The 71506-nt window shown below is 41.9% G+C and overlaps 1 protein-coding gene across 7 annotated transcripts; it reads right to left on the bottom strand.

Moving 5' to 3' along the window:
* Positions 1–11393: 11393 nt before the first annotated feature.
* LOC143171979 (vasculin-like) lies at positions 11394–54694 on the bottom strand. Of its 7 annotated transcripts, none has more exons than XM_076361163.1 (13): positions 54626–54694; positions 52721–53755; positions 51856–51923; positions 32551–32670; positions 27655–27778; positions 26947–27170; positions 26196–26262; positions 22322–22506; positions 21383–21523; positions 20727–20891; positions 16979–17163; positions 13479–13581; positions 11394–12342 (listed from the first exon to the last, which is right to left on the bottom strand). In XM_076361163.1, the coding sequence occupies exons 4-13, from the start codon at positions 32611–32613 to the stop codon at positions 12184–12186; spliced, it is 1416 nt and encodes a 471-aa protein (XP_076217278.1). In that variant the 5' UTR covers positions 32614–32670; positions 51856–51923; positions 52721–53755; positions 54626–54694; the 3' UTR covers positions 11394–12183. The 7 variants fall into 7 exon arrangements, with proteins under 7 accessions (XP_076217278.1, XP_076217280.1, XP_076217281.1 ...); XM_076361165.1 differs by having other exon boundaries at positions 54621–54694; XM_076361166.1 differs by having other exon boundaries at positions 54610–54694.
* Positions 54695–71506: the final 16812 nt, after the last annotated feature.

Below are 71506 nucleotides of genomic sequence, written 5' to 3' on the forward strand. Positions count from 1 at the left end.
TCAGAAACCCACTACACCCCGACTGAAAAAGAGATACTAGCAGCATATGAGGGGGTTCGAGCCGCTTCAAAAGTTGTTGGTACAGAAGCATATCTCCACTTCGCCCCGCAATTGCCCATGCTACACTGGATGTTCATAGGAAACATCCTCTCTACACATCACACAACGAGCGCTACATGGAGTAAGTGGGTAGCATTGATCACACAACGAGCTCGACTGGGGAAACCCAACAGCCCAGGAATCCTGGAAGAGATCATGGACTAGCCAGAAGGCAGAGATTTTGGAGCATCACCTGAGGAGATGGCTCCTGCCTTAGAGGCACCACCATATAATGAGTTATCAGAAGATGAGAGGCATTATGCTTTGTTTACTGATGGATCCTGTCGTGTTGTAGGAAACCATCGGAAGTGGAAAGCTGCTGTGTGGAGTCCTACACAACAAATCATTGAAGCCACTGAAGGTAAAGGTGAGTCAAGTCAGTTTGCAGAAGTAAAAGCCACCCAACTAGCCCTAAAGATTGCTGAACGAGAAAAGTGGCCAGTACTCTATCTCTGTACTGACTCCTGGATGGTGGCTAATGCCATATGGGGGTGGCTACAGCAGTGGAAGAAGACCAATTGGCAGCGCAGAGGTAAACCCATCTGGGCCGCTGCATTGTGGCAGGACATTGCTGCACGGGTAGAAAACATCGCTCTAGAGGTACGTCACGTAGATGCTCACATGCCCAAAAGCCGCGCCACTAAAGAACATCAAAACAATGAACAGGTAGACAAGGCTGTCAAAATTGAAGTAGCTCAGGTGGACCTGGACTGGGAGTGTAAGGGTGAGCTATTTGTAGCTCGATGGGCCCACGAAACATCGGGACATCTAAGGAGACATGCAACATACAGATGGACTCGTGATTGAGGGGTGGACTTGACCATGGAGGGCATCATACAGGTCACTCAAGAATGTGAAACATGTGCTGCAATCAAGTGAGCCACACGAGTAAAGTCTCCCTGGAACAGAGGGCGGTGGCTGGGTTTTCGATATGGCGAGGCCTGGCAAATTGACTATGTTGGACCACTGCCACGAACACACCAAGGCAAGCGCTACATACTCACCATGGTGGAAGCAACTATCGGTTGGCTAGAAACATACCCCGTAAACCATGCCACTGCCCAAAACACCATCTTAGGCCTTGAAAGGCAAATTTTGTGGCGACATGGTATCCCAGAAAGAATTGAATCAGACAATGGGACTCATTTCCGAAATAACCTCATAAATTCCTGGGCCAAGAGACATGGCACTGATTTCTTGTATCACATCCCCTACCACTAACAAGCCTCTGGAAAGATCGAGAGATATATAATGGACTGTTAAAGACTGTGTTGAGAGCTTTGGGCACTGGGGCATGGAAGCACTGGGATACAAATTTAGCAGCAGCCACTCGGCTGGTTAACACCAGAGGATCTGCTAACCATCCTGGTCCTGCCCAAACAAAACCCCTACATACTGTGGGAGGAGAGAAGGTCCCTGTAGTGCATATAGAGAAGTGGCTGGGGAAGGCGGTGTGGATTGCATCTCCCTTGGGAAAAGGCAAACCCATTCGCGGGATTGTCTTCGCTCAAGGACCTGGGTGTACTTGGTGGGTAATGCAGAAGGATGGGGAGACCCGGTGTGTGCCTCAAGGGGATTTAACGTTGGGAGAAAAATAATCTGTGATGTGATTTGTACGTTGTAGGAAGTAATGCAGCAGGAACGACCTGAACTGACGAAGAGTGAGTTTCACAAGGAACCAGACGAGTGCAACAATGACCCAAACCAAGGCGGTGCTGGTGCTCAACAATCAAACATACTGCTTCTGCTGTCCTGAGCACCCATCTTGACAGATGGGGCCCAAGTCATAGCCTGTTCTTATGAACATCTGGAGGAGTGGAGGAAGCCCATGGAATGGGAGAGTAATGTCTATCTGTTAAAGGACAGGGGATAGTAGTTAATGAGAATGTATAAATCTGTATGTTGGGTATAAAGATGGTTTAAGCATGTAGTTTAAGTTGTAAGTGTTGGTAAGAAGGGATTTCAGTAATGAGAATTAGATACAATGGGATGGTTAGAAGATATGTAAATGTATCAATACCTGGCTCCGTGACTGGTGTCACCGGCAGAATTTTGGGTTTTTTTGATCACGAACAGTTTACATGACACCAGACCTGCTAGCGACAGACGGGGTACACCTTTCTCAAAGGGGGAAAATGATCTTTGCACAAGAGTTAGCAGGGCTCATTGAAAGAGCTTTAAACTAGATTTGAAGGGGGAAAGGGATAAAACCAGGCTCACTAGTGATAAGCCGTGGGACAGCACGCCAATATTTGAGGGATGATGTGCTAGTGAGGTCCTTCAATCTGCTCCACGACGTGCTGAGTACACTGGAGCACATTTGAAATGTCCCTGTACTAATGCGCGCAGCATAAGGAATAAACAAGAGGAGCTAGAAGCTTTGGCCCAGTCCCAGAGCTACATCATTGGCATAAGCGAAACCTGGTGGGATGAGTCCTGTGACTGGTGTGCCATGATGGGCAGTTATAGGCTCTTCAGGAGGGATAGGCAGGGCAGGTGAGGTGGGGGGGTGGCGCTGTATGTAAGGGAGGAGTTGGATTGTATGGGACTTGCAGTTGGCGATGACACGGTTGAGAGCCTCTGGGTAAGGATGAAGGGGAAAGCAAATAAAGCAGATGTTGTTGTGGGAGTCTACTATTGACCACCCAGCCAGGACAACGACACCAATTAATTATTCTATAAGGAATTAAGGGATATCTCTAGATCAGCTGCCCTCGTCCTTATGGGTGATTTTAACTTCCCAGATGTCAACTGAAAATATCATACAGCAAACACAAACAGGTCCAGGAAATTCCTGAAGCACGTTGAAGATAACTTCTTGGTGCAGGTACTAAGGGAGCTGACTAGGAAAGGTGCCCTCCTAGATTTGCTGTTTGTAAACAGAGAGGGACTCACGGGCGAAGTGGTGATTGGTGGCTATCTTGGTCACAGTGACCACGAAGTAGTTGAGTTTCAAATCATTGGCGATAGGAGAAAAACTGCCAGCAAAACTTCAACCCTGGATATAGGGAGAGCAGACTTCGGGCTGCTGAAGGAACTAGTTAGTAAGGTCCCCTGGGAATCTGCTTTTGAAGGTATTGGGGTCCATGAATGCTGGTCACTTTTTAAGAGCCATCTCTTAAGAGCGCAGGAGCAAGCAATTCCAAAGTGTCGGAAGTCAAGCAAGCAGGGTAGAAGGCCGGCTTGGCTGAGCAGGGATCTCCTTCTAGAACTTAGGCAGAAAAGGAAAGCGTATGGACAGCAGAAGCAAGGACAGGCGACATGGGAGGACTACAGAGATGCTGTTCGCCACAGTAGGGAGAAAGTTTGTGCGGCCAAAGCTCAATTAGAGTTCAAGCTGGCCAGCGCTATGAAGGACAACAAAAAGGGCTTTTTTAAATATGTTAACAGCAAAAGGAGGATCAGAGATAACATCGGTCCGTTGCTTAATGAGGTCAGTCACCTCACAAATAGGGACACAGACAAAGCAGAGATGTTTAATACCTTCTTTGCCTCTGTCTTCAACACCGATGATGGGCCCTGGGACCCCCAGAGCCCTGTGTTGGAAGACCGTGACTGGGGGAATGATAAACTCCCAGCTGACTCTGAACTTGTTCGAGACTTGCTGCTCCAGCTGGATGCACATAAGTCTATGGGGCCCAATGGGATTCATCCCAGGGTACTGAAAGAGCTGGCCGATGTTATCACAAGACCTCTCTCCATTATTTTTCAACAGTCTTGGAATCTGGAGAGGTCCCAGTCGACTGGAAGCTGGCGAATGTTGTCCCAATTTTCAAGAAGGGTAAGAAGGAAGACCCTGGTAATTACAGGCCTGTCAGTCTCACTTCAGTGCCTGGTAAAATTATGGAGAAGGTTATTCTGGGAGTTATTGAAAAACACTTGAGAGACAACACAGTCATTGGTCATAGCCAGCACAAGTTCACGAGGGGAAAGTCCTGCTTAACTAACTAAATATCCTTTTATGACAAGGTCACCCATATAGTTGACCAAGGGAAGCCAGGAGATGTGGGGTTTTCTGATTTTAGCAAAGCTTTTGATACTCACACAATATCCTTCTGGACAAAATGTCCAGCACACAGCTGGATAAGTCCATAATACATTGGGTGAACACTTGGCTGACAGGTCGGGCTCAAAGGGTTATAGTAAATGGAGTTACATCAGGCTGGCAGCCAGTCACCAGTGGGGATCCCCAGGGCTCAGTTTTAGGGCCAGTGCTCTTTAATGTTTTTATAAGTGATCTGGATGCAGGAGTCGAATGTCCATTAAGTAAATTTGACGATGATACTAAATTAGGAGGAGCTGTGGACTCCCTCAAGGGTAGACAAGCCTTACAGAGAGATCTGGATAGACTAGAGAGCTGGGCAATCACCAACCGTATGAAATTTAACAAGAGCAAGTGCCAGATTCTCCACCTGGGATGGGGTAATCCTGGTTATACATACAAATTGGGGGACAAGAGGCTGGAGAGCAGGCCCCCAGAAAGAGATCTGGGGGTTTGGGTTGATGGCAAGTTGAATATGAGTCAACAGTGTGCCCTGGCAGCCAAAAGGGCCAACCGTGTCCTGGGGTGCATCAAGCACAGCATAGCTAGCCGGTCGAGGGAGGCGATTGTCCCACTCTACACTGCACTGGTGCAGCCCCACCTCGAGTACTGTGTGCAGTTTTGGGCGCCGCAATATAAGAAGGACATCAAACTCTTAGAGTGTGTCCAGAGGAGGGCGACCAAGATGGTGAAAGGTCTGGAGGGCAAGACTTATGAGGAGTGGCTGAGGTCGCTTGGTTTGTTCAGCTTGGAGAAGAGAAGGCTGAGGGGTGACTTCATCACAGTCTACAACTTCCTCAAGGAGGGCAGCGGAGGGGGAGGTGCTGATCTCTCTCTGGTGACCAGTGACAGGACACGAGGAAATGGAATGAAGCTGCGTCAGGGGAAGTTCAGACTGGACATTAGGAAAAGGTTCTTCACTGAGAGGGTGGTCAGTCACTGGAACAGGCTCCCCAGGGAAGTGGTCACGGCACCAAGCCTGTCAGAGTTCAAGGACCGTCTGGATGACGCTCTTAGTCATATGGTTTAGTTTTAGGTAGTCCTGCGAGGAGCAGGGAGTTGGACTCGATGATCCTTATGGGTCCCTTCCAACTTGAGATATCCTATGATTCTATGATCAAATTATGTGGGACCTGAGCATAACACAAATGGTATGGAAAAAGGGGTGTAGTGTAGTGGGTCTGGCTGGGATGGAGTTAACTTTCCCCATAGAAGCCTCATAGTGCTGTGCTTTCTATTTGTAGCTAGAAAGGTGTTGATAACACACCAGTGTTTTGGCTACTACTGAGCAGTGCTCCCACAGCATCAAGGCTGCCTCTCCAAACCCCTCCCTCCAAAGGCCAGTAGGCTGGGGGTGGGAAAGAGGTTGGGAGGGGACCTAGCCAGGACAGCTGACCCAGAACTGCCCAAAGGGATATTCCATACCATATGACGTGTGCTCAGCAATAAAAGCTAAGAAAAAGGAGGAGGAGGAGGGAGGAGCATTTGTTATTACGCCATTTGTCTTCTGGAGCAACCACTACACATACCGAGGCCCTTCTTCCCAGGAAACAGCTGGACATTGCCTGCTGATAGGAAGCCGAGAATAAATATTTTTGTTTTCCTTTGCTTCTGCACATGGCCTTTGCTTTTGCTTTATTAAACTGTCTTTATCTCGACCCACGAGTTTTTCATTTATTTTCTCCCTCCTGTCCTGCTGAGGAGGGGGAGTGGGCACCTGGAGGCCAGCCAAGGCAAATCCACCCCACTAATTCATTCACCTGAACTAAGAAAATGTTTTTATTCTGTACAAAAATTATTTGTGCACACACACTTTGGAGGGGGCAACAATAAAAAAAAATCGGAGCAGAGAAATGCTCATGTGAAGACTTAGTAAAATATCTGCATACGTTACATTCATACTCGAGCTTCTTTTTGAAATAACTTTCCAATGTAGACAAAGTATTTCCCAGCTCTTGGTAATGAAGTGTTTATAGCTTAGCATAAACAGCAGCTTAATTCACCAGGCTGCTTACAGTACATGTCAATTCCTTACAGACCAGCTCATTTCAAACATTATCCATTCAAACAGTATCTCTTGTTACCTAAAGCAATGTTACAGGAAAATAAGCAAACCTGGTAATTGATGAAGAGGCCCTTCAGCCTGGATATAATTTAAGTTCTGTATATCCTGGGTAGGAAAAAAAACACGATACTCATGACAAGAACCACCAAACACCAACAGGTACAAATAGCAAGCGTAGAAAATAAGTTATTGCTAACAATTCTACAATGTTCCCTTCTATTACATTCAAATTGTGTGTGCGCACGTGTTTGTGCACATGTATGCCAGATGACTCAGAGCTAGATAATTTTTCATCTGTACATAGGGCAAGACTACAACTTACACCTTTCCAATTGTTTCCCCAAATGCAGAATCCTAAATCAACAGCTAACTGCAGACACTGAAGAACAGAAGGAAGACAGAAGATGAACATGTATGTAGATAACACTTCTTAAAGAACCTGCTCATAAGAAACTCTTTTCTTTGAGTGATTTTATGTGTGTGTATTTTCTCTGGGTAACTTCAGGAAGAAATACCGTATAGCCACAGCTAGAGGAACAATGCAGAGTCCTTCACAGAAACAGCAATTGCAAGACTGCTCTATCATGTGAGAGTTTGGCTCTAAAGGCTACTCCAGTAGTGTAGCATTTGGTGAAGGTGTAAACAAAGCTGGAGATTGCAAGAATGCAGACACACAAGCTCAGATAGGATGCTCCATAACTTGCTAAAGATGGTTCCACTTCAGCAGTCTTGCAGCAGGAAGCAATGCGAGATGGAAGATGCAAAGATTAGGATAGCACAGAGCTCCCAGACACCAAGCTCTCACACAGAAGAAGGAATAAGAATCAAAAGGAAGCCACTGTATCAAAGCCACCATACTAGAATAAGCAGGATCAAAGCTGCACATCATTTCCTGCTATTTACTATACTGAGTAACAGATTGGAGGAAAAAGCTACATCACCTCCCTTGACCCAACTGTGAGCATACAGGTCAGGAGCTGTCTTTTGGTACCTGATGCAGAGAGGCCCGTTTCAGAATCTGTAGATTTAGAAGATGATAATTCAGGACAGCACACAGCCAGCCTGGTAGCCTACCAAAATGCAATAGCTCAGGCCACCAGGCTGCTCCAAGTTCATCTTTCAAGCATTTGGAATTTGTTGCATCAGTTCTCAAGTCTGACTGCTTCCTGGCAGAGTGGAAGGAGTTTGCACTCCTTTGCTTCCCAAGGTGAAACCTCTGTAGTGCCTTGCTTAGTACCACCTGAACCAGGTACCTCCCCACACCTCCTAAGGGGAACTCAAGTTCTCTCATATTGACCCAAGCCCCATCAGCCTGACGTGGAGATGCTTCTCTGGAAATCAGCAATCATACCAGTTGCTGAAAACATTCTCTTCCACTTCAAGGCTGTATCTTTGACCTGGATAGGATAGGAAAGTAAATGAGCATTTGCCCTGCAAGTATGGAACATCATTCCTCTATAGGAATCATGCTATTGCCAGGGGAATAAATAGCTACATACTAAGAGGATGTCCAAGGAAGATGTATACAGAATGAAGCCTAAATAGCAAGCATACTCTCAGGTATCTTTGTAGGGATTTAAGAAACGCATGCCACTATAGACCCTGTAAGATCTTGCATCTCCATCAGATGATCAGATTTGCACAAGAGAACGCAATGGAAGCAGGCTTTGGTAGGCACTGAATTTAGAAACAGAGCAGTACACTCTTATTGACCAACTGGTCAAAGGTATGAATTTTTCCTTAGTCTGTCTGAAGGTCTTTCCTAGATGGCGACACACAGATAGACCCTAGAAGTTGCTTTCAAATCTCTGAGGAAGCACAAACCTCCTGAGACAGAAGAAAGTTTTCAATACACACCTATGCTTCACACAGCCAGACTGCCTCGCAAATCACTGCCAGTGCCAGTCTAGCAAATGCATTGCCAGCTACCTCTAGGGAAGGCTGAAGAGCGAGATCCAGGGAATGAAACAAACCTCATTCAACTTGCAATAAAGCTCACTAATGACTATGAATAACAGCACAAGGAAAGCTGACCAGCTAAGTCAGCACATTTATCATTCTCATGAGCCAATAATTATTGGTGCACAACAGCAATAATCCTTAATAAGACCAAAAGTTCCATGCAGCAGAGTAAACTGTCTCAACCACTGTCTAGCAGCAAATAGAAAACAGAAAAACAAAGGCATCGTTGACTAAGCTCTCCTTCCGGTTTCTAGCAGCCAGCAGTTTAAATGTATTTATTGAAGAACAGGCATTCTTTAAAGAAGAAACACTAAAGTTGAGGTCCCCATCATAAATAAAACAGATTTTATTTTCCCCCCTCCAGAGGCAATTGCATAGGAGAACAAAAACCAATTTCCTTCATGCTTGATAACATTTCTCAAAGACTGGGATTACAAGCAGCAAAAATCGTCTTCAGAATCTTGATTGGGTCCAATATGCATCAATGGACAACTTTACTGTAATTAACACTCTTTTCAGGAAAGATATCTAGCTTCTCTTACCAGTTGAGAGAGAAAAAGGCCCTGTACAAGTCAGTGAGGAAGGCCTCTAGTCATTCTAGATGAGGCAAAGGAGCCCCAGATCCTTACCATAAATAAAGGTATCCTCCATACCATCAGCATACACAGAGGGCACATCCCTCATCACCAGTAGATCAGAAAAATCAGTGATTATTAATCAGTCATCTTCCCTTTTAAAAAAGGATGGGAAGGGGAACTAAGAAGATGTGGTTCTCTGCCAATAGAGACAGGATTAAGAGAAATGGCAGCGATTACTGCAAATCATACAGCAGTGCCATGTCTGCATGCAGCAATCAGTGACTACTGTCACTAAAGTCAAGCTCTCTGGGGCCCAGCACTGACAAACTATCTCCAGCAGACATTGTTTAATATCCAAAGCTTCCTAGAACCTACTAAAGGAACAGGCAAGCTTAGTCCAACTTCTTAAGCCTTTAAGATAGACTTCCTTGCTGGTATTTAATATGCTCAAGCAGAAAAACAAGAGAGAATATATCCTGGGAATGGATCATGGTTCAGGTACGACAGAAGAGGAAGGCTGATAAACCACTAAAATTGTCCTGGGAAAGGAACAAAGTCAAAGATGCAAAAAGTTGCAGTTACATACTAGAAAATGATTTCATTATGCTTTACATCCTCAAGCACTGAACAAAAGGGAGGGGGACAGCGCAAAAGAAAGTTTGTTTTTTCATATTTTACTTCTATAAAATGTATGAAAACATTGTTTCAAGTGACACTTCCCAGGAAAATAAAAAACTCAACCAAAAACAGAGTTCCTCAGTGAGTGACTAAAGAAAGTGCTTCTTATTAAGGTGGCAGAAAAGAGGACCAATGCATTACTCAGCTTTGCCATTAAGTAAACATAACATAAGGTAATCAATTCCTCAGTGAAAACACCACAGCTTCCCCACTTCTGTCTCTTACTGTGGTGAGGGGCAAACTGAAGTAACAGAGCAGGCAGATAACTAGGCAGCTAAGGGCTACACAGACCTTTGACACCAGTTTCTGAACTAGCATGAAGGGTCAGAATGGACCACTCTATAGGACTAGAACTGAATCCACAAGTATCAGTTGGTTAAGGTTATGCATCTGCACATCATCAAATCACCGTATCAAACACAACAGACTTCAGAAACGCAAACATGGTGTAGTATGAGTACAGAGTAATTATGCTGGGTGTATAGAACTAGAATGGACAACACAGCAGATACAAGGGAAGTAGCCACAAGTCACACTCGGGAAACAAGTTAAAGGCTGTGAAGGTGTTTCGTTCTACAAAGCAAAACCACTACTCAAGTCCTGTTACTTCCTTTGCTCACAACTCATTGTGACCTGTGCTTCTGTTACCAGTTTCAGGATGTAAACTAGAGAAACAGAAGTACCAAGTATAACTATTATTTCTACTTTCTCTAAAGAAAATTTTCTCAATTACAACTTGTAAATTTCCCAAGTCTATACACTTAGTATAACACAATTCTTCTATAATTATAGTCTTCCCAAAGGGTTAGTTACAGAGGTGACGCTTGTCACTAAACTGAAGACAGGAAAAAAACCCCACAACAAACCAATTGTCTATGTCCCGCTTTGAGAAATACCAAGGCAAAAAAAGTTTTCACTCAGTAAAAATAGTGTATTCACATACCACTAAGTAACTATGATAGGCAGAAGATTCTGTTGATAGGATATGACAACCAAAAAGAGAATAAACTACACCAAGGTGTCAAAGTTAGTTAAAAAAACTGCAGGAGAGGGGAAAGAGAAAAGTAAGGTATACAAGTAGGAAATACTTCATTACCAATACAGCAGCTTTCTCTTTAAAAAAAGAAACATTTTTATCCTCTTAAGTTTAGACAAGTGGTATATTTCAATACATTGTGCCAAAATTAACTACACCAACATTTGCATGCCTGTTCCAAGAAAAAAAACCTGACCTCTTGAATAGAAACCTGTTTAAACTAAAAAAAAAAAAACCACAAAAAACCCACAGAAAAAAAAACAAGACACAAACCCAAAAAACCCACCACACAACCCACACCACACACACCAAAAAGAAAAAACCCACAAAACAAAACACACAGACACCAACCCACCCACCCCCCACCCCCCAAAAAAAACACCCCAAAACACCCCACACACCACCTTTGGCCAAAAATTGTTAGATGCCACCTTATAAAAAATGTCTTTCCCTAAAGAAGTTAAACATGGACAAAATCTCAGCTTTATAAATATTTTTGCTTTAGAGTTTTAAATTGCAAATTACTTACTATAAGTAGTAGTGCAATTCAAAAATATTTTGAAGGAGGAATGTCTATATATAAGCTATGTTATAAATGTATGTGACATCACCAAGAGCAGTTGTGCTTATGAATTAATGCTACATAGTTTGTACAACCCTGTGGAAAATATTTAAAGAACTAAAATGAACCAAATAAAACTACAAATATTAGTTTTTAAATGTGTGATTATAAAGAAAAAAGTTTGACACAAAGTAAGCAAAACAGGTGCTTATTGAATATACTTCTACTGCTATAAAAGCAAGATCTGGTGATAAAAACATTTTTAACTAATTCTGAAATGCAGTCACTGCTGCCAGAGTACATTTAATATAAATGCAAACAAAACTTACTAGATTTTAAAACAATACCCTTGATGCTATGCACTGAGACAATACTCTGTAAATCAGTTTATTTTCCATGTAGCGGACAAATCCAGTCAGTGTAATTATTTTTCCTGCACATGAATAGTAAAAACAAAGTGCTTATTTTCCCCACAAGAAATGTGTTCACTGTGAGAATACTGGGTCTTGCAATACCCCACATAAAGCTTTCAATTTAGGTTAGTTCTAGAAATTTAGAACCAAAACATCAGGTTTTTTTGCCGTTAATAATGATGACTACACTACAAATAGCTAAAGAACAGTTATGTGTGGAAGAAGCAGAACAGTACAACAGATCAATTAAGGAAAAGAGTTTTAGTGCACTTTGCTCATTTTAGCCAACATGCTACATTGCCCTTTTTGCGTACAAAGTGGACTCAAGGATTTCCATTGTAAGAAAGAAATGACTTGGCAAGCAAAACACTGCGTCAAGCTGCCCTTTTTTCCTAATAGACTTGGACATATTAAGACAGAAGCTTTTCAAGACATTACACAATTCTTTTCGGTTTTATTATTAAATGAGGAAGTCTGATTTGTTACATTGTCACATTGCTAGTCAGAAATGCTGCAGTGATGAAGAAAGTCAATGCTTGGTCAACCCAAGTCCTCATTCTACAACATTTGTTTGCAAAGAAATTATAGTAATGTTCAACACAACATTCCTTGCTTTCTTCAGAGAGAAGTCCCATCATTCTTCCTCTAACGGGGTATGTTACTACATAAATTAGAAAATTTTTTTGCACAATACATCCCCAAACTTTCATGAGATCAAAACAAGCTTCTACAGATGTTACAGAAATCTTCACACATCATCATCATCTGATGTATCACTGCTGCTCGTCTCAGAATCCTCATTCTCCAGAGCAGGTTTGAAAGTGCTGTTTTTCCAGGGGCTAAATTTAAAATCATAGATGAGGCCATTTTTCAAAATGCCATTTTTCCGAAGGCCATTTTTTTGTAACTGAAATGAGAAAACAAGATGTATTCAGAGAAAGAAAAAGCTAAACACAACAATCTGTTGCATTTCAGCATTCTCTACATCATCTATGGGCTACATTAAAATAGGTCGTGCAGTGGATCTATATATACACACAAAGGAAAATTCACCTGGGCACCTTCACTTCTGGGCCAGCTACCTGCATCCAAGAGCCTCCAACTGTGCTAAACTAAGCTCCTGCAGTGAACAAGAGCTTACCCTCTTCTCACCCACTTCCTCAGACATCTTGCCCCAGTGATCCCTCCCACATGGTCTCTCCTGTGATGCAGTCCCTTTTTCCACAGTCTGCTGCAAACACCTGTGCTAAGAAGGGCAGGGTCTACAGTGAGGAAGGGACCCAGGAAGAGAAGCAGCAGGAAGGAATGGGTATCCCAGTCTGTCTACCTGATGCAGTTGGAAAGTCAAAGACAGTGGAGAGGAAGAAACAACTTATTCTATAAGAAAGGAATTACTGCATTTCCATACATAGTGCAGAAGCTGGGCAATAAGCCAAGCATTTAAGAGTTTAATATTCCAAATGCTCTAATTAGCACCTGTGTGACTAGACTTATGGAAATATCAAACGTTCAGATTTAACATTATGCAAGATTCTCCCTTCCAGCCCCTCTCTCACTGACCCCATCAGGTATATAAAAAACTAATAATAATAATAATAATAATAAAGTCTAGATTGCCTTTTCAGACTTTGTTACTAGTGAATTAAGCGTCCCTCAATTTCCAACAGAGAAAATTCAGATTTTGGAAAAGCCAAGGAAGCTGCATAAAAACCTTGAAAGAAAATTCCCTTTCTTCAGGCTAAGCTGAGGAGCTGGAAAGCCTGTGCAATTCTACTACCAGCAATGCTGAAACTACTCAGAACCACTCCCTTACCCTTCCCCTTGATATTTTGAGAATAGGCCTTACCTACGATAAGCACTGGTCCCCTATCTTTTTAAAGCAACTATTCTTCTGAAAGCACAAGGAGGCAAGAGAGGGGAAAGAAAAAGGGTGCTGAAATGGCAGCATCCCTAACCATCAAAATTACTGGAGATACCCTTCAAAAGGTAGGCATTTAGGGTAGCCACCTACAAGTTCATAATGGAACATTAACTTAGCATTACCTGTTCACTAATGACTTGGAATTCCCTCATCTCATCCTCTGTTAATGGAGCACATGTTTCATCATTTTCACTGTCTTCCTGCCAGCCCATCTCCTTTAACAACCTTTAAAATAAAAAGAACAACATTAAGGAATTTGCTACACACACTCAGACATTTCAAGCTCTGCCTACGTAGATGTGTAAGGGTCTGTAATAAAGGGATTAATCAGTCCATAATTTTTTTTAAACAAACTCTTACATAAAAGCAGGTTAAAAGCCTTACAAAAGATATATAAAGCACAGAAGTTGAGAAGTTCTCAGGTCCTTCACAGATGACCCTGTTTTATCACTACATGTTTAATTTCAAAGGTTGCAAAAATTAAACAGTAATACTTTATCTATAGAACACATTCTTAATTTCAAGCATATATCCACACCATCACTTGCACATACCAAGTATTACATTTCCTGCCATCAGGTTTCACATACAGAATAGACCCTGCTCTCTCTGCCAATCCAGTGAACATAAGGACACAAAAGCCAAATTTCTCATTATCTCACTTCAGGATCTTCATTACCAGCCTAAAAAAAGCTGACAGTTTTTCATATTCTGTTTCAATTGGATGGCTGCTCTCCAGGACTGCAGCAATAAAGAAAGCAAAAGAGAAAAGAATTTGGATCATATGCAAGTTCAGCTGTTGATGCACAGGATTTCTCTTAAAAGCATATCTGGTGTTGGGACTATAGACTTTACAGCCCATTAAGCTGCGACCTCCATCATCAATATATTTGTGTAAGAAGTTATCAAAGGCAAATGACTTTAGTACAATCAAGTAACCCTGGCTACACTATGATATTCATCATATTCCTAAAGTTCAAGCAGGAAGAAAGCAGAATCTAAGTAACTGTACCTTCATTTTAAGATAAGAAATCTCTGTCAGATGGAAAACAAAGAATGTATCTCCTTTGCATAACTGCTCTGGTGGAGCAGCAGTGTAGGAATGCTGGTGGTGTTCCTCCATGGGAACCAACATCAGAGATGGTTCCTCACCTCAGACCCACAGTATCTTCTGCATCAAGTTTGGAGATGGAGACAACACACATGGGAGAAGCTGCACTGATTGTCAGTGACAGAAGCACAATTCAGGATGCAATGGCCTCATACAGTTTCTTTTTTCTAGCACATGCTAATGTCAGAGCCAGGACAGGCTTCTTTGCAATTGAGTCTCACCTGATGGCAGATGCTGATATTCCAGCACAGACAGACTATACAACTAGGAGTGAGTTTTGGGATGAGAGGAGGAAAAGAAATGGAGACAGATTCCTCTCATGACTAAGTTTGAGATGTCCAAAGATGCAATAATAAAAGTGTTTTAGCTAGTGCCAAAAGTGGGACAGCAGTATCTGAGCAGGAAGAAAATGGTTTTAAGCGTGATGATGCTGTGAAAACACAGGTTATCTGAGGGTGAAGATACTGTGACATTTAACAATGAAGACAGTAAGTTCTCTAGCTACAAAGTTTTTGCAAAAGGATTAGCACCTTCTTCAGGCAAACCACACACCTGTTGACCTTAAATGTTAAAGGAGGTTAAAGCTATTTCACAAAAAATAAAGATGTTTCTAAAGTATATGCCAGAACTGACACAAGAAACTGACACTTATAGCTGAAGAACAGTGAATATACTAAAACGGGAAAGTTAGATGAACTCACAGTTGATGTCATGTGCCAGGTATTTAGCCAGATGTCAACAAGAAATGCCCTTCAACATGCACCAGATGTGTCACTGCAGGTGACCAATGACACCAATGACTGTTGTTAAAACCATAATAAAAGCCTAGAATTGGGGGGGGGGGGGGGCGGCAGGACACGAGAGCACTACTGAGATTGGTTCAAACACTACAGAGGATGTAATTTTCATTTCCATTATTGTTCTGTTAACTTTTTTAAACAAACTGGACAATGTGACAGCCAGGAACAGCAAAATCCTCAGGAAGCAGCAGAAATAATATGCAAGTCATCCAAAACTTCTCTCTTTTAAGAGAATATGTGCATTTGTGTACACATATAGAAAAAGACTTGCCATTATGCAATGCCAAAAGCAGTTCAATGATAGTTATATTTTTAGCAACAGTAATTGGAGTCAGAAAATTTTACTGCAAGCAAGCTGTTAACAGTATTATGTATGGTAAAGTGAATAGTTACATAGCTCCTGTTAACGTAAATAAAATTTAGGGCAATAACTAATTAATTTTTAAGCAATATCATCTAAAGTTAGCAGGACCACTGTCCCTTTAAAGCAACATTAGGCTTCTAGAATGGTTAAAAGTGTGAACTACGTAAAAAAGTTAAGCTTCAGATTAGCAAACTTGACACCAACAGGATGAGTACATAATCACTGCATGTTGGAAACTCCCCCAGCAGAAAGGAAGCCCAAGATATATTTTGTACAAGATATGCCTATTTAGTTATTAGGTATGCACAAGCATCCTGTGAGTTAAGCTGGTCACTTCAAGTCCAATTTACAACAAAAAGTCTTACCATAACATCTGTCTACACGCGTGCAGAGGTCTCAGCCAAAGGGCTGGTACAGTACAGAGACACAGCATCTCTGGGATACCACAAGGAAAGATGCTTGCCCAGAAACCCTATGAAGGCCAAAGTCATTTGAATTGACAAATGAGAGTTAGATTTGACTCCTATCTTCTAGTCAAAAATATTCATCAGCAGCCTCTAGCGGCCAAAGATTTCTGTCTCCATAGCCAATGGTGGAAAAAACAAAGGAACAGAGCAGGGTGCATTTCACTTTTCATACTCATGAGGGATAAGAGGTCATGAAAGTTTCCTCTGCAGGTACTACAAAAGGAAAAGTTCTCTAGTCCAATGTATACATAGAATCTATCACTAAAAAAATTATCTAATCTATCACTACATTTCTGTAGTTGCCAGAAACAGTAAGAATTTAACAGAGCTCATGACAAGCTCACCTCCAGACTGAGTTGTGATTTCCCAGCAGTATCATTCTCAATCTCTACCAGTTGCTACTGCAGTTACTATTATGAGACACTAGAATTGTTTCAATCCTTTTTTGAAGTTACTTTCTCCCTTTCCAGTGCACTGTCTTCTGATATCACTGACAGCGTCAACTAGTCAGCTACAGAAATAATTAATTTCTTTAACAACGAGGAAAAACTCACTGAAGTTTTACATAAGATGCAGCATTTAAAGTATTATTAATACAAATAGCAATTACATGCATTGTTTTTCCTAGACATACAGACCAAAATCAGAGGGGATGAAGTCACTGTAGTTTGCTTTATTTCTTTATAATGAAATACATCAAATTTTTCGTAAAGCAAGTTTAAGATGTCAGTACACAAGTCTAGTAGAAACAAAGTATATTCCATGTTAAATTAGTACATGTCTAAAAGTTAGTCAGATTCTGACTTCTGAACTAGTAAGAATTTAAGACATGCTCACTTACCATGAAGGAACACTCTTTCTATTATAATAAAGTACATACCTATGCTCTGCCTCAAGTGAGCTTGAAAGAACATCTGCCCGAGGGAAAGTTGAAGATCGAATGATCTGTTGAGATGTAACTGAAGCATTGCCATTCTCTTGCGGAATTTCATTTTCAAAGTTTCGGTTTATATCTCTCTCATGATGAGGACTGTTGCTGTTATGCAAGTTAAAGGACTCATCATCCTGTTAAAAATAATTATATATTACAAAGTTTAAAAGTAAATTCCATTCACAAGTAAATGTCCGCAAACGCTGCAATTCAGTGATTCTGTTTAATTTAAATTAAGTTTAAATGGAGATGCTCTATACTACTTCGGGGGTAATTCTGTTCGTACTTCTAGAGTTTGCAATACCTGGATACTACAGAAATCTTAAGTTATGCCACTGATCAAGTAATGTAGAAAGCAACTCCCATGCTCAGCCTCAAACTTTTTTCTACAAAGTTTCAAACATATAGAAATAAGGAGTTTGAATTTTAAGATAAGTATGAAAGGCAGCTTAAATAACTTCTCTGTTGAACTAACAAACAAGGTTCCTAATTAAATATCAGAGCCATGCGTGTCAGGAGAAGTTTGAAAGCAAAAGAGTTCTCAAGTTTGCTTAGTTTAAACTTACCTCAACCAGCAAATTCATCTGCCACAAGTTCAAAAGATTGGATACTGCTCTTTAAATTCAGACAACAGCTTCCCCTACACACATGCAGACATCACAAAGCTTCTCAGGCTGTTACAGCAACTGTAACTAACAAGCCATGAAATAAGAACTAGGAAGAAAGTTTATTTAGAAAGCAGACTGTTCAAGTTCACTATCCTGGTTTCAGCAGGGATAGAGTTAATTTCCTTCCTAGTAGCTGGTACAGTGCTGTGTTTTGTATTTTGGATTTAGGATGAGAACAATGTTGATAACACACCAATGTTTTAGTTGTTGCTAGGTAGTGCTTACACTAGTCAAGGACTTTTCAGCTTCCCATGCTCTACCGACTGAGAAGGCTGGAGGTGCACAAGAAGCTGGGAGGGGGGCACAGCCAAACTGGCCAAAGGGACATTCCATACCATGTGATGTCATGCTCAGTACATAAACTGGGGAAAGCTGGCGGGAGGGGGGCCGCTGCTCGGGGACTGGCTGGGCATCAGTCGGTGGGTGGTGACCAATTGCATTGTGCATCATTTGCTTTGTATATTATTATTATCATTATTACATTATTATTGTTTTCATTATTTTATTTCAATTATTAAACTGTTTTTATCTCAACCCACGAGTTTTTCTCACTTCTACTCTTCCAATTCTCTCCCCCATCCCACCAGAGGGCAGGGGGGAGCACGGAGTGAGCGAGCAGCTGTGTGGTGCTCAGTTGCTGACTGAGGTTAAACCACGACATTCACTCAAATATTAAAAGCTCTTTAATCCTATAAACCAGAGATGTTTCTTTTAATTCTACTCATTCAGCAACTTGTAATTCTTATTTAGCCATGAGCCAAATAGCCTCAGAAGTCTTACCAACTGCAAAACCAAAGAGGAGAGTATGAACATTATCTAGCTAACACCCTTTTGACAACAAAATCCCTAAACTTGGCATATAACAGCTTTATCCATAGCAGGAGGCAATCGCTTAATCAGCCAGTTCTGCACTTGTACAAAATCATACTTCAGAGTCCACGATCAAGACCATCATCATCATTCCCCTCCCACTCAGCGTTGTCTGCCTCCAGAAATTTTAGAATGCTCAGCAAGACTTTCTTAAGAACAAGTACCCCACTAAACATATATTCACCTGTTAAATCATACGCCTGACGAATGCATCTCATTATCAAAGAAAATACATAAAAAAGTTAAACAATTTTAATATATTAGGGCAAAATAGCTTCTTCCAAGCATGATTCAGCTGCTGATCACAATTTGCCTCATTATTTCAGAGGTGAAATCTGTTACTGCAGGCCTTAAAATTCCATCAACAGGATCATGTCATAGAAGTCTGTTGCGCGGTTATCTCCCTATCCACTCAGTTGCAAACCATGTTTCCTACTGATGATCATTAAAATGAATGCTGGAAGTAGGACAACTATTAGTTACATGATTTGTTTAACATCTTTTCACACCTGTTAGTGAAACAGCAAGGGCATGGAAGAGGACACATGCACTTACCAACAAATACTCCAGGCTGTGTTACATATACCTGTCCAAGGACATTACAATTTTCACTACTAAAAACCTCCCCTCCCCCCCTCAAATACACTGCTTCTGAAAATCAGCTGTGTACAATGGTGTGGGGATAGGCAGCCTGACGACAAGCATTGCGGAGTTTGACCTTGACGACCGAGCCTTGTGTCCGTGAGAAGAGAACAAGTAAGAAGAAACTGCTGTGTACCGAACCTTGTGTCCGTGAGAAGAGAACAAGAAGAAACTGCTGTGTACCGAGCCTTGTGTCCGTGAGAAGAGAACAACAAGTAAGAAGAAACTGCTGTGTTTATAGAAGACTAGCCTATGTGCTTGTGTCTAGATGCGCGTGATCAAAAGGCTGTACCCTATCAGTAAGCTGCTGATAGTGCACGAACACTTGAGTTTTGTATAAGAGGAGAGCTTAATGTATAATAAAGGTCTTTGGTTGCCTCCGGCCAGAGTCCGTGCCATTAATCCCCACACAATGGGACAACAAAGTGCATTTGACATAAGTATCATGAAGATATTAAGAACTCAAGACAATTTCAGGAACAGAAGTTCCCACCAAATTAATGTTCAGAATTCTGAAGCTCGAGACAGTGTTTCCCAAGATCTTTTTAATCTTAAATCAAAATTTCGTGTATTTCTTAAACACATGAACAGCATTACCCCCAACACCCATCTCAGGGTGCTCAACCATAAAATGCCTAATGGAAATATGCAGACCTTTCCCAACTGACACATACAGCTAAGTTGTACAGTCCCATTACAGCAAATTTTATTTTGCCTGAAATAGGAACAGGGTCAGAAAAGTCAATCTTTTATGAGAAATGCACACTGGCACTGTTTCTTTTTTCATGCCTCTGAATCTGAATAACCCTTCCTCAAAACCACTCATTTTATTTGTCTGGCTGATTCGTGATTTGTGCCTTTCTTTGTTTACACTTTAAACCACTCATTTACAGCAAACATCAGCTTTTAATCACCTCATCCTGAATAATACATTACTTATCTTCACTTGGACTACGTATGATAACTATGCTTATGGCTTGTTGGTGGCTGGTAGCACTGACACAAATATTCTCAGGTGCCAGCTAAGCACTGCATAAACTGATCCAGATTGAAAGAAAACTGACACATAATATTATACACAGTATAGGCCTCCAAGTTCTCAATTAGGAAGTAAAACCAGGGTTTTTATATATGCATAAATCAAACCACTGCCCTATGACTAGACCAAGAATAGAGAACTTCTGGCTATCTAAACACTCTAATTAGAAAGGAAATGGTTTGAGAAGCAGAACCAAGTTTTTCCATTAGCAACAATAAAAATAATAAATAACTCTGGCACATCTGTCTAACATGTATGAGCAGATACTGCAGAAAGAAAAAAAGAAACTACTAAGAAGTACTGGAGAAAGAGTAATACTTGGAGCAAATTTTTAAAATTCATCAAAAGGTAATTCCTTTCCTTCATTTAGAGACCAAGACCATGACTTAACAGCTGTTTACAGCCAAATAAAAAAGTAGTTTATGTTCAGTCTGAGAACTGTTACTGCTGGATCTACGATAGGTATGAACAAAACTACCTTCTCTTGCCCAGCATGATTCTCGTCTTCACGTTCCTCTTCCACTTTATCTTGTTTCAATGCTTTCAAAAATTCACTCTTCTTATCAGTCCGCATTCTTGTCAATTTTGTTAAACGAGGCTGACCAACTTTGTCAATAGGGGATGACGAATTCGACCGATTACACTAATGTAGGGGGGGTCAGAAAAAAGAAAGAATATTAGAAGTTTATTCATTTAGAAAGCTTTGAATGAAAGACAGACTCACAGGCACCTGTAGTTTCAGGTTTCATGTATATCCACAGTCAAAAGCAGAGGGAAGATATTTGTATTTCAGTATATATAGTTCTTACATGTAACCCCAGAGATGGAGGTTTATGAAGCCCTGCTAACAAACAGTGGACCTTCTGAAGTATATCACGCTATTAGCAGTTTTGAAGTTTAAACCTACCAGGTTATACTTCCTAATGCACCATTTTTACTCCAAATCAAACTTACAAAGCAAATATTGCAGTACTTAAAGGCCAGTGATGTACCTTCTGTATTTCTCTCCCACACTATCTTCCACAAAAATAAATTAAATTTTTAACTTTAATATAGTTCTGCATAAAACTTACTGATCCAGTTATCCAACCAAACAAATTTAAAATTTGATAAAAACTACAGACATTGCTTTACCTCTTTCACTGAATTCTGTGATACAGTAAATGCCTTGGCAGTTGATTTGAAAGGACTGAAATTGCCAATACCATATGCAGATTCATGAGAAAATGGATTCCCAAGTTTATTTTCTTTTGCTTGGCTTTTCCACTGTGTAGACTAAACAAAAATTTAAAGAGTCATTAACTACAATAGGATTATTTTCAGGAATATTTAGAAAAATGATTAAGCAAAAGCAAATCATAACTACAAACATAATTTAGAGCAAATACCTGTTTTATTGTGGAAAAGAGACTGTTTATGAGCAATTTATCTTCTCTCACAAATACTGTTTACCACTTTTTATAGAGAGTTAAATTTACAAACAATTGAGACCCTCATATTTGAGGTATTAAGAATCAAAATATGAGTCTTCAACAGCTGAAAGTAGTGTTTTTAATGTAGTATGTTAAGAGAGTTAAGAACAGCTCCATCAGAGATGCTCTCAGGAGCACAGAAAAATTCCTGAAACAAAATCAAAAGATGAACATGGAAAGTTGCATATGGAGAGGGACCAGAATGACACTAAACACATCTATATCAATAATTGGGATAAATTCTGGAGGTACTTTTATGCCAACTATAGCTCTCCACTAGGTATCTATTCTTCTGTTAAAAACCATATATACAAAAGGCATTGCTATTCTGTAAGTTAAAAACATCCTTTTCACTCTCCCTTGGACAACTCTTGCACTTCTCAGAAAAGGTAAATGAGAAAGAGAGATCCAATTACAGTATAGTTTAAAAAGAAAAATGAGAAAAAGTGTTTCCGTTCACTTTCGGGGTGTTCTGCACTTAGCAAGATTTGAAAGCATAATACTCTAGGAACAGTACTCTCAGGGGTGAAATAAGCACATTCAGAATTAGAGCATGATTTTTTTCAGCATGTTGTTCATGCCACCAGTATCCAAGACTCACCTTTGCGGGTGGAGTAGCAGGTTTAGGGACTAATCCTTTATAAACATTTGTGCCAGTTCCATTCTTTACTGGCTGTGAATGAAGACTTCCTACTACAGGGAATCCAGATATCTGCAGTTCTTTTGTACTGCCCTTTTTAATGACAAGCATTCTTGGAGATCTAGATTTAGGATTCAAAGGGTACTCTGGGGGGAAAAAAAAAGTGTGTGTGTATGTGTGTGTATATATATATATATGCATGTGTATACATTCTTAAGTTCCTAGTTCATAGGGTACTGGATAGCCATATGGTCCAGAGCACATAGGCATAAATCAGGAGCTTGGTCCAGTATTAGTTCCACAAATAACACACTGTACAAACCTGGATAAACACAAGTTCTGTTCCATTTTCCACAACCACCTTTTACAAAATATTTCACTTGGCAATGCAGGAATTTTACTTTCGGAAAATAAAGATATCCTTCAGTCAAAGAAGCTAGCTACACAGTTCTTGTTTGCAAATCTAAAATCCAAATACTATTAGTTGTTAATAGTTACCTAAACTTCAAAAGAGATTATGGTTTTCATATTTACCTTTAAGGTTACTAAAGAATAATTACTCATATTTATTAACAACTCATTTTAGAGCCAAATGTTCCACACCAAGGATCTATAAAGATGAGAGAAGAGACGCATACTACTGTAGACCATGGTAACGACCAGTTTCTCTATCACTATGCCTCAGATGGGCATAATAGAACATCTGAAGCTTACACCATTTCCAGGTTCAAGAGAGCACTTATTGAAGACATACAGTCAGCTGTCATACTCACTAAGTAACTGACATATCAGTTTGAAAGAACACCTATTAAAAACATTCTAAAGTTTTCAAAAAGTGAACACCACTAATTATTTTTTTTGCACATGCATTCCAATGCTGCATTAACAACCTTTTCCAAGATTATCTCCTCTCTCTGCAAGCATTTCTACTTCACAAGCAGAGTCACCATAACCTACATTTAAAAAAAACCTATCTTAAAAGCATAAGTGATTTTAGCTTTGTTAAGCAGGCAGATGTTACAAAGCATTTGCGATAACTGTATACTTAGCTCTCATTAAACTTTATGAAAAGACTTTTCATAATACTCGCATGCTCCCATCTCACATACACAAGGTAAAATGGAATCTAACAGAAGTATACGTTTTTAACAGTCATTAAAAGGGGATGGTAACATTCCTCTTGTCCTGAATATTAAGTTTCCTTTAATAGGGAATAAGAATAGCCTTAATTCCAGTTTTTCAATTACAAAACAAGGCTTGCAACAGCAGAGCTGTAATAAAGTAAGATACCAAGCTGTAAGCTGTAACAAGCCGCTGCACTGTAGCTTACAGATCTATGTAGCTAACAGACCTGTTCCTTCCTTTGCTTGTGAAGAGCGATACCTAGAAAGCCTGGAAAACTTGCCCTCCTTCAGATCAAATCGAGCCACATCATGCAGCAGCCATAGTGCTGCAAAGGTTGTAAAACACTCAAGTTGCTATATAGTTTTCCACAACTTGGTTAGTAAAATTTAGCTATTGTTACTCTTTTATTGAAAGATAACTATATTTCCTGACTTTCACGTGAAAGCTGCTGAATACACAAAAATGGAAAGCAGTCCAATTGTTTAGGCTCCTGCAAAAGTTCTTCGCAATTAGATATTTATGTTGAGGGGTTGGCCTACACCTAGTGTTACCTAAGAATGCAAAACATACTGGGGAAGTATGAAAAAAAGAATCAGCAAATTAAAGTACCTTTTTAAATGAGCAACAAGTTTCAGACCTCAGTATTAACAACAGTTTAAGTTATAGCTTTTATGTTTAATTAAACTTATTTCCTCAAAGAGAAAGGTTCTTATTTTGAACAAGTTGTTTACTTTAAAACCTCTGCAGTTGTACTGGTTTTGGCTGGGATAGAGTTAACTTTCTTCAGAGTAGCTAGTGTGGGGCTATGTTTTGGACTTGTGCTGAAAACAGTGTTGATAATACAGGGATGTTTTTGTTATTGCTGAGCAGTGCTTACACAGAGTCAAGGTCTTTTCTGCTCCTCACACTACCCCACCAGAATCATAGAATCATTAAGGTTGGAAAAGACCTCTAAGATCATCAAGTCCAACCGTCAACCCAACACCACCATGCCCACTAAACCATGTCCCTAAGCGCCGCATCTACACGTCTTTTAAATACCTCCAGGGATGGGGACTCCACCACTTCCCTGGGCAGCCTGTTCCAATGTTTAACCACTCTTTCAGTAAAGAAATTTTTCCTCACGTCCAATCTAAACCTCCCCTGGTGCAACTTGAGGCCATTTCCTCTCGTCCTATCGCTAGTTACTTGGGAGAAGAGACCGACACCCACCTCGCTACAACCTCCTTTCAGGTAGTTGTAGAGAGCGATGAGGTCTCCCCTCAGCCTCCTCTTCTCCAGGCTAAACAACCCCAGTTCCCTCAGCCGCTCCTCATAAGACTTGTTCTCCAGACCCCTCACCAGCCTCGTTGCCCTTCTCTGGACACACTCCAGCACCTCAACGTCTTTCTTGTAGTGAGGGGCCCAAAACTGAACACAGTATTCGAGGTGCGGCCTCACCAGGGCCGAGTAGAGGGGCACGATCACTTCCCTACTCCTGCTGGCCACACTATTTCTGATACAGGCCAGGATGCCATTGGCCTTCTTGGCCGCCCGGGCACACTGCCGGCTCATGTTCAGCCAGCTGTCAACCAGCACCCCCAGGTCCTTTTCTGACAGGCAGCTTTCCAGCCACTCTTCCCCAAGCCTGTAGCGTTGCACCTACCAGCGAGTAGGCTGGGGGTGCACAAGAAGTTGGGAGGGGACACAGCTGGGACAGCTGACCCCAACTGACCAAAGGGATATTCCATACCATATGACGTCATGCTCAGCAATAAAAAGCTGGGGGAAGAAGAAGGAAACGGGAGATGTTTGGAGTGATGGCGTTTGTCTTCCCAAGTAACCGTTACGCATGATGGAGCTCTGCTTTCCTGGAGATGGCTGAACACCTGCCTGCCCATGGGAAGTAGTGAATGAATTCCTTGTTTTGCTTTGCTTGCGTGTGCGGCTTTTGCTTTGCCTATTAAACTGTCTTTATCTCAACCCACGAGTTTTCTCACTTTTACCCTTCCGATTCTCTCCCCCATCCCACCGGGGGGGAATGAGCGAGCGGCTGTGTGGTGCTTAGTTGCCGGCTGGGGTTAAACCACAACAGCAGTCTAAAGTTGCCACCTTCTTAGAGTGAACAATTCATTACTTAAAGCCCACAGAACTGTAAAGCAGTAGCCAAATTTATCAGGTGGAGATGAGAAAACAAACCCAGACTACAGTTCAGTTAAAGGCCCACTCTCAGGATTGGCTTTCTTACAAGTAATTCATAAACACAACCAACAGCTTAAGACATTTGCTTCCAGGAAGAGACCTTAAATTTCTGCAAACTAACCTGCTCTTCCCAGCCCTCCTAGGTTTCTCTCCAAGATCTTCCAACAGCTCCAATCAGTCAGGAGCATTCTTTTACGAAGTCTTCAGCTAGCAATCACATCACTAGTTTAGGTGACCCACCTTCATCGCATTTCCTCTTGGGAGATAAATTCTTGACATCTTTTCAAAAAGACGTATACTTGTTCTTGGAAAGAATCCTAGTTGTGGCTGCATCTATAGACCAACAGATTGATATCCAAATAGAAGTGTCACCTCTCTAACAAAAAGATACTTACATTGTAATAATATTGAAGTTTCCTCAATTTCAATCTATATCTTTGTAATATTCTAAAAAAATTCCTATGTTTCAAATAAAACAACTTCAGATCTCTGCTACATTTTTATATTTAGAAACATCAGAAATACTCACCCCACACACCTGCAGCTAAAGACTTATTCTGGTTTGGTGTTCTCTCGTATTCAGGATTCAAAGATGGCTGAAAGGAAAATTTATCATTATTAAAAATAAAATGTAATAAGTAGTCTTGAATTGTGGGACCAATGAAATAAAGAATCACAATAATATCGGAAGTATGACCTCTGCTGTCAAAGATTTTTAAATGGAGACAGACTAGACACTTCCCCCTGCAACCCAAATAGATCAACGCTCACTTGTTTCTCTTCTCCAACAAAACATCTCAAGCAGCAGTCAATACCATTATATGAACTGTCCAGAGAAAGCAAAACACAGTGATGTATGGTTCTACAAAGAGGAAGCTCACCCTTGTCCTTATATCCTACAATTTTTGGTTGAAGCATGGGACCTCAAACGGCCAGTGGCAGAAAGATCATTTTGTCAGTACTTCGGATTTCCAGTAAGGTGTAGAATTTAATACATGCCACAGTAAACTGTGGTAAGATATTATGAAATAAACTTAGAACCCAATTATAGTTTCACTTAAACACTTAAGTGACAATAATAAAACCATAATGATAAAAACTGGATATAAAAAGAGAAACAAGTTAGTGGACAAATGACTAATACCCTCTTACCTATGGGAAGGGTGATCCCTTATATGATGATCTGTAACTGGTGAAATCTCATGAAGTATCTTGTAATGGACAAAATGGCACTTGCAGAAACAATGAAACCTTGTTTATTATAATTACAATTAACTTACAAAATCTTCAGCCTCAAACTGTTTGGGTACTTCCTTGTCTTCCTTTTTCCCAGTTTCATTATCAGATACATTGTTTTCATGCAGTCCTTGGCCTTTTCCACAGTGGAAAGTGCTGGTACGAGTGCGGGAACCTCCGCCATGGTATCCCCCACGATAGTTTGTATTTTCTGTACCATTTCTGCCTTGTGAACGCCAACCATTCTTCTCTTTTCTCCCAAAATGCCCTTCGATTTTTAAATTTTAAAGAAATGTAATTACTAACAGTTTTGAAAGAACATTCTACTTTTGCAAAATTGGTAGAGGAGTTAAGCAAGCAGCTCTATACTCTGGGATGTGATAGCATAGCAAAGTTTTCATTCACATAAGCCGCAGGGAAGAATCTCACAAAACAGTGCCAAAGAAAGAGGATAGTAGTCCAACATTAAGAAGTCAAACCCCTTTTCTGGCTGCTCATTTATATGTTGTTGGCTAGAGAATTAACTTGACCTTCTTCTTAAGAGAGAAATACACCTGGAATCACACTACTTTAACCAACCCTTAGTCATCACATCGTCTCCCAGAAGATCTGTCTTTTCATTACCTCTATTCTACTACAGAACACAGCATTTGGCATAGGACAGTATTATCATCAGACTTTTTTTCTAGCCAGAGTGCTACAAAGCAATGATGTAAATGTATTTAAAGTGTTCCATGAAAGCTAAATTATACCTCCATTAGGCCATCCAATGTTAGGATCAAACCCATCTGAAGAGTTGTGTCTTCTGCGATTTGCTTCATAATGATTCTCTGTCCACGAAAAATTTTCAGAATGTTTCTCAAAGTTCAGTGATGACTGTAAAGGAGCACAAGTGGTAGACCTGAGATATCTGATCAATAACAAAACTGAATTATCAGAACTGTAATACGTACATTACTCGTGGTATATACAATCCATTTTTAAAAGGACTATGAATGGCAGACAATACAGCAGTTCTCAAGTATGCATATGTTCAGAGTTATGTCATCATCTCCCATGCTAGCAGAAGCTATATCTTCTGCTCCAGGACACTGAAACAGTGCTGAGGACCATGCCTGTGACACAAAGTAAAAAACCCAAGGGTTTATTTTGGTTTGGCAGCAGAACAGAGCACAAGTGACGTGTGGAAGAGGAGGAAAAATAAAAAAGTTAACAAAGGATATGAGATCACAGTTTGGAAGGCAGGAAAGAAGTCTGGGATCTTAATTTGGGTGGTTAGAGACTACACGTGTATTGCATAGAAAGCAAGGAGTTGCTTCCACCAGAGGCAGCTGTACCCAAAAAAGGCCCAGTTTATTAGCCTTGTCATTATAACTTAATAAAGCAAATGCAACTAGTTATGAAATACAAGTAAAACCTAGAGTCAAAAGTGTACAGATTCACAAATATACTTCAAATTATCAGCTTATAAGTAGGCATTGTAGAAATTTTAAAGTAGTAAATCTTTAATATACCAGTAGGAAGTACTTTATAAACCAAAACCTTATGTTGAGAATAGCATTCAGAAATCAAAACATATCCTGACTAGAACTCATACCTAAGGGGATTAAACCAAAAAAAAATCATGTCTTACAGCAGCTGTCTTCCCTATTACTTCTATCTGGCTTTACTATTTTAACACTATAACATTTCTTTCACTGTTACACCTTAAAAATTCAAGAATAAATTTTCATTCTGCAAAAGCAGTGCTTCGCCTTACTGTTGTACATGCCACACATATCCCAGTGAGTGATAGCAGAGCTGTGTTGCCCAGCACCTCCCTGCCACACAGCTAACCTTTGATGCAGATGAAGCAAAGCCCCCTTCCCTCCAGCACATACCGTGCACATATATGTCCACTGTATTGCACATGTACAAGAGATCCAACACTTCCCAGGGCCATAATAGCTACAAATGCATAAATGCACAGCTATATGGAAATGTACTATGTGAGCAAAGTAAGCTTAGTGATTCCAGGGAGTATCAACTTTACTGCACCAAAAGTATCAACTTTGCTGCTTGAAGCTCACTCCCTCTCCAGATTGAGTAACATTCAGGAAAAAAAGAAGTATAGCAGTAACGGTGCATGTTTGAAAATGAAAGCCCCAAGTTTATTTCAACAGTTCACTATCCATTAATGTCTAAACAAGCCATATTAATATTTAAAGTACTCCACTGGTCAAAGTGAGTAGAAAGAAGAAAAAAAAAAAAAAAGGAAGTCACATTAATAGGTTTAACTACTTTGGAAAATATGTTGAAGAAAATTATTTCCTTCTCCCCACCACCACAAGACAATCACACAAAAAATGACACCTAAGTTCTACTGACAATGCCCCAGCAGAGCTCAAGGTGCTGTTCAAAATCCACTCCTTAAAATTCAAATTCAAGTAAGCAATAGATATGTATTTCCAAACTGTATAGAAGTCAAATGAAAAGGGATATCCCTCTCAATTTGAGACCTAGGAAGTGAATTATTTCCTTGACAGACTTGGAGAGAAAAAACAGAAAACCACAAGAAATTATCAAAAGATCTAAGTAGTTGACAAATTATCATAATGAATCTCAATATTTAAGCAAAAAATAATTCCTTATAAACAAACTTTGAATAAGCTGCCAAAAATTTCCAAAAGCTCCAGATCTGTTGATCATAAATGAAATTTTAGAAGATAGCTTCATGTGTTCATTTACATACAACAAATTTCTAATGTTGCCTTTGGAGTTTAACTTACCTTTTTTTTTTTGTATGAACTTTGAAGAACAATCACATTTTCACAAACTATAACTGGCAGCACTTTATATACAGTGTTTGAGTTGTAATTGATATAATGCATCTAAAGTCTCTAAATTGCGTGCAAAGATCATGCAGTTTGCATTTTCCCCACATGATGGAGGTATCGGTCTATCAAGCCTCTTGTGGCAAAGATGACAGTAAACTTTGTAATCAACAGGAATTCTACTGGCAATTTCTGGAAGTTGAGAAATTATCTGACTTGATTCAGACAGCCAAGAAAGCAAGCAACACAGATTTTTGTAGCGTAAGAAGTCTTATTGCTTAACATGAAGTAACAGTAAGCTTGCAAAAACTACTGAGTTTACCAGTCTATCTGCAATCTCCCCATACACATTTTACAGCGATCCTTTCTGAAAAGTTTCGTCCATATCCCAAGATGGCTTCACTATTCACAACACACTCCCATTTCCACCCACTCAACTGCAATACTGCACTGATGCAAATATATTAGTTCCAGACCTGAACTAAAGCTACTGAGCAATGGATACCCAGCTATCTAGGTAGACTTTGCTATATAAGTGACAGGGAGATTATATAAAAGCTTATCCCTAAGAGGAAATCATCAGCAATAGATGAGATGGATTTCGGTCAAGCTGTAATCTGTATCAGTCACATTAAAAACAAACAAACAAAAAAAAACCCCACCACACTCATTCACAATCCCAGCTTCCTGGCATCAGGTTTTTCTAATGCTAGCCTTTACCTATGTAAGGGAAAGCCTCAGCTACCCAGGATTGAGGGGGAAACCAAACTCATAAAGATGCAATTCTTAAAAGTGCCTCTTTCAGGGAAATAAAAACTGACCGAGCAGAGTTCAGTTTCTCCTTCTCAAGTCTAAATGTTGTTGATACCATAGCCTCATTCCAGCTCCATTCTGCATGAAACATGAGACACCTTGCCTTCCTCACCCCATTCTTCCTCTTCATCTCCATCCCTCTTACCTGCTCTTCTCTTCAGCTGCTTTGTTGAGATATGGGAAGCAGAAATAAACATCTGTTCTAGGAAATGGAGGGGACAGGGAGCAGGGGGGCACAACATTTGAGACCTGTCTTGTAGAGGAATGACAGGATAAGCCTTATTCCGTAAACTAGGAATTACTACACATTGGGTAGGACCAAAAAGACTTTTCAAGTGTTTAATATCCAAATGTTCTCTATATCACAAAATGCTGATTATTGAGGGAGGAGGTAACGCGAGGAAATAAGCTGCATTTCAAACAATGAAGCACAAAGACTACAATGGAGAAAGCATACTACAGAGGTTTTGGAAGAGATGAAAGAAAGTCTATCTAAACTCCTTGAGGCAAAGATTCATGGAAGAGAACAGGATCCACAACATATGCTTGCAATGAAATTTCCCATAATTCAGGAACGAGGTGACAAATACAACCCACACCCCAGATATATTTGAGTAGTACTGGGGTAGTGCTGGAACTTATTTTTATCCTGCTATATCGACACTAAGTATGCAGGTAAAGCTCTTGCAGCAGATTCTTGAAATATGTGGAGAAAGATTGCTTTGCAATTGTGACACCATATTAAACTAAGATCTGATTACTTTTCTGACTGAAAATGTATTTAAATTGGAAAAAGCAGATCAAAAGAGTTGAATATCTCAGAAATCAAGTAGAATGAAAACAGATCGCAGGAACCATCCTGGAACAGATAGGCCTGATGTTCCCAGAAGAGCAACTGACAGTTGCTGATAGACTATACTAAACAAAGAAGCTAGCTAGATCAGTGTAGAAGAAAGATGAATATAGCAATATAATAAATAAGGACATTCAATGACCTGACTTAAAAAATGTATGTGTGTACATGTGTACGTGTAGACACATATAAGTAAAGCAATGGGAACACAACTAATACTGACTGTGCATTTAACAATAGCACAAGCCTATTTCCCTAAGTTTATAAAGGCTAAACATTTTCCATGGACATGAAAGACAGCAAGAAACTTACATAAATACATTAAAGCAAGGCAATGCCACTCATAGCTGCAGATATGGATACTGCATTCAAAAAATTATAATGAAGACAACAGGTCTACAAATAGGGAAACAAAACAGATGACAGGAGTTTGAAATTTCCAGTGCTGCCTCTGCTTCTGCATTCACACAAATTAAAAAAGAGTAGAAGGATAGGCCAGAAAAAAGAGAAACATTTAGACATATTATAGACATATTCAAGACTTCCTAGAATACTTACAAATCCTAATGATTCAGAGATTGCTATTTCTTGTTTCCAAGCTGTCCCATTGTATAAAGTAACAGTAGTCTAGATGAAACAACCACAACGAGAATGCACAACTATTTGAAAGTGCCACACACTACCAGTAGTAGCAAGCATCCCACCAGCAACTGAAGAGCCATTTCAGAAGGTCTATTTCAAAAGTATTTTTTTTAATCACTTGGATGATAGAATAACATTCTGTAAAACGTATAGGGGACAGAGCAAAATCAGAAGCAAGTACATTAAGCACATGCTTCTGTCTCAGTTCTTCTAGCACAAAATACTATAATTCATTTTAAACTCCTGATGAAGGCAATCTTAATCCAACAACAGTTCTAACAATGTGTCCAGGCACATACTACTTTCCATGAACTCAGATGCTCAAGCAAAAACCCCTACCAGAGGTACGAGCTTGACAACCAAGGTCCAACTATTCAAATCACAACAGCAAGACTTGCTAGATACCATCTGTTATCACCCTTCACGTATTCATAAAGAGATTTGTATTTTTACTATGATTGAGGTTATGACAATTAGACTTCTCTAATAATGAGACTGCCTGATCAAAAGAAGAGCAAAGAACATACCTTTGTTGATGATGGCGGAGTAGGAAAATTAAGCCAGGCTGGAGCAAAGTCATGCTGCGCCATTTAGGTCCAGTCTCTCCGAATCAATGAAACAAGGCTTCAGCACCTCATGGCAAGTCCCTGTAATTGGAAAAAATAAGAAATGAGTACTTTTCAGATGCTTATCTTACAAGAGGATTACACTTGTGGTGTTTTGATCATTATTTCTCTTCTGTTTTCTGGTATTATTTTCTCACACAGATCTGTTTTTAGAATCTAACTAGCCTCATCTCATTTATAGCATCACATCCGTGCTTTTATTATCAAAGTGTCACACTAATCAAATATATCACAGGTATCATGAAAATACAACTGTAACGTTCACTCCTTTATTTCCTCTTAGAAATGGGATGAAGCATCTTGCGTAAGGTCTGATCAGAAAGCTGTGGCAAAATTAGCTTCCTGAAATATTTTCCAGTACTATCTAGAATAGATTGCAGGAGCTATTTCATTAGCTTCCTAGAAGAAGTGGATTTTTCAAATTAGTCCCTAAAAGTTAATCTTAGAGGCCATATTAAAGTTCCTTAATAAAAGACTAGATGCTCAGGACCACCACAAGCCCCATATTTTCTCTAGATTTAATGGAAACAGTGTTTACATATCCAGAAATACTGTCAAAATCCAGTAAAATTCTCCACTTTGAAAATGGGCAAGAGAAGGTAATGGCTTAAGATAAAACCCAAGAGTACTTTTTCTACCCCGTGCTCACTCCACAGGCGGGAAAACATCTCTCAGTAAGCAAGAGAATGCAAGATAATGCAAACTATATTACTTGAAGCTGAACAATAGCACATAAAGGAAAGAAATGGATGAAACTGCCTGAATTATAAGGGTATGTGAATCATGCTCTGCAGCTAGATTCTGCAAAATTGTCAATGACTCAAAAGTATCTTAAGTATAATATACACACTATTAGAAATTCTGCTAGTGAAAACATAATTAACATCCATGTACATTTTACAGGGAGACCCAAATAAACCCATATTCCACATCTCTGCACAACATAGTGCAGATCTGTTAGTCAGTGAGCACAGATATAGTTCACTTGAATCTAAAGATGCTGTAATTTAAGTAAGTTTTACTAAGAGCTGTGGAATCTGAACTTGATAACTGATAATTATTATTGTATTCTGCCCTGAACTGGACTACTGCAGACTTCCAGTGACAGAGAATCATAGAAGAGAATCATAGAATCATAGCATAGTTTGGGTTGGAAGGGACCTTTAAAGGTCATCTAGTCCAAACCCCCTGCCGTGGACAGGGACAGCTTCAACTAGATCAGGTAGCTCAGAGCCCCGTCCAACCTGACCTTGAACGTTTCCAGGGATGGGGCATCCACCACCTCTCTGGGCAACCTGTTCCAGTGTCTCACCACCCTCAGCATAAAAAATTTCTTCCTTATATCTAGTCTAAATCTACCCCCCCTTTAGTTTAAAGCCATTCCCCCTTGTCCTGTCGCAACAGGCCCTGCTAAAAAGTTTGCCGCCATCTTTCTTATAAGCCCCCTTTAAGTACTGATAGGCTGCAGTAAGGTCTCCCCAAAGCCTTCTCTTCTCTAGGCTGAACAACCCCAACTCTCTCAGCCTTTCTTCATAGAAGAGGTGTTCCATCCCCTTGATCATTTTCATGGCCCTCCTCTGGACCCGCTTCCAACAGGTCCGTGTCTTTCTTATGCTGAGGGCTCCAGAGCTGGATGCAGTACTCCAGGTGGGGACTCACCAGAGCAGAGTAGAGGGGCAGAATCACCTCCCTCGACCTGCTGGCCACGCTTCTTTTGATGCAGCCCAGGATATGATTGGCCTTCTGGGCTGCGAGCGCACATTGCTGGCTCATGTCCAGCTTTTCATCCACCAGTACCCCCAAGTCCTTCTCGGCAGGGCTGCTCTCAATCCCTTCATCCCCCAGCCTGTACTGATACCCGGGTTGCCCCGACCTTGCACTTGGCCTTGTTAAACCTCATGAGGTTCACATGGGCCCACTTCTCAAGCTTGTCCAGGTCCCTCTGGCATGTCGACCGCACCACTCAGCTTGGTGTCATCTGCAAACTTGCTGAGGGTGCACTCGATCCCACTGTCTATGGCATGGATGAAGATATTAAACAGTACCGGTCCCAATACGGACCCCTGAGGGACACCACTCATCACCAATCTCCATCTGGACATTGAGCCGTTGACCACTACCCTCTGGATGCGACCACCTAACCAATTCCTCACCCACCGGACAGTCCACCCATCAAGTCCATACCTCCCCAGTTTAGAGAGAAGGATGTTGTGGGGGACCGTGTCAAAGGCCTTACAGAGGTCTAGACAGAAGACATCTGTAGCCCTTCCCATGTCCACTGATGTAGTCACTCCATCACAGAAGGCCACTAGGTTCGTCAGGCAGGACTTGCCCTTGGTGAAGCCATGCTGGCTGTCTCGAATCACCTCCCTGTCCTCCATGTGCCTTAGCATAGCTTCCAGGAGGATCTGTTCCATGATCTTCCCAGGCACAGACGTGAGACTGACTGGCCTGTAGTTCCCCGGGTCTTCCTTTTTTCCCTTTTTAAAAATGGGGGTTATGTTTCCCCTTTTCCAGTCAGTGGGAACTTCTCCGGACTGCCACGACTTCTCAAATACGATGGATAGTGGCTTAGCAACTTCATCCGCCAGTTCCTTCAGGACCCGCGGATGGATCTCATCGGGTCCCATGGACCTGTGCACCTTCAGGTGCCTTAGATGGTCTCGAACCTGATGTTCTCCCACAGTGGGCAGCTCTTCATTCTCCCAGTCCCCGCCTTTGCCTTCTGCGGCTTGGGCGGTGAGGCTCGAGCACTTGCCAGTAAAGACCAAGGCAAAAAAAGTCATTGAGTACCTCTGCCTTCTCCGTGTCCCGGGTAACCAGGTCTCCCATTTCGTTCCAGAGACGGCCCACATTTTCCCTCATCTTCCTTTTATCCCCGACGTACCTATAGAATCTTTTCTTGTTGCCCTTGTCGTCCCTGGCCAGATTTAATTCTATCAGGGCTTTAGCTTTCCTAACTGGATCCCTGGCTGCTCGGGCAACTTCTCTGTATTCTTCCCAGGCTACCTGTCCTTGCTTCCACCCTCTGTAGGCTTCCTTTTTGTGTTTGAGTTTGTCCAGGAGCTCCTGGTTCATCCACGCAGGCCTCCTGGTGTTTTTGCCTGACTTCCTCTTTGTTGGGATGCATCGCTCCTGAGCTTGAAGGAGGTGTTCCTTGAATATTACCCAGCTTTCTTGGGCCCCTCTTCCCTCCAGGGCTTTGTCCCATGGCACTCTACCAAGCAGATCCCTGAAGAGGCCAAAGTCTGCTCTCCTGAAGTCCAGGGTAGTGAGCTTGCTGTGCGCCCTCCTCGGTGCCCTAAGGATCTTGATCTCCACCATTTCGTGGTCACTGCAGCCCAGGCCGCCCTTGAGCTTCACATTCCCCACCAGCCCCTCCTTGTTGGTGAGAACAAGGTCCAGCATAGCACCTCTCCTCGTTGGCTCCTCTACCACTTGGAGAAGGAAGTTATCATCGACGCATTCCAGGAACCTCCCGGATTGCTTATGCCCTGCCATGTTGTCCCTCCAACAGATGTCGGGGTGGTTGAAGTCCCCCATGAGGACCAGGGCTTGTGAGCGTGAGGCTGCTCCTATCTGTCTATAGAGGGCCTCATCCGCTCGGTCTTCCTGGTCAGGTGGCCTGTAGCAGACCCCCACCGTAATGTCACCTGTCCCTGCCTTCCCTTTAATCCTGACGCACAAGCTCTCGGTTGGCTCCTCATCCACCCCCAGGCAGAGCTCCATGCACTCCAGCTGGTCATTGACATAGAGGACGACACCCCCTCCTCGTCTCCCCTGCCTGTCCTTCCTAAAGAGCCTGTATCCCTCCATCCCAACACTCCAATCATAGGAGCCATCCCACCACGTCTCTGTGATGCCAATAAGGTCGTAACCCTGCAGGCGTGCGCACATCTCTAACTCCTCTTGTTTATTCCCCATGCTATGTGCGTTTGCAAGAGAAGAATGTTCCAACTTCTAAAAGGAAGTATAGCAGATTTGTAAGCATTAAACTACACTACTTAGTTGAGCTGCTGGTTCTTTTTTAAGCAGTGAGCTCATACTAAAATTTTTAGGTACCTCTGATACCAGAGTTAAACTATAAGGTAAGTTGCACAAAATCCACTATCATTAAATAGAGACAAGTTTAGAAGTACACGTCACCCAAATAACTTGTTATAAATTACTCTACTGACATCATCCAACCCTCTCTTCTAAATTAACTTCAACAGAAATTCCAGAGAAATTTTCTAAAGAATCCAATTATGTCAGACTAGTAAAAAAAAAAAAAAAGGAGGAAGTTCTAGAGTCACAGAACCATCACAAAAATGGCTTCTCTTTCTAACAGGAACCAAGTTCACTTTTACTGATTAATCATGTTCAGCAATGGTACAGAATCAGAAAAGGGTATATGTTTACAGATTAACCAATACAAGAGATGCTAAATTAAGAAACAGCAAATTAAATGTGAACAGACTACAGCAAGAAAATATATTTTTTTCTTTTTCCCTCAGATACAGTTCTCATCTCCAAGCAAGAGAATCATGAAATTTTTAGAAAGGACCAAGACAGGTATCAATACTGGAAGATCAGCACAACAACAAAATCTTCAGACCAAGGCACTTACAGTCTAAAAATCAAATGGAGAGATTAGGTTTATACCGAATAAGAACATAACAAAGGATCCAAAAAGTATTACCAAGTTATTGGTGAATCAGCTATTAAGTATGAGACAACAAACACAGTAACAATGTGATTTCTTAATAAATTAGCCTTACTGTTTTTAGAAAACTAGTCAAGCTTCCTAACACTACTATTTATCCAACTGCCATGAAAAAAGTTTATTCTTAACTTACTAACATCCCTACCTTTTACCTTTGCACATAAATCAAGGGCTGAGGTGAGACTTGATGATCACCAAGTATCTAAGGACTGGAAAGGTGTTTTTAACCAAACTTTGTCCACAGCTCACTGATACTGGGCATATATTTCTTCCCACTAAAATTATTCTAGAAGCAGATTTAAGTCTTCCCCATGTTCTCAGTTCTCCAACTAGAAGTTCTAAAAAGGTTTTTGATAGTGCTGCCGAGTCAGATGAGTCAATCCCTTTCCTCCAAAACAGTATAGTGAAGTGACAAAGAAAGAAGCCTGGGCCATAACTAAACAATACTCAGAGTGCAAAGTCAGCAGCAGAATATCTGTAAATTTCAATAAACCCATAAAAGAAACTCTTTTAGGCCTAATTCTTCCAGCTAATTTTGATAAAAGAACAATAACAAAAGCATAGATGTATTTTTAGAACCAGTTTCATAGGTTTACAGTTAAAGACTACCAAGAAAAGCAACTACTGAAGATACTGATCTCCACACCACTGAAGTAAAGAAAACTCACTCTCTCATCTGATTGTACGTATTACTGGTCTGGCAATTAGACACAGGAAAATCAAGTATTTTCATTATTAAACCTTATTTACTCACTAACTTCTAAAAGGCACAAATAGCCTATTCATAATTAAATTGGGAAACACACAGCAGATCAGGAAAGGACACATATTAATACCTTCTTTTTTAAAACTACATTTTAGAGTACACAGCCTACCCAGCTTTAAGTTGACAATACCATGTTTTACCGGGCTTCATACATACTCTTATAGATGCTACCTTTCTGATGTTGCCAACAAGTTTGTCCTAGAATGTATTTTAATATAAAAACATTTTCACTACAAGCATGAACTCTGTTTTGATGATCTAGCAAATATCCAATGGCTCAGTCTTAAGAAGATATTTTTGGTAAATTGAAAATAGATCACAAAAAGTGAGAATGGGATATCAGCAAGACCACTCTGCTGCCACAGACAGGATTTGCTATACTTAAACCCTTTGTGATCAGCTTGGTTGCCAAACATCAGTTTGATTGATTCTTCGTTGCTTTCCAACTTAAGTTAGACCAACAACTGAGACTATCACTTTCTTCTGCAACATGTCCCAATACTGAACTACTCTTACATCACTAGAAAGGTTTCTTCTATAAGGTCTGACATAAGTCTTTTTTCTGCTATTCAAGTCCATTACTTCTTAAGCTATCCCCAGCAATCAGAGACATTTCTGCATTCTGTGTCCCCCAAAGCACTTGCAACCTCCATTCAGATTCATAGTACCTACAAATTTAATAACCATACACTCCATTTCATGACTGAAGTTATTAATAAAAAAACTGAAGAGACTGATAGAGTTCAGCTGTCTCACAGGGGGAAAAGGATTCTCGCTCATGAATTGGCGGGGCTCATTGAGAGGGCTTTAAACCAGGTTCGAAGGGGGAAGGGGATAAAACCAGGCTCACTAGAGATGAGCCTAGGGGTGGCATGCCGATGCTGGGGGCGGAATTGATAGCCCAGCTCAAGTGCATCTACACCAATGCACACAGCATGGGCGGCAAACAGGAGGAGCTGGAAGCCATTGTGCAGCGGGATAGCTATGACTTAGTCGCCATCACAGAAACATGGTGGGGCGACTCATGATTGGAGTGCTGCAATGGATGGCTATAGACTCTTCAGAAGGGACAGGCGAGGAAGGAGAGGCGGTGGGGTGGCCCTGTATGTTAGGGAGTGTTTCGATTGTCTAGAGCTCAACGATTGTGGTGATGATACAGTCAAGTGTTTATGGGTAAGAATCAGGGGGAAGGCCAACAAGGCAGATATCCTGCTGGGAGTCTGTTATAGACCACCCAACCAGGATGAAGGGGCGGATGAAGCGTTCTACAAGCGGCTGGCAGAAGTCTCACAGTCGCTAGCCCTTGTCCTCGTGGGGGACTTCAACTTCCCGGACATCTGCTGGAAATACAACACGGCAGAGAGGAAGCAGTCTAGGAGGTTCCTGGAGTGTGTGGAAGACACCTTCCTGACACAGCTGGTAAGTGAGCCTACCAGGGGAGGTGCCTCGCTCGACCTGCTGTTTACTAACAGAGAAGGACTGGTGGGAGATGTGGTGGTCGGAGGCCGTCTTGGGCTTAGCGACCATGAAATGGTAGAATTCTCGATTCTTGGTGAAGTAAGGAGGGGGGCCAGCAAAACCGCAACCACGGACTTCCGGAGGGCGGACTTTGGCCCGTTCAGGATGCTGGTTGAAAGAGTCCCTTGGGAGGCAGTCCTGAAGGGCAAAGGGGTCCAGGAAGGCTGGACGATCTTCAAGAAGGAAGTCTTAAAAGCGCAGGAGCAGGCTGTCCCTGTACGCCGTAAGAAGAATGGGCAGGCAAGACGACCGGCCTGGCTGAACGGGGAGCTCTTGCTGGGACTCAGGAAAAAAAAAGGAGAGTTTACCACTTGTGGAAGAAGGGGCAGGCGACTCAAGAAGAGTACAGGGATCTTGTTAGGTCATGCAGAGAGGAAATGAGAAAGGCAAAAGCCCAGCTAGAACGCAATCTGGCCGCTGTCGTTAAAGACAACAAAAAAAGTTTTTACAAATATATTAATGACAAGAAGAGAGCCAAGGAGAATCTCCATCCCTTATTGGATGCAAGGGGGAACATTGTCACTGAGGATGAGGAGAAGGCGGAGGTACTCAATGCCTTCTTTGCCTCAGTCTTTTAACAGGCAGACCAGTTATCCTCAGGGTACTCAGACCCCTGAGCTGGAAGACAGGGACGGCGAGCAGGATGAACCCCGCATAATACAAGAGGAGGCAGTTAACGACCTGCTACGCCACCTGGATGCTCACAAGTCTATGGGGCCAGATGGGATCCACCTGAGAGTGCTGAGGGAGCTGGCAGAGGAGCTCACCAAGCCACTCTCCATCATCTATCAGCAGTCCTGGTTAACGGGGGAGGTCCCAGATGACTGGAGGCTTGCCAATGTGACACCCATCTACAAGAAGGGCCAGAAGGAGGATCCGGGGAACTACAGGCCTGTCAGCCTGACCTCGGTGCCGGGGAAGATTATGGAGCAGTTCATCTTGAGGGCGCTCACAAGGCATGAGCGGGACAACCAGGGGATCAGGCCTAGCCAGCACGGGTTCATGAGAGGCAGGTCCTGCTTGACCAACCTGATCTCCTTCTATGACCAGGTGACCCACCTAGTGGATGAGGGAAAGGCTGTGGATGTGGTCTACCTGGACTTCAGTAAGGCCTTTGACACTGTCTCCCACAGCATTCTCCTCGAGAAGCTGGCTGCTCATGGCTTAGACAGGTGTACTCTGCGCTGGGTCAAAAACTGGCTGGACAGCCGGGCCCAGAGAGTTGTGGTGAATGGAGTTCAATCCAGTTGGCGGCCGGTCACGAGCGGTGTTCCCCAGGGCTCAGTTTTGGGGCCAGTCTTGTTCAATATCTTTATCAATGATCTGGATGAGGGGATGGAGTGCACCCTCAGGAAGTTTGCAGACGACACCAAGTTGGGCGGGAGTGTTGATCTGCTCGAGGGTAGGAAGGCTCTGCAGGGGGACCTGGACAGGCTGGATCGATGGGCCGAGGCCAACTGTATGAGATTCAACAATGCCAAGTGCCGGGTCCTGCACTTCGGCCACAACAACCCCATGCAGCGCTACAGGCTTGGGGAAGAGTGGCTGGAAAGCTGCCTGTCGGAAAAGGACCTGGGGGTGCTGGTTGACAGCCGGCTGAACATGAGCCGGCAGTGTGCCCAGGCGGCCAAGAAGGCCAATGGCATCCTGGCCTGTATCAGAAATAGTGTGGCCAGCAGGAGTAGGGAAGTGATTATGCCCCTGTACTCGGCACTGGTGAGGCCGCACCTCGAATACTGTGTTCAGTTTTGGGCCCCTCACTACAAGAAGGACGTCGAGGTGCTGGAGTGTGTCCAGAGAAGGGCAACGAGGCTGGTGAGGGGTCTGGAGAACAAGTCTTATGAGGAGCGGCTGAGGGAACTGGGACTGTTTAGCCTGGAGAAAAGGAGGCTGAGGGGAGACCTCATCGCTCTCTACAACTACCTGAAAGGAGGTTGTAGCGAGGTGGGTGTCGGTCTCTTCTCCCAAGTAACTAGCGATAGGACGAGAGGAAACAGCCTCAAGTTGCGCCAGGGGAGGTTTAGATTGGACGTGAGGAAAAATTTCTTTACTGAAAGAGTGGTTAAACATTGGAACAGGCTGCCCAGGGAAGTGGTTGAGTCCCCATCCCTGGAGGTATTTAAAAGACGTGTAGATGCGGCGCTTAGGGACATGGTTTAGTGGGCATGGTGGTGTTGGGTCAACGGTTGGACTTGATGATCTTAGAGGTCTTTTCCAACCTTAATGATTCTATGATTCTGGTGGGGTAGTGTGAGGAGCAGAAAAGGCCTTGACTCTGTGTAAGCACTGCTCAGCAATAACAAAAACATCCCTGTATTATCAACACTGTTTTCAGCACAAGTCCAAAACATAGCCTCACACTAGCTACTCTGAAGAAAGTTAACTCTATCCCAGCCAAAACCAGTACAACTGCAGAGGTTTTAAAGTAAACAACTTGTTCAAAATAAGAACCTTTCTCTTTGAGGAAATAAGTTTTATTAAACATAAAAGCTATAACTTAAACTGTTGTTAATACTGAGGTCTGAAACTTGTTGCTCATTTAAAATGGTACTTTAATTTGCTGATTCTTTTTTCATACTTCCCCAGTATGTTTTGCATTCTTTTCCAACCTTTATGATTCTATGATTTTTCTTTTTTAAATCATCACAGAAAAAGATACAAGTAAAATCACACTTAGAATAACAGCACAGAAATTTAAAATTTTACTTAGTGCAATAATGAACTATTTCAGTGATCAGGGACAAGAAAAGTCTAAGAAAACTACTTGGGCTTGCTTTGCCTCACAAAATTAGGACCGAAGATGTATTTAAACAGTGGTTATAAGCATCTGAAGGAGCAAATTCCGTCAAGAAAAGATATGTCTTAATCCAAAACACTATAAGAATCACAAGAAGATACCGGTCATAACAGATTTCGGTTAGACACACAGTTTTGGAGATCAGAAGAACAAAATTCTGGAACAACTTTAAGACTTAACACAAATATTTGAACCTGTCAATTCCTATTATGCTTATAAGTCAGAAACTAATAATTGTAACTGAAGAGTTTAACATGTAACACAATGCATGTACACAAAGATAACATTGTAATAATTAATCCAGTTTTTCCCATCTTAGGTGGTAACCATATGAGAATATCATCCCCCCAGCAAGTTTTTTTTCCCCTCTCTCCCCTGCTACTTTAAATCAATGCAGTGTTTAAAAACCAAAGATTTTAAACATAAAGACCACGCACTACAACATATAAATCAATTTATTTTTTTTCTGCAATAACACAGATAGAATTCAACATGGTACAAAAGCAGAAAACACCCTGTATTCATGAACTTTCAGATTAATTTACTTTCAGATTACTTTAGCAAAGTGCTTCTTCAAGCTTCATCTTATATTACAATTTTCACATTATCTGCAACCTTTAATTCACTATTACTGGGAAAAAATATGCAACAGCCAAAATGACTAACATTTAAGTTTTGTTTGCAAAGCTTGTTTGTAAGCTAAAAACCTCCATGCAGTTAGCACATAAAACAGGGGCATGAAATACATAGATCAAGGAGATCCAGTTGAACAAACTATCCAAAACAGTGTTATGGAATACATCTCAGGTTTAACAAACAATTTCTCACTTTTTAATAAAATTTGTGTAGTTTCTTGCAGTAAAAATATTTTTTTTTAAATCTTCCCCCCCCCCCCCCCCATGTTTTCCAGGAGAAAAAAAAAATAGGATGCTTACTCATTCTCATACCATTTGTCCTAAATTAGCGAGTCCTGCCACCACAACTATGTCAGTTACAGATTTCACCCTCCTTCACTCCTGAACAATTTCACCAAATAGGCAGACTGGCAATACGTGGCAGTAGTTTCTAACCACTAGTGAAGCGTGAGAGAGCGCATTATAGGCTAAGCATACTGCAGAATCCTAGCAAGCATCCATTAGTCCAGCTCATATCTCTGTGTAGCACATAAGAAAATGGGAATACAGTGCAGGTACATACCAGACTCATTACAGACAGGGTAACTATAGAGTCACTACAGACAGAATTAGGTGCATTTAACAACTCACTTAGCTGCAGTGCTAAACCAGGAAGCAGTTGTGCTGGCAAAAGCCATGGAACAAAAAGATAAAGCAAGTAGACAGACCTAGACTTTTTTTGTTTCCATGCCAGGCATCTATAAAATGCTGGAAACAATTAGAACTGACAAAGCTTTAAAACAAAACAAACAAGAAAAAGCCCAAGTCCTCAACTCAAACACTGGAACCCTTATGACCTAACCTGACTTCCTTCATATACTAGAAATTCATATAATGTCTCCTGCACTGCTCCTGCTAACACAGTGGAACAATAGTAATTTCCTTTACAAATGTCTCCAACCTGGCCTTAAACATATCATCAAGAAAACAAAGGATACTGAGGTCTGGAATAAATTAATTTTTGTGTAACTAGTTTAAGTGATCACTCCTGCTCCATTATAAAGATGATCCTTTATCCAGAATTTCTTCTAGCTTCACTTCCATTCATCAGATCTTTCTAACATTAGAAATCCTCTCTCTCTATTTGTCTACTCACACAACATTAAAAATAGCCAAACAGCATCTCTGGAAGTGTGTAATACTCTTCAGGAGTTGGAAAAGTAACTCCCATGAGAATTCCTCTCAAGGGAATTTCTGCACTGGCTGCATAAGCGGATGTGAGAGCCCGGGGGGGGGAGGAGTGATTTGGGATATTTCAGGGACAAGAGAGCAGAGGAAGCAGTTGTAGTCAAAACATTCTGAATTTCAGTTCCATGTTTTGTTTTCTATAAACAGGTCAAATAAGAAAAAATGAGCCTGATTATTAAAGTACAGATTCCTGAAAGGACTGTAGCATATAAGGTAATACGCACTCACATTTAACTGCTGTGATTTTTTGAGATTACTTTCATTTTTGTTTTCAGTGGTTTAAGTAGCTCTAACTAGAGGAAATGCATTTAGTATCACATTTTTAATATATTTAACTATAAACACTATAACAATTTTGTGACTCATAAGAATCAAGCGTAAAAACATGTAATCCTACCTTTTATTTTCCCACGTCCACACCCATTACAGATTATAGGAGGAATGTCTCAACAACACAACTCTTCAATTTATCACAGACAGGGTTATGAACTTTAAGCATCATCTTGTAATGAAACATTGCTACCTTGTAACATCCTTTTGAAGGCATACTGTCTACTCTTGTCTCAACAGTCTGTAGTCCTGTCAACAGCATTAACAAAAACAAAGTCTCCCTCATCATTTTCACCTTCACATAATTTTACATGAGAAAAATATGATTTTGATGGCTTACTAATTCTAAATCTGGAAAGTATCTTCTGAAAAATTAAAATATAACATCCATAGAGTGTTCTGAAAGACTGAGAATCAACTCATACTTCCTTAGAAGATCAAAAAGAATATCAGCCTCTCCCCATAGGAAACATGCTCCAGTCCCTTAATCAACTTTGTGGCCCTTTGCTGGAGTCACTCCACTAAGTCCATATCTTTCTTGTACCAGGGAGCCTATAACTGGACACAGCACTTAACATGTGGCCTCACCAGTGCTAAGTAGAGAAGGATGAACTCCCCTCGACCTGCTGGCAACACTCTTCCTAATGTAGCCCAGGGTGCTGTTAGCCTTCTTTGTTGTGACGATGCATTGCTGGCTCACGGTCAGCTTGTTGTCCAACAGGACCCCCAGGTCCTTCTCTGCAGAACTACTTACCAGCTGGTCAGCCCCCAGCATGTACTGGCATATGCAGCTACTACTCCTCAGATGCAGGACTTTGCATTTTCCCCTTTGCTGAACTTCACGAGGATCCTCTGTCCAGTTCTCTAGCCTGTCCAGGTTCCTCTGAATGGCAACACAAACATCTAGTGTATCAGCCATTCCTCCCCATTATCTGCAAACTTGCTGAGAGTAAACTCTGCCCCATCGTCCAGGTCATTAATGAAGATGTTAAATAGTACTAGCTCCAGTATTGAACCCTGGGGGTACAACATTAATGACTTCCTTCAAATGGCCTTTGTGCCACTGATCACAACCCTGATGGGCTGGGCCTGGCCATTCAGCCAGTTTTTGATACACCTCATTGTTCACTTCTCTAACACATACTTTGTCAGCTTCTCTATGAGAATGTCACAGAAGACAGTGTCAAAAGCCTTACTGAAGTAAAGATAAACAACATCCATTGCTCCCTTCATCTACCAAGCTATTAGCTTGGTTAAGCATGATATCCCCTTCATAAAGCCATGCTGACTGCTCCCACTCACCTTCTTGTCCTTCATGTGTTTGGAAATGGTTTCCAGGATTAGTTGCTCTACCACCTTCCCATGGACTGAAGTGAGGCTGACCAACCTGTAGTTCCCTAGATCCTCCTTCTTACCCTTCTTGATGACAGGATTGATATTTGCTCTCTTCTAATACTCGAGCCTCTCCCAATCACCATGACCTCTCAAAGATAATCAAGAATGGCCTTGCAATGACATCAGCCAGCTCCCTCTGCACTCACGGGTGCATCCTGTCATGCCCCATGGACTTATGTATATCTTATTTAAGTGTTCCCTAACCTGATCCTCTTCCACTGAGGGTGGAGAAAAAAAAAGCACAGCAGAACTTCAAGATGACAAGGACATGAGATCAGAGACCATCCCCACCCAATTTTAAGGGCATGTTGTTTAACTTGTCTAACCAGTATTTAGCTGGCAGAGCAACCTGATCTAGTTGAAGATGTCCCTGCCCACAGCAGGGGGGTTGGACTAGATGACCTTTAGAGGTCCCTTCCAACCCAAACTATTTTATGCTTCTATGATTCTATGAAAGACAGTCCCATTGGTATTGAACAGATCCAACTTCAGGAAGGTCTCTTCAGTGTACAAAATAAAAATATTTCCCTAGCCCAGAAAGCTGTCTTCAATATTTAAGACATATTTCATTATTTTTAGCAAGATACATTTGATAACACTATGTCTGAACTACCTACACTAATTTGTCTAACAAATTTTAAAATAATGCTAAAAATTAGAAAAAAAAAATCCCTGTCAGCTGAACCCATCTCACCAGAAACTAGACACAAGGAAAAATAGTTCTGCATTTTCAGCTTCTATACTTCTCACACTCTGTGGATAGCCTAAATTATTTTACAGGAAGCAGTTTCTGTGACACTAGGTATTTCAGAGATTGTTAGAAGATTAAAATAAAAGGCAATATAAACTCAAATAGGTAGGAATACTTGAAGCTTGTGAGTGGAGTAAAGTTATTAACAGAAAAAAAAAATTAAGGAAGCTTCAAGACATGAATTCCCAAAGTTAGAAAGGAGATACAAATTCAAATTTCTTGATGCTCCCTGAAGACCAGTTTAGAACTTCAATCTATTGATTTGCATAGAGAAATCCATGAACAGAATAAATGTTAAAAGCACATGGATATATGCACATACATAGTTTTCAGAAAATCTAAAATTAACATGTACGCATATCTAAGTGGCACATACCCTATGATCTTTTACCTAATGGCTCACAGATTATTAGCATAAGTACAGCATACCACAAACTGCATGCGGAACCTTAACTCCACTCCTCAGCTACGCACTTGTTTGATAAACCACCCTCACCTTGCCATCATAATTTTTAGTATAAAATTTATAAATGGGGTAAAAGAAGGTTGTAAGCCATCGTTATTAAAATATAATATAGCATTGTTACGACAGTGGAAAAATAAGAGGTTATATATTGCTCTGTCTCAAGTCTGTTGCTACTGCTGCTGCTTTGCTTCCTTGGTAATGAGCTACAGCAAGTGTATCACATCCTTATTAAGTCAGGAAGACAAATCAAGCATATATGAATTTCAGAGGGGCCCAATAAGCAAGTCTGTATGACATCTTAGAAAAGAGCAGCCATCTACAAGAAGGGAAGGGAGGCACACAATTTTCTACGAGGGAATTAAAACTGAATGTTCACTATCAGAGATATGCCAAATACCAACTGTACTGCATTTCACGACAACAAAAAGAGAAAGCTATTTGCCAAGGTCAATTTTTTTTTCCCTGAAGAAGCATCATCAGCAGGCAAAGTTCTCACTAAAACAGAGCAACTCTGGAATAACAGAGCTACAGAATAAATTGACCCTTCAGTTCTCCCATCTTGGGCCAGCTTCAAATGTTTACTTCACCTATTTAGCATCAGCCATAGAACTACAAAGTTTTGCTCTGAATTAGTCAAAGAAACTACATGCTCAAATCCTAACCATCAGACTACATAGTCTCTCTTCTTCATAAACAGAAACACTCAAGATTTTTCTCAACCAAGCAGGCCATTAAAATAACCTACTCCATCAAAAGTTTTTTCCTTCTGCCACAAAAAAAACCAAACATATTTTCTTTTAAACTGAAAATTTCTTGTGATAAAATATCCTTCCCTGATATCTCTAGTCAAGAGTAGCGCTAATTTGAAGTAAAGTTGGTAAGTGTAAGCTTTAAATAATACTTTTGTTTAAACCCTATACATCTCAATTTTTATTCCCCTTAAAAACACAGCTTATTAGAGATTTTCCTTACTCTGTCATTCATTTAGTTTGAACAAAGCAAAACAAGCTAATTTCAAGTTGTTCTTTTGCTATCCAAAATTTGTATGTTATTAAAAGAGAAAAGAATATTCAAACCCTAACACAAGCTTTACGGAGTTTTTGAAAATGGAAACATTTCTACTGATCACAAATTGCTGCAAAAGCATGACTACTTGAACTAAAGATTTATTTCCCTTATTTTCCCTCCATGTAAATGCACAGCCACAACAAAATAAGCTTCAATCTTTACAACTAACCTTTTAACACTTTGAAAGGAAAATGTGCGTGTCATCCCCCCACTACATTTCAATGTAGAAGAGGGTTTACAGACATATGATAATTTACAAACAAGATTAAGTTTGGATATGGTAATTCTCTAGAGTTCTTTGGTTCTCTAAAATTTATTGTCAAAGACTCACACCTCCAATAAAAGGAAAGGGAGTTGAACCTTTAAAGATGGTCTCTCCCACTGGTTCAACAGACATTAAAAGGTTCCGAACAATTCAGCTGAAGCCTCTTCTTTCTCAACTGTGCTACTGTAAAGCAAGTAAAATCTCCAGTTTTAGTCTCACTGTCCCTACCATCCAATACAGAACTGTTCTGATGAGTATTCTAACAGTGGACAATGAGGAAGAATAAAAGAAAATATCCATTCATTTTTTTAATTTACCTTCTTGCCTCATCTTTAAAAAAAAGAAAAAAAAAGTATGAGAACTAAGGCTTCCTGCAGAACACTGAGGATGGGATGAAGTCCTCTATCAAATTTGAACACCTCCAAAAGTCTTATGACATGCCAGGGCATGAGAAGCGTATGGAATCAAACTGTAACAGTCAATTTTTTTAACCATAAAAAACCAACACATTCTCTAGTACAGACACAGCCCTAAAACCTAGCTTTACAGTGATTTAACAAAAACAAACAAAAACACTTAAGGAAAACCCACCTTCATTTCTACTTAGGGCTCAAGTTCCTTATGTGAGGATGAATCAACTACAGTGCACTCACCACCTTTGTTTTGCATAAGGATCTAGCATGTAGGCAGACTTGGTGGGACACTCGTGTTCTAAAAATCCCAACCATTGCTCCTTATTGTATGGTCCCCTTTCTGTATATAGATATGGTTCACAATCAACAGGGTTTACATCACTTCTGTGAATCAAATATTATTGTCACAAAAATCAAAACATCTTTTAGGAAATGTTTTAGAAAGAACCAAAGTTAACGAGAGAGCTTAGAATACCTTGATCATCACTTTTATCCAAAAAAGTTTTTCCTTCTTGCACTGTACCAAAATGTCAATTAAAAAAAGCTATTTTGTAACACAGAATAACTTCATATTTGAAGGTAAACTACAACCAGGTTCCTTCTGCTTGAAATCCTACACTTGCAGTACCATTTAGCGATAAGCTGGATAAACACTAATCTCTTGTCCTCTGCAAGGTTCAAAGTCCAAAAGCTGAAGTGTTAGTGCACTAACATCACCACCCAGTTCAGCATACATTATGTAACAAAATCACCAGGAATGCTTTTACACTTTGGAGTCTTCACAAGGATCTGAAGAAAAAGCAGTTGAAAAAGGTGGCATTTTTAAAATATCCTGAGCATATAAAGCAGAAAAACAATTCTATATAATTTCAGCTGTTTCCCAGACTATGTTTACCCAAAATATGAAAGGAGATGATTGTGGAAGAGTTGATAGCACCACCTAGGGCATTATCATCAGTCACTGTGTAATACTACTACTCAAAACCACACAGTAACAAAAAACCAAAACAAAAAGCATGCCAAGTCTCATTCAAGTTTGTTTATAATAAGGTCTGCAAATAGTTCTCCTTGCAGGACAGAATTTACTCCTAGCACTAAAAAATAAAGAGCTAAGAGCAACTTCCCCAGAAGTTATTGATGAACTATCACTGTCAAACTGTTTTATCCATACATTTTAAACAGAAGAATCTCACTAGAATGGAGAAAAAAGAGCTTAAAAGTACGTTAGCTTGTGAAGTACTAACAAAGCTAAATATCTACACAATTTCCCTATATCATTTTATAGATTTAATTCCACTTAAGCATTGCTGCAAGTTTAAACTCTGCTTACTCTTAAAAGCTTCCACCAGCAGTTTTTTCACACAGCAGAGCAGCCTACACCATTCAAGACAATTTCTCAATACAAATGTACCCATTTTAGGATTCTACCAGAATAAACGCATCAGTAAAAGAGCCAAGCTGCTGACAGTTATTCCAGTACAAAAGCTATGTTTACATCAAGGCTTAAAGTATAAGCTCTCCGGGGCAAGGACCTTATCTTCATAGTTGTCTGCAAACCACTTAACAGGCTGCCAGCATTATACAAATAAAAACCTAAAGAAGGAATTAGAGTGGAACAGCATGCTAGGCATTTTCTCCTCAGTGGTCCTCACCCAAGTATGAATTTTGCTTATGGTACAAGGGCACAGCTATAAAACATGCCTGAATCTGTGTCAAATACATATGCATACAAATAAGAACAACTGCACTTCCCAAGTGCAAACACGGTGAAAAGAAAAAAATTATCCTACCAGCAACCAGAAAAATGTAAAGAAAGAGTTAATTTAATAAAGCTAAAAAGAAAACTCTTCAAAACATCCAGAAAAGAAAGAGTCTAGATAAAGACGTCACCTAAAATAGCAAGCGGAAGGAATACAGTTCCTTGATTTCAGTGAGAACCTCTTGTCAAGAGGTAAGTGTCTCATAGCACTGAAAGTTAATAGCTTGAAAAAAAAAGACAGACATCACTTTTTCTATGATTTAAGAAGCAAGTACTTGTATTACTATGTTTACGGCCATATAATAGATAAAATCTAATTAAATGGCCACTCACACCTGAATTCTTCCCATTTACTAAGTGTTTTCAAGCAAACTAAAGGAACAAGGAAGATAATTCTATTCTGTTAGTTTGGTTCCTTTACATGTGGCTCAGTTCATTTAGTCAATCCCAGCCACACTGAGACTCGATGTAGAAGAGCCCCAAGCCACAGCCACGAGAGATGACAGAAACAGACTCCTATTCACATTCCACAGTTTCCATGTTTCCAAAACAGAAAAATTGAAATAGAAGTTAAAATAACAAAACAGCAAAGCCATTCAGAGAAAGCAAAATACTGAAGCTAGATCAACTTTTAGATACTGACAAGACAACACACAGAACTACTTCAGTGAGCCTAAGAATTTAAAATACTTATTTAGGTGCAAGTCTTTCATTTATGGTCAAAATAACAAGTTGGGGGGGGGGGGGGGGGGCGGCGGGCGGGTGCGGGCGACACGGGACAACGGACAACACCACACTGTAGTAATCTTTAGACACAGTTTCACATGCTTAGAATTACTTTTCTACAAGGCTTTAACACAAGCCATCCTCCCAAACATCTTTGCAGTGCCCTTAGAGAAAACTTTTTTTTTTTTTTATTAGCTCACTACTACTAATACTTCAGTATTGCAGAAGCTCTGAAAAATTTTGGAAAAGGTCACGACTAAGGTAAATGTGTCACCTTTACCAGACACTCAGTTTACAGTCTACCCAATAATGCTTTAATAATTTAAAACTTTATGAATAATCAAGGTGGGGTAGGGGAGAGAGAATTAGTAAAATTATCACTGACTTTTGAATTAAGTTGTTCTGTCCATCTTAATTTTCTTTGAGGCAGTAGTAATTCAGCTGAAAGCAAACCTACAAGAAAATATATTGTAAATATATTAATTTCAACATTTAAACAATATCTATCTTCAGAAACATTTAACCACTACGGGGGGAAGGGGGCAGCAGTACATCTAACAATAACACGTACAATTGGTTAGTTCACCGCTATATTTTGGTTTGAATCCTTCCAAAAAGTTAGGGGGGGTTTGTTATGGTATACTTTCAAACCAGACTCATTCATTCCCATTACAGAATAGGAAATTACTCTGAACCCAACCTTAAAATATCAACACATTAAAAAGCCAGTTTGCATAGGCAGTAAATTAATTTTGTTAATAAATATCTGGCTTCCATAAGTGACAAAGAACAGTGGAAGGAAATAAAAAAAAGCAATGCTACATTATCAGTACCTTCATGCTGCAAAAATGTCTAATGCAAATAGAAAGACTGAGATGCGCAAGCCATCCAGCAGACTTGTTCAATAAGTATAACAGCTCATTGTTGAGATTACAATATTAACATGAAGGATAAGTTACCTACAGATTCAATCTAGATGTACGTATTTTTTAATCTCCCAGAAAAATCACACTCATACTTACAAATTACTCTTTGTAGTAATACATGTATTCTTTTCAACTTCTTAAAAATATTCCATTAACTATTAAAAACGGCAAGTAAAAATTAGAGTCTGCAAGCTCATTTCAACGATGTCCAAAAAAAAAACCACACCCAACATCCTCTAGACAGTAAATGTTACTGGTTTAACCATTCTACTGATAAAATGTTTATTCAAGTGTAAATTGATTTATGAACACTACAACACTTACCTAATCCAAGAGGACTGCACAAGGTGTTAGTATTGTGTGACTTATATTTTTCCAGTTTGTTTTCCTTGAGATAATATCCAGAGTTCTTATCAATAACTACATTTGTAGCTGTTTGACATAGATTTGACCTCACAGAAATCGGCTACCCATCCTTCTTGCTTACAGATTCCACAGTGCTATTTCCAAAATTTGCCAAGTCTCTGCCTTAAGAAGCTCTTTTTTTTTTTCCTCTTGTCTATTCCATGTACATTTCACTATAAGAAGCATCAGCTACAGGTGAAATAAATACACTTTTTACACCACAAACTGTGAAGCCAAAAATCCAAATTTCACATCTGAACTAAGGAACATTTCCTAGCTTCGGGTAACAGAGGCATTTGTAAACAACAGCTATCTGGTTACCACCACACTGCTTATTGGCAACAACATTTTTCATCAAAAATATTAAATAAAACATAAAAGAAAAAATTATAAACAAATTTATATTAGACACTTCATTTAGAAAATAGGTCTCATTGAAAAATGACAGAAGGCTATATCAGAAAATCTAAAAAATAAAATAAGGATAAAAATATCTGCCATGAAACTTTTCAGCAATGTCTACCCAGTGACTTAGGCTGCATTTAACCTGGAGCCAGTTAACAAAACTGGTTATGCCTATGACTCAGAATGTTGCTTGGAAGAAAAAAGTAACTAAAAGCAAAACAGCACTTTATCTTGGCAGCCTTAGTATTCAGAACTTAGCCGTGTATCCATGCCACGTGGACAAAAGCGTCCAAGGATGAGGTGCTCTGCACTGCTAGAAAGAAAAAGCTCATGACTTCAAACTTCCAATTCACTTCTCGGATGCCTAATGATTGTTTCAGAAGCCTTTTCAGGAGGAAGCACTTGGACAAATAATCCCAGATCAGCATCCGATATTTCTCCCCTTTCACAAGAAGCAACTGGTGCAGGACGATTTCCCCCTTTTTTCCTTCCTACCAGCTGAAACAAAAGGCTCCAAATATCCAGGACGCTCTTTGTAACCCAAATTGCCTACGGGAAAAAGAACCAGAACAATCAGTTTTCCCTTATGAAATCTGAATTGGCGTTAGACAAGTATATAAATCTGAATCTTAAAAAACAAACAAACAAACAAACAAACATGTAATCAGGCAGCCAAACCCAAGTACAGAAGCCTCAGTTAAACATTCACTCACATCCTGGAGAAAGCAGCAGGCATATTTATCGGATAACGCAGCCTACCAGTGAAAATGTTTCCCTGTCTCTAATTTCCGAGAATAAGAAACCGGAAAGGGACATTTCTCATTTTATTGGGAAAGATAAATAGATCTACAGGAGGCACTTGGGGAAGAAGGCGCTGACTTGGGTCAGGGACACCGAGCTTAAGCACAGAACAAGCCCAAGGGAGCGGCGGGAGCCGCCTGGGGAACCCCCCAGCGCGGCCCTGGGGGAAGCCTCACCACTTCGGGGCCGCCTGCCTGTGAAGTGCGCGGGCAAACCCCCAGCTCCCCGGCCCCAACCGGGACTTTTGTTGCGGCGCCGCGGTGGGCCCCGGGAAGGGTTCCGCCGGCCCGCGCTGGGCGCTCGCCCTGAATTCCAGGGGGGCCGCGGCCCGCGTTCAGGCACTCACCAGCCGAGCCACCCCTACACAACAACAACAGCAGCAGCAGCAGCCGCCGCCAGCGACCGCCGCGCCGGGGGCAGCTCCCCTTGCCCTCCTCGAGGGCGGGCCTCACCCCGCGGTGGGGGAAGAAACGGGGCGGCCACTCCGCGCCTGCGGCCCCGACACCCCCGGCCCGCTACCACCAGGCCACCCCTAGCGGGGGCCGCCCCCTCTCGCCCCCCAAGAACCGTGGGAGCCCCAGACGCGAGAGCGGCGCGCGCACCCCCCGCTCGCCTCACTCCCAAAATGGCGCCGCTCCGAGCCGCGATCCTCTGCGTGCCCAAGCCTCGCAAGATCGGCCGCGCGACCCCGCGGGCATCCGGGGCGGAGCTTCCCGGCCGCCACCGAGGGTGCGACCCCGCCCTGCTGGCGGGAACCCCCCTGCCGTGACGTCACGGGAACAATCCCGAACGTTCCGCGCGGGGCGGCGGGGGAATCTCCAGTGTGCGCCCCGCCCTGCCCCGCCTGCGGGAGTCCCCAGCGCCGCCGCAATTAACTGTGCGGCGGCACAGCTCTACAGCGTCACTCTTACTGGCACTAGCAGCCGCTCGGGAGAGTAGCCTGAAGAGAAGGAGGGCACTCGGGAAGCAGCGGCATCCCCGGCTGGCGGTACGAGCCGCTGCGGCCCGGGCTGAGCGCTGTAGTGTCGAAACGGGTCACTGAAACCAAGCACGCAGGCCCAGGGCGCGGTTGTACGAATCAGCCTGGGCGGGCGCCACGAGGTTCTAGCTGGCCGCTAGAAGGTCCGTGCGCGGTGTACAGCCAGGTACCGGCCTCCCTGCGGGCTGCCGACCGCGGGCGAGTATGGCCGATGAGCGCGACCCCGGTCCCACCGGCCTCGAGAGCAACCTGGTCGGTGGCAGGGAGAGCCCTGCTGCTCCCGTGAGCGAGACGCGTGGGCGGTGGGGGTACAGCGGGCCTGCAGCTGCAGGCAGAGCAGAGACCGAAGGTCATCTGCATCTCAGCGACGCTGAGCAGAGCTCGCAAATGCAACAGAATTAAATCACGGCGCCAGCGGGGCCTGAAGTGAGTAAAAGAGTCTATAACCACCATTTAAACAAGCAAAAAAAAAAAAATAGCATCTTCATTGAATTGATAGAAATAGCTTCAACTTGCAAACTTAAGAGTGGAAATATGTTTAACGTATGCACAGTCATTTGACATGTACCTTTTTGAAAGAAACATGATGGATTTTTGCAGCCTGGGAACTAAATGTATGAATTAACATTTTGCAATTTTGAAATCTCATTTCCATTGCAAGTCAAATTATTTTGCAGTTAATAATGTGAAAAATTAAATATACAAAATTATGTTTAGATATCATTAGAAAGGGTACTGGCAACTGTTTTTAGAGCCTGCATTTGATTCTGTATTTTCTTCCATTGGCAGTTTCCTCTATGAGATTTAAATTATTGTAGGAACTGAAATTATGCGCTGATTTTTTACAAAAAAGTCTGAGTCCTGAGAAATAGTAGTATTTTTTAATGTATTTTGCAGACATATATATACTCTTAAAATAACCCATTTTCATCATTTGATAAAATTAATAGAAAGCAAAAATTAACAACTGAGAAAATTAGAAAGTAGAAAAATATGTGAGAGTTTAATCTTTAAAAAATTGATAAAACGTCGGAAAGTGCTATAGTCTCATTTGCCTTCAGCTCAATTTTGATTAGTCAACCCCAATTCCAAATTCTAACAACAACGGCATTTTTTTAGGTGCCTCTCACAATCTTGACTGTGTTGCAATCTCCTTTCTCTACCTTATCCTTGAAATTGTTTGGCCTTTTATTTACTTTGACCTGTGCTGCAAAAGTGAGGCTTTCCAGGTAGGGTGATGGAGCATACCCCATGTCACTCGGTTATTTTCACAGTCTGTTGCCAAGCCTGAAACCACAAACAGGAAAGGCAGGGCAGTGCTCTGCCACCTGGCCCGACTGTGAACCATGGAGCCAAGTCTGATGTGTGTCTATGGTCACTAGGACCATAGTACCAAAACTGTCCACACTCTCAAGTTTCTTTATTAAAATCTTTTTCAAAATAGTAATTTATAACCTACTCATTGATGAATTTAACTCATATCAGACATATGTTGCAGTAGTAGCTAGAAGCTAACAGGTTTGTTCAAGCAGGAAAAGTCACCAAAAACATCTCAGGACTCCAGGAATCACTATGCTGAATGCTTCAAACACATGTAATACCAAGAAAGCTCTGACCAAAGGGATCATATACAAGTCCCAAAGCGACATATACAATCCTAAAATATGATGGATAACAATATTTAGGAAAATAAGATAAGAGGTGAACCCAAAGCAACATGAAAAGTAAGCGTATAAAGTCAATAAAGCATCTCCAGGCCACTCTGACAACACACACTTAAGGCTATATTAATGATCTGAAATGATCTTTCAATTCACTTGAGTGAGTTATGGCTAAAGCCTCCACTCTGCACAACTATTCTGAGCATCTTCTGGCTTTACAGTACATTATATAGAATAGTTCAGTTGGAAGGGACCTACAAAGATCATCTAGTCCTACTGCCTGACCACTTCAGGGCTGACCAAAAGTTAAAGCATGTTAGTAAGGGCATCGTCCAAATGCCTCTTAAACACTGACAGGCATGGGGCATCGACCACCTCTCTAGGAAGCCTGTTCCAGTGTTTGACAACCCTCTTGGTAAGAAATGCTTCCTAATATCAAGTCTGAACCTCCCCTGGTGCAGCTTTGAACCATTCCCACACGTCCTATCACTGGATACCAGGGAGAAGAGATCAGCACCTCCCTCTCCACTTCCCCTCCTCAGGAAGCTGTAGAGAGCAATGAGGTCACCCCTCAGCCTCCTTTTCTCCAAACTAGCCAAACCCAGAGTCCTTAGCCATTCCTCACAGGACATGCCTTCCAGCCTTTTCACCAGCTTTGTTGCCCTCCTCTGGACACATTCAAGGACCTTCACATCCTTTTTAAATTGTGAGGCCCAGAACTGCACACAGTACTCAAGGTGTGGCCGCACCAGCGCTGAATACAGCAGGATAATCACCTCTTTTGACTGGCTGGTTATACTGTTTAATGCACCCCAGGATGCGGTTTGCCCTCTTGGCTGCCAGGGCACACTGCTGACTCCTATTGAGCCTGCTGTCAGCCAGCACCCCCAGATCCCTTTCTGCAGGGCTGTTCTCCAGCCACTCCTCTCCCCATTTATACTTGTGTCCAGCATTACTCCATCCCAGGTGCAGAATCCTGCATTTGGTCTTGTTAAATTTCATGCCAGTGATGATTGCCCAATGCTCCAATCTACCTAGATCCCTCTGCAAGGCCTCTCGTCCCTCGAGAGAGTCAACAGCACCTCCCAGTTTGGTATCGTCAGCAAACTTGCTAATGGTGCATTCAACTCCTGCATCCAGATCGTTGATAAATATATTGAACAGAACTGGCCCTAGAACTGAGCCCTGAGGAACACCGCTGGTGACTGGTCACCAGCCAGATGTAGCCCCATTCACTATAACCCTTTGAGCTCTGCCCTTCAGCCAGTTCTTCACCCAGTGCACCGTGTACCTGCTCATCTCATAGTTGGACAACTTGTCCAGAAGGATGCTGTGAGGGACAGTATCAAAAGCCTTACTAAAATCCAGAAAAACTACATCCACCACCTTCCCTTCATCCACTAGGCGGGTGATCTTATCGTAGAAGGATATCAAATTAGTTAGACAGGACTTTCCCTTTGTGAACCCATGTTGACTGTGCCTGATGATTGCATTGTTCTTTAAATGTCTTTCAATAGCACCCAGTATGATGATATATTGTGGGTATCAAAAGAGAGACACAATAAATAGCAGGAGATTATAAATTCATCCATATCAATCCTCCTAATAGGTTTCTGTTTGTGTTGCTTCATATATGATCCTTCTATTTCCTTCCTGTGACAATAATCACATCAATATTAGTAACCACAGGAAAAGCTGTGGTAGTCATCGGGGAAATTAGTAATGGGAAATAGGTTTGATTTATATCTCTCTAATTGTTTCATAAAAGAAGGTATAATGCCATTTCCACTTCATGAAAAGCAAGGCTTTGACCCTGCAAACACCTGAGGTAATGTCCTTATCTTACTGAGATCAGTGGCAAACCTCATGCTGAAGTCAAATCAACAGCTCTCCTCTTTTAGTGCACTTTAGTTTACATGTCACGAGCATTCAAGCAGTTCCAGCAAAGTCAACAGGACCATTCTTAGTGTGTGAAGATTAGTTTAAAGGAATTAATTTTTAAGCCTGCTGGCATGTGAATTTGATTTGTGAAGAGGTTCCTGCCATGCACAGCATAACTATACCAGCTGGTTCTTCTGGTATACACAGAGTTTATACCAGCAAAACAATGCTTCTACTAATACAGGTGGTTTTGCTTGTGTGGGGAATAATAAAACTACACTGATAAAACCATACGTCTTCCTTTACTGATGAAGAAAACATAGCATAAACATAGTGAGAAGAACATGTCATGAAGAACAAGAGGAAAGACAGAAGATATCCAGACTGGTAAATTTGTGAAGCAATATTTATAGTAATTTTTGTTGTAAACCATGTTATTTGGTCTTCTGAACCCAAACTTGTCCAGGTTTCAGCAGGGATAGAGTTAATTTCTTCCTAGTAGCTGGTACAATGCTGTGTTTTGGATTTAGGATGAGAACAAAGTTGATAATGCATCGATGTTTTAGTTGTTGCTAGGTAATGCTTACACTAGTCAAGGACTTTTCAGCTTCCCATGTTCTACCGACTGAGAAGGCTGGAGGTGCACAAGAAGCTGGGAGGGGGCACAGCCAAACTGGCCAAAGGGACATTCCATACCATGTGACGTCATGCTCAGTACATAAACTGGGGAAAGCTGGCCGGGGGGGGCCGCTGCTCGGGGACTGGCTGGGCATCGGTCGGCGGGTGGTGAGCAATTGTACTGTGCATCACTTGCTTTGTGTATTATTATTATTATCATCATATTATTATTATCATTTTATTTCAATTATTAAACTGTTTTTTATCTCAACCCACGAGTTTTTTTCTCACTTGTGCTCTTCCAATTCTCTCCCCCATCCCACTGGGGGTCAGGGGAGTGAGCGAGCGGCTGTGTGGTGCTTAGTTGCCGACTGAGATTAAACCACGACAGTCCTTTTTGGCGCCCAACGTGGGGCTCGAAGGGTTTGAGATAATAACAGATTAACCGGAGTGTATTAAGGAACTTATATCTGTTAATAGTTGTGGGTCACAATGTTGGTTTCTCTGTTCTCGATATTGATTTGTATAATCTGCATCGCGCTCTTTTTCCTGCTGTACATGTTAAAGATTGGTGTTGTTTTTTGCAGTTTGCTGTGGTCTGCAGTGAATAGTGGATGAATTGGCTAGTCAACTCCGGCAATATGAGGAAAGTCTTTCTTCCTCCCTCGTCTCGGCTGTGGAGAAACTGTCCGAAAAACTGTCCCGGGAGATCCAGCAACTCAGAGAGGATAGGTCCTACTCCTCACCTGTACGGACCAGTATCTCGGCTATTAGAAGTAAGCGTTCTTTTGCTCAAAAGAGAGAATATAAAGGGTACACACCACGGGGCACCCTATGGTTTTATCTGCGTGACCATGGAGAGGACATGAGGAAGTGGGATGGGAAACCTGCTGCAGCCCTAGGGGCACGGGTACGTGAATTGCAAGGGAAAAGAATCACAGAAAGAGGTTCTTCCAGGAAAATTGCTGCTCCAGTTTCCAGCGGGCAGTTCCCCAGACAGAGTAGAAGGGCTGATCTTACTCCTGATATTAATGAAGAAACTTCTAACTCGTATGTACAAGAAATGAGAAATGAGTACTGTGATGAGGATTAGAGGGGCCCTGCCTCCAGCCAGGGGGAGGAAAGGGACAACCGGGTTTCCTGGACTGTGTGGATTCGGTGGCCTGGCACATCAGACCCACAGAAGTATAAGGCTCTAGTAGACACCGGTGCACAGTGTACCCTAATGCCATCAAGCTATATAAGGGCAGAACCCATCTGTATTTCTGGGGTGACGGGGGGATCCCAACAGCTAACTGTATTGGAAGCCGAAGTGAGTCTAACTGGGAATGGGTGGCAGAAGCACCCCATTGTGACTGGCCCAGATGCTCCGTGCATCCTTGGCATAGACTACCTCAGGAGAGGGTATTTCAAGGACCCAAAAGGGTACCGGTGGGCTTTTGGTATAGCTGCCTTGGAGACGGAGGAAATTAAACAGCTGTCCACCCTGCCTGGTCTCTTGGAGGACCCCTCTGTTGTGGGGCTGCTGAAGGTCGAAGACCAACAGGTGCCAATCGCTACCACCACGGTGCACCGGCAGCAATATCGCACCAACCGAGACTCCTTGATTCCCATTCATGAGCTGATTCGTCGACTGGAGAGCCAAGGAGTGATCAGCAAGACTTGTTCACCCTTTAACAGTCCCATATGGCCAGTGCGGAAGTCTAATGGAGAGTGGAGACTAACAGTAGACTATCGTGGCCTAAATGAAGTCACGCCACCGCTGAGTGCTGCTGTGCCGGACATGCTAGAACTTCAATACGAATTGGAGTCAAAGGCAGCCAAGTGGTATGCCACAGTTGATATTGCTAATGCGTTTTTCTCAATCCCTTTGGCAGCAGAGTGCAGGCCACAGTTTGCTTCCACTTGGAGGGGCGTCCAGTACACCTGGAACCGACTGCCCCAGGGGTGGAAACACAGCCCTACCATTTGCCATGGACTGATCCAGACTGCACTAGAACAGGGTGGAGCTCCAGATCACCTGCAATACATTGATGACATCATCGTGTGGGGCAGCACAGCAGGAGAAGTTTTTGAGAAAGGGAAGGAAATCTGTCGGAGTTTCCCTTTGTTCAGTGTCGACGACGGAGCGGGAGTTGCGATTCCGGAGTAATGACAGATCTCAATATGAGTATGGTCATTCTCCTTTATTTACACTTATAACAGGGCTTATATAGTTAACTACTATGGACACGCGCTACCTGCCGCTTGCAGATAGGTTACAGCCTTGTGTTCACGCGCATCTATGCTCTAGCAGATTGGCCTGTTCTTTCTGATCATGCGAAATGCCTTCATGGTCTTTATCTTGTTTTTCTCCTTCCAGCTGCACATTCCTTTCTCCGTTGTTTTCTGCTTAAGTGCCTTGTTATGCCGGGTGGTGCAGTGTTTGCTCATTAAAATCAAACTCAGGAATGTCCGTTAGTGAGACTCCCATTCCCACATCTCCCCCTTTTTGTTTTACTAGAAACACTGCTGAAACCGATCTTTCAATCATTTTTCGTATACATTGCAACAAACAGGGTACACAAAACAAAAATGCATATAAATACTATTACACATATCCCTCCTAGCTTGGCTAGTCCTTTTAACCAGCCACGAGGAGGAGCTGTCTGATACCCGCAAGTCTGCAAACGCAGCAGCCAGGGGGTCTTTCTCCCCGGTCACTCCCCCATCATTCATCGGAACGGATGGGGTGGCTGGGCACGCTCTTCATAACAACCTATAATTGGTTAATCACAGCTGTCCACGCATTCACAATACCCTTCTCATTGGTAGCTGCCGGCTGGTCTCGCCGATCTCTGCCTCCTCCTTATCCTGGGTGTTGTTCCGCTGTTGTTGTTCATCACGTGGCGAGGCTCCTTCTTCTGCTCAGGGAAGGATGGTCAAGGTCACCAGCCGTCTTCGTCAGCATATCCCTGCTACTGTTAAAAACATGGGTTGCTCAGGGATACTAGATCGTGCCCCTGCTGTACCAGCCACTCCTCCACAATTCCCCCTTCTTGTTTTTGAGCAACCCAGACTTGATTAACAATTTTCATAATTGCTTTCTTCACACAGCTAAAAATTATACAAGAGCATATACTTATTACTAATATAACAATTAAAATGCGTAAGCTTTCTTTTATTAAACTTATTATCCAAGATGGCAGTTCCCCAAATATATTCTTAAGCCAGGTATCGAATAACCCGTGATCTTGTTGAATATTCTTGGCGTGGTCCTTTAACCATTGTAGCTGTTTGTGGATTGACTCCCCATGGTCGGACAGATTCATACAACACATCCCTTCAAAATCCTCACACCCATGTCCTTGTGCTAATAACAGAAAGTCAATAGCAGCTCTATTCTGTAAAATCGCATGACGGAAGCTATCCTGATCTGCAAGTAATTTTTCAATAAGCTCTGTTGTCATATCAGCCTGCTTTTTAGCCCAACAAGCTAATTTCCCTACCTCATTTAGGGCCCTCGCAGCTGCAGCGCCTGGTACAAATAGTGAAAGGAAGACCTTTTCGGTGTCGCTAGGCAGAATTACGTCATCACGACAGTCTGGGGAAAGACCCGTGGCGGCTCTTTTTCGTCTTTGTTGTTGCCCTTTTCTTGTTATGGTTTTCCACCAATTTTCTCCCGGGGCCAACAAGGTCAATTTTCCTAAGTAGCATGGCCCTCCTACAGCATTTGCTGGGATACCCTGCCAGGCCCTGTCCCCACATATTAAAAATACCTGTGGGGGCAACGCCTTTGGGGTACCATTGTTCCAGATTCCTATTCCTCCCTTTGTTTCCGCTCCAGCCGCTCCTAAAGCATAGCTATTACCACTGTCGTTGGAACCACAAAAATCGCCCGCATCCTGATACTTGTAGTAAGATGCGTGAGAGGTGACATTAGTCCACCCTGTCCAATTTCTTGCCTGGTAGAAGTGGATACCCGTCTGTAGGGGTCCCCCAAATATAAAACATGTCTGAGTCCAATTTTTAGATGTATTTCCAACTCGCATCGACCCTAATAGTTCCAACTCCTGGGGATTCCAGGGTAGCGAGTGATTTAATCCTTTTATCAAGTTAGCACTACAGTTGCTAGTTGCAGTCACATTAGTACAACTGCCATTACTGAACCTGGCAAAGTCACCTTCCTTATATCCAGGCATACCTAACAAACAAGTCCTAAACGGCTCAGTTGCTGAGGCGAGGGAAAGGCAAAATGCGGGCTGCCCTGTTTTATTTGCCCAGGTTACCCACATATTTTCCCTTGGGTTAATGCGATGTATAGTTGCCGACCCTGGGATTATTAAGATTAGCCCAATTACGATCACATCTGCCTGGCTCAACATTTTCTCTTCTAGGCGAATTGCCTTTCTTTTTTTGGTTTGGTTTTTTTTGGTGGTTTTTTTGTTGGTTTTTTTTTTTTTTTTTTTACAAACAATAATCAATTTGGCAGTTTTGTGAACTGTATTTCGTGTCCAGTGGTTATTAATATTCTATACAGCACTATTTCTTTCAGATAGCAAGTTTCAGATCACCTTTGTGCGCGCGTGCACCGGGCCCACCACTTCTTATCACAAAGGTACAACTGACACAATACTCACGGTACACACCGTAGGCACTCTTTGTTTTTGTTTTTTTTGTTTGTTGGGTTTTTTTTTTTTCTTCTCTCTCTTTCCCCCCCCCCACGTATCGCCCCCCACAAGCGATCGACAAAATGACTATACGCTTCAGTGGCACCTTGCTGTACAGAACTAAGGGATGGAGTGGACGAACCAGGTAAGGCTAAAAAGGCGTCTAGCGCCAGTTTGGCAGACAACTGCAACAAAGCAATAGGAAAAACCAACTGAGCATTAATATCATTAAACCTTCCCGTCCCCGTTATCATTTCCACGGTAATCCCATAGAGGGAATCCCCCTGCGTTTGATGCTGTGCCGCAGCACTTGCCGCCCGCCGTGACCATTCCGACCCCCACAACAAATACTGCGTAGGTGACAATAAAAGCCTCATAAGGTTTTGGCAGTCAGCAGGGCACATCAGGTCAGCCGAAAAAATCCAGATTACAATTTGACGTGAAGCTTCTGATTTTATCCCATACTGGGACACAGTGTTTTTTGCTTGCTGTAGGATTTTCCAATCGTGAGGTGCCCACTTATTGCCGTTATTCTCTTGCAGCACAGGAAAAGCACTCGCCCCTAAGCTGGATACCGCTTGCCACTGCCCGTCCAGCATAGCGTCTCTAGCCACTTCGCTCCAGCGTCTGGGCTGAACCGTCGCTGGTGGTCCAGAGAGGCAAGGGGGTAGGGATTCCCCTGATGCCCCGGACAGGTGCTCCATCCCTCCCCTCTGGGCTGTAATTGTTAAGTCCTGTAACTGTTGCACCACCTTCTTCAGGAGCTCATTAGTCTCAGCCATACTCTGTTCTTTGCTGTCACCCTGTGGCGGAGTAGACGCACCTGAAGAGACTCCTAGAGGCGGGGCTGTTGGCCACGGAGGGGTTAACGAAGCTAGCCGCTCCTCCTCCCCGGGTCGTCGCTCTTCCGCGACCGCCTCAGGTGAAAGAGGGGCCCCGTTACCGCTAGTTTCTGCATCTTTGCAGTCCGTAAGCGGAGGGTACGTTTCAAGCAGTTCAGAAGCGCCGTCACCCCCCAGAACACTATACTTGGCTTCCAAGGCAGTTCGTTTGGGGGTACCCGACATACCTCGGACTGCAGACGGCCCAAAGAACCGAAACAGTCCAGATGTTGTATTCTTCGGTCTATCAGGCAAGGGTTCTGGGGCTAGCATTTGAGTGGCTGCACAAGCCACCTTTCTTTCAGCTTTCATGGCTTTTAAAGTCTCTGACACAGACCTCCATAGTTCCCGCACTGTTTTAATCTCCTTCTTTGACTTTTCATCCCCCGTGATAGTCTGCTCCCACATAGTATTGCCAAGCTCTCGCCACTCAAGGTCAGAAAAAATAGTTTGACTGTCCTTAAAATGTTCCCAACATTGTCCTAATTTAATCAACGTACATAATTGTTTTACCGTTGTCTCGATCCCTCTCTTGGAGAGGATGCTTACGAGCAACACAGCTGCCGCCTCTGTTTCCATGATAGCGGTCGCTCACTGGGAGGCAGTTGGCCAGACTGCTCCGTTATCTTATCCCCCTCCGATCATCGGGACAGTACAACTCCCAGCCGCTTTTCTCCCGCTCCCCTTCTCTCGCTGCTCTTACCGCAGTCTCGAAGATGTGCGCCGAACCATCCTCTGCTACCAGATGTCGGAGTTTCCCTTTGTTCAGTGTCGACGACGGAGCGGGAGTTGCGATTCCGGAGTAATGACAGATCTCAATATGAGTATGGTCATTCTCCTTTATTTACACTTATAACAGGGCTTATATAGTTAACTACTATGGACACGCGCTACCTGCCGCTTGCAGATAGGTTACAGCCTTGTGTTCACGCGCATCTATGCTCTAGCAGATTGGCCCGTTCTTTCTGATCATGCGAAATGCCTTCATGGTCTTTATCTTGTTTTTCTCCTTCCAGCTGCACATTCCTTTCTCCGTTGTTTTCTGCTTAAGTGCCTTGTTATGCCGGGTGGTGCAGTGTTTGCTCATTAAAATCAAACTCAGGAATGTCCGTTAGTGAGACTCCCATTCCCACAGAAATCCTTCTGAAATCTGGTTTTGCCATAAAACAAAGTAAGGTCAAGGGACCTGCACAGGAGATTCAATTTTTAGAAATAGAATGGCAAGATGGACGTCGTCAGATCCCAATGGATGTGATCAACAAAATAACAGCCATGTCTCCACCAACTAGCAAAAAGGAAACACAAGCTTTCTTAGGCGTCGTGGGTTTTTGGAGAATGCATATTCCAAATTACAGTCTGATCATAAACCCTCTCTATCAAGTGACCCGGAAGAAGAACGATTTCAAATGGGGCCCTGAGCAACGACAAGCTTTTGAACAAATTAAACGGGACATAGTTCATGCAGTAGCCCTGGGGCCAGTCCAGGCAGGACAAGATGTAAAAAATGTGCTCTACACCGCAGCCGGGGAGAATGGCCCTACCTGGAGCCTCTGGCAGAAAGCACCTGGGGAGACTCGAGGTCGACCCCTAGGGTTTTGGAGTCGGGGATACAGAGGATCCGAGGCCCGCTATACTCCAACTGAAAAAGAGATATTAGCAGCATATGAAGGGGTTCGAGCTGCTTCAGAAGTGATTGGCACTGAAGCACAGCTCCTCCTGGCACCCCGACTGCCGGTGCTAGGCTGGATGTTCAGAGGGAGGGTCCCCTGTCCACATCATGGAACTGATGCTACATGGAGTAAGTGGGTTGCACTGATCACACAACGGGCTCGAACAGGAAACCCCAGTCGCCCAGGAATCCTGGAAGTGATCATGGACTGGCCAGAGGGCAAAGATTTTGGAATATCGCCAGAGGAGGAGGTAACGCGTGCTGAGGAGGCCCCAATGTATAATGAACTACCAGAAAATGAGAAGCAATATGCCCTGTTCACTGATGGGTCCTGTCGTCTTGTGGGAAAGCATCGGAGGTGGAAAGCTGCTGTATGGAGTCCCATGTGACAAGTTGCAGAAACTGCTGAAGGAGAAGGTGAATCGAGCCAATTTGCAGAAGTAAAGGCCATCCAGCTGGCTTTAGACATTGCTGACCGAGAAAAGTGGCCAGTGCTCTATCTCTATACTGACTCATGGATGGTGGCAAATGCCCTGTGGGGGTGGTTGCAGCAATGGAAGCAGAGCAACTGGCAGCGCAGAGGCAAACCCATCTGGGCTGCCGCACTGTGGCAAGCTATTGCTGCCCGGGTGGAGAACCTGGTTGTAAAAGTACGTCACGTAGATGCCCACGTACCCAAGAGTCAGGCCACTGAAGAACATCAAAACAGCCAGCAGGTGGATCAGGCTGCTAAGATTGAAGTGGCCCAGGTGGATCTGGACTGGCAACAGAAGGGTGAATTATTTCTAGCTCGGTGGGCCCATGACACCTCAGGTCACCAAGGAAGAGATGCAACATACAGATGGGCTCGTGATCGAGGGGTGGACTTGACCATGGACACTATTGCGCAGGTTATCCATGAATGTGAAACATGCGCTGCAATCAAGCAAGCCAAGCGGTTAAAGCCCCTCTGGTATGGAGGACGATGGCTGAAATATAAATATGGGGAGGCCTGGCAGATCGATTATATCACACTCCCACAAACCCGCCAAGGCAAGCGCCACGTGCTTACAATGGTGGAGGCAACCACCGGATGGCTGGAAACATATCCCGTGCCCCATGCCACTGCCCGGAACACTCTCCTGGGCCTTGAGAAGCAAGTCCTATGGCGACATGGCACCCCAGAAAGAATTGAGTCAGACAACGGGACTCATTTCTGAAACAACCTCATAGACACCTGGGCCAAAGAGCACGGCATTGAGTGGGTGTATCACATCCCCTATCATGCACCAGCCTCTGGGAAAATTGAACGATACAATGGACTGTTAAAGACTACGCTGAGAGCAATGGGTGTTGGGACATTCAAACATTAGGATACACATTTAGCAAAGGCCACCTGGTTAGTCAACACGAGGGGATCTGCCAATCGAGCAGGCCCTGCCCAGTCAGAACTTTTACGTACTGTAGATGGGAATAAAGTCCCTGTAGTGCACATAAAAAATATGCTGGGGAAGACAGTCTGGGTTATTCCTGCCTCGGGCAGAGGCAAACCCATCCGTGGGATTGCTTTTGCTCAAGGACCTGGGTGCACTTGGTGGATAATGCGGAAGGATGGGGAAGTCCGATGTGTACCTCAAGGGGATTTGATTTTGGGTGAGAATAGCCAATGATCTGAATTATGTGATGTTAAGTACTAATTATAGTTATAATAGTTATACTAATAATACACAGATATACTAATAATACTAATAATATTATATGCCATACTAATGTTATTACAATAAGAATCACCCAGACTAATGAAGAATAACTTCAGTGAAACCAAGCAAAGCACGGTGATGATGGTACCAGAACTGACTTCAACATGAAACAATCCAACACCGCATACCATCTCCATTTTTTCCTGCCCTGGAAGATTATTATGAGAGATGGAGCCCGAAGTCATGGACTAAATGAACTCACCGAACGTTTTAGAGGGATGGCCCACAGATGAAGGGAATGATATCTCTGTGTGTGTGTGTGTATATATATATATATATATAGAAAAAAAGGGGGTGGTGATTAATGAAAATATACTGGAAAATGTGAGACTTGAGCATGACACAGATGGTATAGAATAAGGGGTGGATATTGTCCTGGTTTCGGCAGGGACAGAGTTAATTTCCTTTCTAGTAGCTGGTACAGTGTTTTGGATTTAGGAGGAGAACAAAGTTGATAACGCACCCATGTTTTAGTTGTTGCTAGGTAATGCTTACACTAGCCAAGGACTTTTCAGCTTCCCATGCTCTACCAACTGAGAAGGCTGGAGGTGCACAAGAAGCTGGGAGGGGGCACAGCCAAACTGACCAAAGGGACATTCCATACCATGTGACGTCATGCTCAGTACATAAACTGGGGAAAGCTGGCCGGGGGGGCCGCTGCTCGGGGACTGGCTGGGCATCGGTCGGCGGGTGGTGAGCAATTGTACTGTGCATCACTTGCTTTGTGTATTATTATTATTATTATCGTATTATTATTATTATCATTTTATTTCAATTATTAAACTGTTTTTTATCTCAACCCACGAGTTTTTTTCTCACTGTGCTCTTCCAATTCTCTCCCCCATCCCACTGGGGAGGGGGGGAGTGAGCAAGCGGCTGTGTGGTGCTTAGTTGCCGACTGAGATTAAACCATGACAAAACTGTACTTGGATCTTCAGAAGTATGTAGAGCATAGAAGAGGGTGAGAGCATTAAAGCGTTAAAGCGATCTAAATTTATCAGAAACAGCTTCTGAAACTAGGTAGGCTGAGCAGAACATGTCTGTTGTGGAAAACTACTATAGGAGGTTATGATGACATTTAAGTTGGAAATTAATATAGAAAAGAAAAAAAGATATCTCCATATGAACAGTTCTCTTTTGTTAAGCAAACTTGGAAAAGTAGGCCAAGATTTTTGCCACAGATGCTCACACATGTTTTTAAAAGTCCTTTCAGTGAACCATGATATAAGCAAAGGGTAACTCACGGAATTTAGACAACAGTTGAGATTTAAGAACAAAGCTAATAATTACTGGTTTTGAATGACTGACATACCTCCAAATTTCATCCAAATTTAGTATTCTGAATACTATATGTAATTTAAGGTTCAGTTTGGTGTAGATCAGACTACAGACTGTGAGATAAGTGAAGAGATATAGCTCATTCCATATTCAGGGACTGTCTATATCAGTATATGAAAGCATTGAATAAATACAGTGAAACAAAAATGTATGGGAAATGCTGAGGTATAAGAAATACAACCAGAAGCATTTTAACTCCCACCAAATACTAACCATCAATATTTAAATACAAGTCTTAGAACTCATTTTAATATGAAAAATGTATAACGAATTTAAAATTAAATTATTTACTGCACAAACTTGGATGACAGGATGAAGTATGAGACCAAAAGTTAAAAATGTATTTTGGCAGGCACTTGAAATGTCTTTGACTTTCATTTGTTCTAGGAGTAGAATACAAGATATTTATGCGAGTATATTATACACTCAGATCGTTAATTAAGCAAATATTAAAGAAAAATATGGAAACATATTTAATTCCTTACTATTACACATTTTTGTGCCACTTCATGAAGATGTACAAAATACTTAACCTCGTACTAAAAACCCAGTGTGCCAAATATACAATCAATCTGAACCAAAGAATCAGGCAGGACAAAAATCAAAATTTTCATATAACAGGTTTAAAATCTGATTAATACAGATTTGATCCAGAAAGCTTCAGATGCAGTGAGCCCAATATTTAAAAACTAGAAAGAAAATGGCCACCTAATATTAATAATAAAAACCAAATTCTAATGTATGTTCTTCTTAACAGAGAAGTATTTGTACAATCAGATCCCAAACACAGTGAGAATTCCTCAGTACAAACACAGTTCAAATAAACAGTCCTTGTTGCAAAGTTTTAAATATCTTTCAGCTGCATGTTCACAATATGAAACATTTTAAGTAACAAAATTAAAAGAATGTAAGCATTATACCAAAGTACATAGCAACATCTAGTCATTATCATTTGTAGTAACATGATGAACTCTAGTATAAAGTATCTGTGCTTGTCTATTTATATCTATTATCCCTTCCAGGAAAGGAAGGTAAGATGTCTTTTTCAATTGCTTCAGGATTTCAGTGTGTCTACCTACACAAATAAGACAATGGGATTTGACTGTATTAAAGAAATGACCATTATAATTTGCATCATAGGATGTATAACCTCTAATTATTTTTTCAAGAGTTCTGAGCATCTCAGTGTCCAGTGTACTTTAATACAACTGACAAGTGCTAAACAGCTCTGAAAATTAAAACATAAGTGCTTGTTGACTCATTCTTTTCTGAAGAACTGTAATATTAAAATTACCACTGACTTTGATGGGAGCAGCATTCTGGGCAAAAACTTCAATAAAGCTGTAGGTAATAGTTCATATTTTGAAGCAATACCTAGGTATTAATTTTGAATGATACATAAGTATAAATTTGACCTATATTATTGAAATTAATTGATCATTTTATCTCTCTCAAGATAATGACTGTTTCTATTGGAAAGAATCAATATCTTGGTGACACTAGTGAAAAGCCAGGATAAGAACTCAGAGGCCATTCTTTTGTTATACTAATTGGAAGCTAAAAAGACTATTAAGAATCAAGCTTTTAAAAGAACAGCTTCTCCATTTCAAGTTTTTCACCCATGTTGTAACTGAAAATAGCCTGACTAGTAGCTTTTTCCCCTTTAACAGTAAAAGCATCCATCTCTAAGAAGGTGTTTCAGAAACATTAGGTGGTATTAAACCAAGGGTTACATGAAACTATGTTTAATGGTTTATCGCCATTAAGCAGTATTCCTTTCATGTAAGTTATCCAGCTAATGAATTGATGTTAAAAGGGTGCAACTGTTCTTCAAATATGTCCCAAATGAATGCTATCTACATGACATTTATTCTGTTGAAGGATAAAGTCATGCTATACACCTTCTCTAAAATAATAAGCAAGTAAATCCCAAATATACTCAACTTCTGCCCTGTTCCATCCAGGAAAGTGAAATAACAGCAAGTGAATACCCACTGTTCTAAATTTCACAAAGAGCTCAAAATAATAACTGTTAATCACAAGGAACAATTTAGATGAAAAGGAACAAGTTGAAGGAATTATAA

Source organism: Aptenodytes patagonicus, chromosome W (genome assembly GCF_965638725.1).
Source record: "Aptenodytes patagonicus chromosome W, bAptPat1.pri.cur, whole genome shotgun sequence".
NCBI lineage: Eukaryota > Metazoa > Chordata > Aves > Sphenisciformes > Spheniscidae > Aptenodytes > Aptenodytes patagonicus.

Coding starts and splice junctions, on each gene's coding strand:
- LOC143171979 (XM_076361163.1), bottom strand. CDS start 32,613: ATGGCGCAGCATGACTTTGCTCCAGCCTGGCTTAATTTTCCTACTCCG. Junction 26,263..26,946: donor AGTTTGAGGCTGAAGATTTT/GTAAGTTAATTG, acceptor TTTTCCTTTCAG/CCATCTTTGAATCCTGAATA. Junction 17,164..20,726: donor ATCATGCTGGGCAAGAGAAG/GTAGTTTTGTTC, acceptor TATTTTTAACAG/GATGATGAGTCCTTTAACTT.